This window comes from Primulina huaijiensis, chromosome 5 (assembly GCF_012295235.1).
Source record: "Primulina huaijiensis isolate GDHJ02 chromosome 5, ASM1229523v2, whole genome shotgun sequence".
NCBI classification, from domain to species: domain Eukaryota; kingdom Viridiplantae; phylum Streptophyta; class Magnoliopsida; order Lamiales; family Gesneriaceae; genus Primulina; species Primulina huaijiensis.
Window position 1 is genome coordinate 18975611 of NC_133310.1, and position 52566 is coordinate 19028176.

At 34.5% G+C, this 52566-nt stretch overlaps 5 protein-coding genes across 8 annotated transcripts; 2 read left to right on the plus strand and 3 right to left on the minus strand.

Annotated features, from left to right (window-relative positions):
* Nucleotides 1-7209: 7209 nt before the first annotated feature.
* Nucleotides 7210-9688, minus strand: LOC140976859 (WEB family protein At5g55860-like). Its single transcript, XM_073441238.1, has 3 exons — nt 9496-9688; nt 9142-9412; nt 7210-8915 (listed from the first exon to the last, which is right to left on the minus strand). Exons 2-3 carry the CDS (start codon nt 9385-9387, stop codon nt 7434-7436), a joined length of 1728 nt encoding a protein of 575 aa, XP_073297339.1. The 5' UTR covers nt 9388-9412; nt 9496-9688; the 3' UTR covers nt 7210-7433.
* A 4584-nt stretch (nt 9689-14272) lies between these two features.
* Nucleotides 14273-17029, plus strand: LOC140976821 (putative protein FAR1-RELATED SEQUENCE 10). 2 transcript variants are annotated; one of them, XM_073441163.1, is made up of 4 exons: nt 14273-14376; nt 14692-15772; nt 15852-16295; nt 16415-17029. In XM_073441163.1, the coding sequence occupies exons 2-4, from the start codon at nt 14753-14755 to the stop codon at nt 17027-17029; spliced, it is 2079 nt and encodes a 692-aa protein (XP_073297264.1). In that variant the 5' UTR covers nt 14273-14376; nt 14692-14752. The 2 variants fall into 2 exon arrangements, with proteins under 2 accessions (XP_073297264.1, XP_073297265.1); XM_073441164.1 differs by having other exon boundaries at nt 14279-15772; nt 16415-16726; nt 16820-17029.
* A 233-nt stretch (nt 17030-17262) lies between these two features.
* On the minus strand, nt 17263-21489 carry LOC140976822 (CASP-like protein 2B1). Its single transcript, XM_073441165.1, has 3 exons — nt 20681-21489; nt 20423-20555; nt 17263-18746 (listed from the first exon to the last, which is right to left on the minus strand). Exons 1-3 carry the CDS (start codon nt 20902-20904, stop codon nt 18486-18488), a joined length of 618 nt encoding a protein of 205 aa, XP_073297266.1. The 5' UTR covers nt 20905-21489; the 3' UTR covers nt 17263-18485.
* Nucleotides 21490-26282: 4793 nt separating this feature from the next.
* LOC140976823 (thiosulfate/3-mercaptopyruvate sulfurtransferase 1, mitochondrial-like) lies at nt 26283-40585 on the plus strand. Of its 3 annotated transcripts, none has more exons than XR_012175325.1 (12): nt 26283-26457; nt 27296-27484; nt 29776-29835; nt 30079-30141; nt 30457-30581; nt 30684-30846; nt 31011-31070; nt 32714-32772; nt 33182-33263; nt 39743-39830; nt 39937-40004; nt 40173-40585. XR_012175325.1 is itself a non-coding variant. In XM_073441166.1 (12 exons), exons 1-12 carry the CDS (start codon nt 26353-26355, stop codon nt 40272-40274), a joined length of 1140 nt encoding a protein of 379 aa, XP_073297267.1. In that variant the 5' UTR covers nt 26283-26352; the 3' UTR covers nt 40275-40579. The 3 variants fall into 3 exon arrangements, 2 of the variants coding, with proteins under 2 accessions (XP_073297267.1, XP_073297268.1); XM_073441166.1 differs by having other exon boundaries at nt 39743-39806; nt 40173-40579; XM_073441167.1 differs by lacking the exons at nt 39937-40004; nt 40173-40585 and having other exon boundaries at nt 39697-39806.
* A 1809-nt stretch (nt 40586-42394) lies between these two features.
* LOC140976824 (phosphoglycerate kinase, chloroplastic-like) lies at nt 42395-45719 on the minus strand. Its single transcript, XM_073441168.1, has 6 exons — nt 45221-45719; nt 44540-44617; nt 44132-44392; nt 43703-44020; nt 43390-43548; nt 42395-42752 (listed from the first exon to the last, which is right to left on the minus strand). The coding sequence occupies exons 1-6, from the start codon at nt 45638-45640 to the stop codon at nt 42543-42545; spliced, it is 1446 nt and encodes a 481-aa protein (XP_073297269.1). The 5' UTR covers nt 45641-45719; the 3' UTR covers nt 42395-42542.
* Nucleotides 45720-52566: the final 6847 nt, after the last annotated feature.

The following is a 52566-nucleotide window of genomic DNA, read 5'->3' on the forward strand; positions in this document are numbered from 1 at the left end:
ATTTTAAAACACTGAAAGACAATTTAAAACAACTGAAAGACAAAAAACTTTCTAACATAATTTTACATCTGCATAAATAATTTATTTCCTCAAAGTAACCAAAATTAAACATATAATTTATTTCCCACCCAAGCAATAATCTTTAAAACAAAACAAAAAAAAACTGGAGGTAAATAACAGAAAACTAAGGAAAAGGCAAAGCAAGGATGAAGGAACCCAGAAACGTACGTGTTTTAGCCTGAAGGAGCCTCCTTCCACCTGAATTGTGGGAACCAAATATACCATCTGCGTCATCAATTGAACAAAAAACATAAAACTTCCATAAAGAGATCAGCTTTTCACAAATCGGGCAAACGAATGGAAACCCACAAACCTGAAATCAAAGGAGAAGCTTCGAAAGAGGTGGAGAGGAAGAGAAATACAATCACAAAGATACAACACTTCATCCCACTTGAACTCATCATTCTCAAACCACAATAATCTCCTTCAAGCAAACTAATAGATAAATCCACACAAAAATACCCAGAAATTGTACGTAAAAAGCCAAGAATTCTCTTTCTAGAGCCGTAAATGTAGCACATTACACTCACGTAACCGCTGTGATTGTAGTATTTATAGTAATAAACTGATCTAAAAAAACTCGCTGATCTAAAAAAACTATGTACATTACACTGCAAAGTCATGAAATAAACTCTTTGGGGTTTGAAAGTGTAGTCCACAAACAGTGAAGTAGACAAATACGGGAAAAAGGGCTATGGGCCGCACGCGATGACGCGGTCTCCCACAAGACCCCGTCACTGTCTCGCCAGACGACTCGTGATGTGACCAGACGAATTGCCAAGAGTGACCGATAAGACATGCATCCACAAAATAATAATATCATCTAGCTGAATTTTTCCCTTTCTAATATTTGTGAGAATATTCTAAAATTGTTGAAAAATTATTTAAAAATGTGTTAAATATTTGTGTTGAAAATGTGAATGTTGAATGTTGAAAATTAGGTAAAATTAGGTGTTGAATATTGAAAATTAGTTTGTGATGATGTAGGTAATGATGTATTTTATTTTTGGATTATTTGTAAAAATTTTCTATAAATAGATCTCTCATTTGTGAAGAAAATCACAATTGAGTTGAGAGAAAAATATTATAAAGTGTGTAGTGTGATAATTTTGAGAGTTTGAGATTTTTACTTTTTTACCGTAAATTTTTACTTTTTCACAACACGTTATCAGCACGAAGCTCTAAAAGTCCTCCATATTTTTCCAATCTCTAAAACAGAAGAAAAAAGTAACAAAAGTAATAATATTTATTTTATTATTTATTTATTTATTGTGTATATATTTAATATATAATATAATGTTATTATAAAATAAAGATCAGAAATAATAAAAATAAATTTTTCAAAAAAAACTTGTTATAAATCCTGGGAGGATGTTAAGACGACATCCCACACTCCCGTTAAGGGATACGACAAGTATAAAAGCCTATAAGATTTTTAAATAAAATATGACACCTCATTATAATAATGAGGTATGATATACATAATTATTTAAACATGACTAATATTATATACACCATATTATTACCATAAAATTATACAAATACATACATTTATTTTTTTGTACACCAACGGTCATAAACGGTAACAAAACGGCTAGTTTTTGCCTTATAAATATGATCTCACAAACACATTCAATCACTCCAATTTTCTCTTCTTCTCTAAAAATTATTCTTCATCAAATTTTCGAAGAAAAAAGAAGATGGCTTTCTCAAGGTTATTTTTAATTATTTTGGTTATAATACTCAAGAATCTTGTATTTATCGGAGAATATCCTTCTCGTGTGTTTTCTTTATTTTTACGAATACTTGTATTTGTTGTTTATCCATTACTTTATATTGCAATATTCATTAACTAATAAAATGCATCATAATTTTTTTTAGTACCACTATGTCAAACTTGACAAAGCTCAAATTTGTTGCACTCGACATTACGGGAAAAAATTATATGCCATGTACTTTCGATGTAGAAATGTATCTTGAGTCATTGGGTCTAAGCGAGACTATTAAAGAAAATGGTATATCTTCATCACAAGAAAAAGCAAAAGCTATAATATTTTTGCGCCGACATCTTGATGAAGGTTCGAAATGTGAATATCTCATCGAAAAAGATCGCATGGCTATGTGCAAAGGATTAGAAGAAAGATTTGAACATATAAGGGAAGTTATACTTCCGACCGCCCGTGATGAATGAAATATGTTGAGATTCCAAGATTTTAAGAAAGTAAGTCATTACAATTCGTCGATGTATCGAATAATCTCGCAATTAAAATTTTGTGGACATGATGTTACAGAATCAGAAATGCTTGAAAAAACATTTTCCACGTTTCACGTTTCAAATATAACTCTACAGCAACAATATAGAGTGCGTGGAATTGCGAGATATTCTAAACTCATAGCCTGTCTTCTTGTGGCGGAAAAGAACAACGAGCTATTAATGAGAAATCATCATTCCCGACCTACTGGATCAACAGCATTTCAAGAAGTAAATGCTGTAAGTAAAAATGAATTTAAACCTGGAAACCAAAATCAAATTCAAAGACAAGGTTTTGGTCGAGGTCGTGGTCGTGGACGTGGACATGGAATTGGACGTGGTCATGGTCGTGGTCGAGGCCGTGGTTTTGAAAACAATCGAGATAGTTATTTTTATAAGTCATCTCAAAAGGGCGTCACGAACCACCCACAGAAAAGGCATCATGAGAACATGAGTGTTAATGAAAATCACTCGAAAAGATTTGAAAGTTCTTGTTTCAGATGCGGCACTCCAGGACATTGGTCTCGTATTTGTCGAGCCCCCGAGCACTCTTGCAAGCTCTATAAAGAATCGATAAAGGAGAAAGAAAAAGAGACCAACTTCACTGAACGCAGTGACCGTTTGAGTGATTCAACTCATTTTGATGCTGCTGATTTTCTGAATGATTTCTCTTGAAATGATCTATATGTTGGTGGGATAAAAATGAAAAATATTGATGCTGCAGATTTTCTCAATGATTTCTCTGAAAATGAACAATATACTGGTGGAATATAAATGTACAATAATTTATTTTTCTTGTATTCATATGATAATGTTTTATTGTACAATTATGATATGTGTTATATTTACATATGTATTGTCATTAATTTTTTTCATTGCATATTTTTGAAGTTCAAATATGAAAAATGCCATGACAAAGCTAAACAAGGAAATAATCCCATGGAAGTTTGCATACCTGATAGTGGTACAACGCACACTATTCTCCGAGATAAAAGATATTTCTTGGAACTAAAACCAACAAAAACAATGGTGAATACAATATCAGGTCCTGTAGACTTGATTAAAGGTTGTGGTAAAATACAATTTTTGTTACCTAATGGTACAAAATTTTTGATCAATGATGCTTTGTATTCACCACAATCGAAAAAAATTTGTTGAGTTTTAATGATATATATTCTCATGGGTATGATACTCAAACAATAAATGAAGGGAATAAGAAATATATGTGTCTTATCACATATAAATCAGGAAAGAAATATGTGATTGAAAAACTACCAATGCTCCCTACTGGATTGCATTATACACATATAAGTCTCATTGAATCAAACATGGTAGTTGATAATTCTTCAATATTAACTAATTGGAATGATCGATTAGGACATCTTGGTTCAACAATGATGCGAAGAATTATAAAAAATATACAGGGTCATCCGTTGAAAGACCAGAAGATCTTTCAGAATAATAAGTTTCAATGTAAAGCATGTTCTCTTGGAAAACTTATTATAAGACCATCACCAGCCAAAATCCAAACTGAATCACCAATGTTTCTTGAAAGTATTCAGGGTGATATTTGTGGACCAATCCATCCACCATGTGGACCATTCAGATACTTTATGGTATTGATTGATGCCTCCAGCAGATGGTCACATGTATGTTTATTGTCAACTCGAAATATTGCATTTGCAAAATTACTTGCTCAAATAATAAAATTGAGGAATCAATTTCCCGATTATACAATCAAGAAAATTAGACTTGATAATGCTGGTGAATTTACTTCCCAGATTTTCAATGATTATTGTATGTCTATGGGAATCATTGTTGAGTATCATGTTGATCATGTACATACACAAATGGATTGACTGAATCATTGATTAAACGTCTGCAAATGATTGCTAGACCAATGATTATGAAAACAAAGCTCCCTATTTCTATATGGGGACATGCAATTTTACGTGCTGCTGTATTAATTCACATCAGACCAAATGCATATCATAAATACTCCACATTGCAGCTTGCATTTGGTAAAAAACCAGACATTTCTCATCTGAGAATTTTTGGATGTATGGTGTATGTGTCTATTGCACCACCTCAACGACAGAAAATGGGACCTCAAAGAAAGATTGGTATTTATATCGGTTATGATATTCCATCAATCGTTCGATATCTTGAACCTCAGACCGGCGACGTGTTCACAGCACGTTTTGCTGATTGTCATTTTAATGAGGAAATCTTCCCAATGTTGGGGGGAGAACAGAAACATACCGAAAAGGAAATTACATGGTATGCATCATCATTGTTACATCTGGATCCAAGAACAAAACAATGTGAAAAAGATGTACAGCAAATTGTGCACTTGCTAAGAATAGCAAATCAAATACCAGATGCATTTGCAGACACAAAAGGGGTAACTAAATCATATATACATGCTGCAAATGCCCTTGCTCGAATTGAAATTCCGAAGAAACAAATTGAAGATACCCATGATGTCATTAAACGCCTGAAGCGTGGAAGGCCAGTCGGTTCCAAAGATAAAAATCCTTGAAAAAAAAAATTCATAGAGAAACACAATGATCACAAAATAAAGAATGATGTTCTTGAAGAAACACATGATGATCACAAAATAAAGAATGATGTTCTTAAAAAAACACTTGATGATGAAAATGTTCTGTCAGAACCACAAATTGACGAGAATCGTGAAATCTCTATCAATTATATTAATACGGGAAAAATATGGAACCGAAAAGATATAAGAAGAAATTGATGATATATTTTCTTATAATGTGGCAATAGACATCATAAATAATAATGAAGATCATGAACCAAAATCTTTTGGTGAATGTAAAAATCGGCAGGATTGGATAAAATGGAAAGATGACATCCAGGTTGAATTGGATTCGCTAAATAAACGTAATGTTTTTGGACCTATAGTCCTTACATTTGAAGGTGTAAAACCCGTTGGATATAAATGGGTTTTTATTCGAAAGCGAAATGAGAAAAATGAAATAGTAAGATATAAAGCTCGACTTGTTGCACAAGGTTTTTTTCAAAGACCTGGAATTGATTATGAAGAAACGTATTCTCCCCTGAAGGATTTAAGATGCCTGAAGCACAAAGTTCAAAACTCAGAGAATGTTATTCTGTGAAATTACAAAGATCATTATATTGGTTAAAACAATCCAGCCGAATGTGGTATAATCGGCTAAGTGATCACTTGATGAAAAAGATATATGTAAATAATTCAATATGCCTTTGTGTTTTCATTAAGAAAACAACATTCAGATGCGTAATTACTGCTTTATATGTTAATGATTTAAACATCATTGGAACGAATAAGGAAATTCAAGAAGTTGTTTCATACTTGAAGGAAAAATTTGAAATGAAGGATCTTGGAAAAACCAAGTATTGTCTAGGTTTACAAATTGAACAAAAAGAATGTGGAATATTTGTTCACAAGACAAATTATACAGAAAAGATCCTTAAACGTTTTAATATGGATAAATCAAATCTTTTAAGTACTCCAATGGTTGTTAGATCATTAAACATAGAAAAGGATCCATTCCGTCCATGTGAAGATGATGAAGATATTCTTGGTCCAGAAATACCATATTTAAGTGCTATCGGTGCCATTATGTATCTTACAAATTATACAAGACCTGATATATCTTTTGCCGTAAATTTATTGGCAAGATTTAGCACATATCCAACAAAGAGACACTGGAACAGAATTAAACATATATTCCGTTATCTACGAGGAACGACAGACTTGGTACTTTTGTATTCAAAATATGCTAATCCAAGTATAATTGGTTATGCGGATGGTGGATACTTATCTGATCCACACAAGGCACGTTCCCAAACTGGATATGTATTTACTCGTGGAGGCACTGCAATTTCTTGGCGTTCACAGAAACAAACGCTCGTAACAACTTCATCAAATCATGCCGAGATTATTGTACTACATGAAGCAAGCCGTGAATGTATGTGGTTAAAATCAATGACCCAACATATCCAAATCTCATGCGGATTATCATTCGACGAGAAGCCTGTGATATTATATGAAGATAATGATGCATGTGTTGCTCAAATGAAAGAAGGATACATAAAAAGCGACAGAACTAAACATATTCCTCCTAAGTTCTTCGCATTCACGAAGGAGGTTGAGAAGAATAAAATATATTGATGTTCGTCACATTCAATCAAGTAAAAACTTATCAGATCTCTTCACAAAGGCACTTTCTACGACAATATTCAGAAAGCACATATATAATATTGGGATGCGCAATCTACAAAATTTGTGAAGAATTGTTCATGTCAACATGAGGGGGAGTTTATGTGACTACACTCTTTTTCCCTTACTATGGTTTTTATCCCAATGGGTTTTTCCTAGTAAGGTTTTTAACGAGACAGTATAGAAACATGTAATGAAGACAATCATTGTATTATGATCATCATCACAAGGGGGAGTGTTGAAAATGTGAAAAATATTTGTGTTGAAAATTATAATGTTGAATGTTGAAAATTAGGTAAAATTAGGTGTTGAATATTGAAAATTAGTGTGTGATGATGTATCTAATGATGAAATTATTTTTGGATTGTTTTCCTAAGAAATCCTATAAATAGGTCTCCATTTGTAAAGATTTGAGACAATTGAGTTGATAGAAAAATATTATAAAGTGTGTAGTGTGATAATTTTGAGAGTTTGAGATTTTTACTTTTTACCTTAAATTTTTATTTTTTCACAACAGTATTAAATATTTCGATGTTCAAGCAAATATTTTTGTTCACATTTTGCATTTAATGCAATGCTATGTGAGATAACATCTTATGTAACGTTTTAACATATGTTATTTCGGCTTATGTTACTGTGAAAAACTGAGATGTCTATGATCAAAATCCTATATATATTATGGATAATGAATTACATTATGAAGTATAACTATTTTTCTAACTCCATTTATTCGTAAATGATGCAAAATGGATCAACTAATTATATAATTCATTTTTAGTGCCTTTTCCGCTCTTCATTGTTGAGTAAAATGACTAAACTAATTTTCCGGAAAAGAGAATATACATTGTTTCTTGGTTATCTCTTTTGCAGAATGAGTAATTCATTTCATGGTTATCACAACCGTATAGCTTCGCTACTGTAAGATGATTCTCCGGCTTCACTCCGCTCTTCTCGGCGCCATTTCAAGAGTTCACCTTCCACAACCTTCTTCGCAGCCTCGGCCATCTCTGCCCTTTTTAACGCATCTTCGGTTTCTGATTGTATATCCGCCATTTCTTTCAGAATTTCGTCCACTTTCGTCACCACCTGTCTCTCGTTTGTGTTTACTATCTCCACCTGAGCCATGGCAGTAGCCACGTTTACATCAGCTTTATTTATGAGGTTCTCTATCTTCTTCTTCATCGACTCGAACTCTTCAACTGATAATTTGATCTTCCTCATAGATCCCGAACCTCGTGAGTCGGCATCATCAGTTCTTGGTGAGTTACGGATTTGATCGTCAGCGAGTTTCTCTGCTAGTTTGGCTGCTTCGGCTTCCTTTAGTGCAATTTCCAGCTTTTCCTCAGCTTCCTTTGCTGCAATTCTTGCCGATTCGGCTTCTTGTTTAAATGACTCGGCATCTCTCCTCATCACTTCTGCTTCAAGTATAGTCTTTTCAGTTTTTATCTTCTCAACATCAGTTTGCATTTGCTGAATTGCGGATTCTGTTTCGAGTGCTTTCTGCTCTGATTCGGAACGCTCCCTCTTCAATCCCTCCAGTTCCAGTTTAAGTGACTCGACAGAACTTTGGATTGCTTTTTCTTCTCCAATAACTTCTTGAAGAGCCCATTTTGCATCGTCCAGTTCCGATGCTACGGTTGCTAGAGAACTTAAATCTGATTCACGTACAGTATTAAGTTGCTCCCGCATGACCCTAATCGCTTTGGTTGTTGCCTCGAGCTTCTCCTCAAGAACTTCTTCAGGCTCGTATTCTTCCATCAAACGCTTCATTTCCTCCCCGACTTCTTCCTTACCGGTTTTATGGTTTTGTAATAGCGCCTCCTTTTCTTCCATAATTCTCATGTGTGCTTCTATGGCCTGAGAAGAGGCAGTCTTAACCTGGTCAAGCGTTTCCATCAAGGCGGCAACTTCATTGGAAAGCTGGCTTTGTCTCTCTTCATTCACTTTGATCGCATGTTGGGCGTCTTCTGCTTGCTGGAAAGCAGCTAATTTTCCTTCTATGGCAGCATCAAAATCCTGCCGAAGATTTGTGAGTTCTTGTTTAGCAGCAATAAGTTCTCCTGCTGACGCCTTGTAGAGTTCCCGTTCATTGTCCACATCTATTTTCCATGCATCACTACCCAGTTGAGCTCTCATAAATTTTTGCTTTTCAAGGTGAGTGGCTCGATTCTTTGCCGCTTCTGTTGATCGAATCGCATCCTGCTTGGATTCGCTAAGGGTTTCTAGCTTGTTTGTTAGATCTACCATGGTTCTGTTTGCCCTCTGTAGCTCACGTAATGCTTGAGCCTTTGCGGTTTCCGCATTTCTCATCTGATCTTTGTAGTAGTCAAGTTTTCTGAGCATCATGTGATGTTGTGTCTCTTTCTCTAACACTCGCTGCTCAATAAAAGTACAGCAAATTCACAAATCAAGCGAACTCGATCGAACAAAAGCCGTATTGTTAATATTTCAAACAATACAATAACACTAAAGCAGAAATGTCAAAAATACATGCAGCAAAAAGCAACATTTGCACCTTCAAATGGAGTTCAAGATATAAATCTATCGGGGAACATAAGAACCACAATCGAATCAATCTTACACTAGTTCGCATCCACTATACCTCATCAGCTTTGGATTTCTTGTTTACAGGCATTGATTTAGGCGAGCCAACGTCCTTGAATAAGCTCACAGCAGCCTTGACCGATTGAAACGGTGCACTGGTGTCGATTTCTCCCGTATCTGCTCTTGGAGAGTTAGTGGCCCTTGGAGTTTCCATGATTGCTGGAGAACCAGCGGATACCGGAGAACCAACGGACCTCGGAGATGCTGGACCGCTGTGCCTCGTCCTTACATTGAAACCGAACATCGTGTCGCTTCAATCCACCAACAAACTACAAAATCATAAGAAAATTGTCAGCTCTCACCCTCAAAATCAATGTTCTTGTTTGGAAGAAACCAAAGAACAACATGGTACCTCAAAAGTTTCACTACAAAGAACATGCATGAAATTAGATATGGAAATGGCTTGGAAAAACAAAAAGCACCAGCAAGATACAACTTTGAATCTTGATACGGTTTCTTGAAAACCCTTTTACGTTTTTCCCCCCAATTGTTTGCTATATGGTTTGTATTCAAAAGTGAAATATACATAAGAGAAAATGTGAATCGATTGGATGAATTGTTTCTTGAAACAGTAATCACCCATTTGTCTTGTTTTTTCTTCCTTCCCCTCATATGCTCCGTGAAGAACCTATCATTGCGCAGTGTCTTCCATTTCAATTTACGTTCTCAAAACTTCGGCATATACAATTTTTTTTAAATAGAAAATATTAATCCTCTTGCAAATTGCAATGCATGTACCTATAAAATACACAAATATGCATGTGGTTTCTTGACTCAATTTTGTTAAACAAATCACTTAACCGATCAAACTCATAAAAATTTATAACTTTTTATGTCAGCACAAAAACTCATGTGAGACGGTCTCAAATGTCAATTTTTTTAGAAGTATTTCCGACCCGAATTAACTCATGAAAAACTATTACTTTTATGTAAAAAGTATTACTATTCATGATAATTATAGATCGAGTCAACTCATCTTAAGATTATAGACCCATGAAACTGTCTCACAAGAAACATATTCTTAAGTCAAAAACATTATTTTTCATTATAATTATTGATCGGGTCAACCAGTGGCGGAGCCAGAAATATGGCTCTGCCTTGACTAGAATTTTAAAATTTAAAATCTTTTAATATTTTAAATTGATCTATCCGAACTAATATCATATTATTTCAAACTTACACAAAATTTACATATAAATTTTTAAAAAAAAAATTGAACCACCCGGGCTATACCTATGTAGCTCCGCCTGGCGCCCCTGGCGTCAACGGGTCTCACAGATCTATATCCGTAGGAGGGAGATCGAGGATCCCCTACTGTGAGGACATAAACATCATAAGGTGTTGTGGTATCAAAATTTATTTTTTAAAACTTTTGTTTTTCTAATTTTGGTTTGCTCAATTAATTAAATATGACAAGATGGATAAAAATAATTCTTACATATTAATTTTTAAATGTTCAATTAATTCATGCAAAATATATTACTGTTAAAAATTTAAAAAAACTCACCGAAAAAATAAATTAAACCAAAATCTCCAGATTTAAATAAATCAGTGATAAATTAATTATTAACTTTACTTAAAAAAATAAATCTAAACAAAAAAATTAACTACAGGGTAAATTTTTAAATAATTATTTATATTAAATTTTTGTTAAATTTATTTTGTATGAAATAATATATATAGTTTAATGTTAATAAGTTTAATGATTTTAAAATTAAATTGTATTATATTAAGAATAATATTTTTACTAGTTGTAACAATCTTTTCTATCATTTATCTGAATTAAATTGTCACGTCTCGATACCGGGGTGAGTTGACATCCGGCGTTGTTTTACAATTATTCAATCGTAAATCAACAAGCCTCGTAGTACAGTGTACAACCAAACCAGTCTTTTTCATAAAACATATATTGTCTCTACAACCTAATCAACTTAACAAACGAATGCGGAAACGAACAACGTAAAAATAAAAGATAGCCAAATTCCAAAGTATGTCTTGATCAACTAAAACATTGTTACCATCCCCAGAAATTCATTTGCTCTTCTTCTTCAACTTGTTTTTCATTCTTATCTGGGAGTGAGAGGTGTAAGGGTGAGTATTTTGTTAAATACTCAGCAAATGGGGGCCGATCGATCATAATAATACAAGGATATACATATATAGATCTTAACAATTCGAAATTTGTCGTGTCTCAACAAACGTCGGGACAATAAATAGACAAAATGATAGACATGACATAACTTATATATATTTATGTAAATATTAAATGAATTTCATGTCACAATAATAATTCATAACAAAAGTCAAGACCTGATATTAACCATGAGCAAACATAATTTATCATATGTATATAGACATATCATATATTATTCGTATTGCACTGTTACTTCATCTTATTATCCATGGTGTTACTGATCAGTCCCCTATATGTAATTCCTCTAAGGGGTGAGGTCATATATCGGTTATTATTACCCACCGCATCAGAGCCATAAACTTGTCATATCTTATCATGTTTTAAGAAAATTTTCCTTTTTACCATTTCTAACTTGAATCATAACAGTGCCTTTAAACATAATTCTTAGAATACACCAAATTGGTGTTTAAGAACATATATTAGAATATAATATGAAACGAAGACAACATAATTTTGAAACGAAAGGAACATGCGCTTGAAATTGATTTAAACATGCTTAACAATTTATCGAAACGAAATATTCATATATCAAATCGAAGGGATATATCATGTCGATCGAATTTTTGCAAACATACTTAAATACTTTAAAACATAAGCCCACTTACTGAAAGGTGCTCCTAATTTATGGAAGAAACAAACTGGAAGTTAACATCCGAAAATCCGTAAAATTGTTAAATTCGCTTGAATTCCGAGCAGTATTCTTGCAGATATGTTGCCCAGAAATTGAACCTTTGGATGAGGCTGAAAGTTGGATATGATGTTTAGAACATTTGAAAGTGTATTATGAACGGTGCAGATCGGATTCTCTGGTCGGGAGTGATGGGACGAATTTCTAGAAATATAACAGAATTCTTGCTCCTAAATTTCACTTCAAGTAAGGTTGATGGTTGCAAACTTCAAGCTTGCTTTAGATGGAAAGGTTTTGGTGTGATTTCTCTCAAATTCAATACATCTATTTATAGGCAAGATTTAAAAACAATTCCCATAATTTGATGCATACTTTAATATATTTTATTTATTTTAGTCAAAACTTTGGCACATTTGATTTGTCAATGTTTTGCACTCATGTTTTGTCAATGTTTTACACTTCATAATAGTTAATAATAATAATAGACATAATAATAGTAATAATATTCATAATTCTTACATAAATGATCTAACAATTTTAATTTAACAATAAATGGATACAAATAATATAAATAAATCATTAGTTTTCATGTATTTCATTTTTTTCAAGACAATATAAATATGAGATAAGACAAATTTGTGAAAATTCGATGTATATTTAAATATGAAATCAAAAATAAATAATTCATATTGATATAATGTTAACTAAATTGAAGGTTCGAAATGTATAATATAGTGTGATCTGAACTGAATACTCGAAATATAAGAATTATTTATTTTTGTTTTTACATTGAAATATACTTCTAATTTCACAATTTTGACTTATCTAATTTTTATAATATTTTTGAAAAACTGAAATACGTAGAAACTAATGATGTATTGTTATTATTCTTCTTGAATTATGTATCTGTTTATTATTAAATCCAAATGAATGATATGAAGAAATTGTTAACAACTAGTAAAAATATAATAATAATTAATTTTAAAATCGTTAATTTAACTTAATAGAATTAAACTATATATAAATATTATTTTATACAAAATAAATTTAAAACGAATTTACTATATATAATTATTTAAAATTTTATACTTTCTTAAAATTTTTTGTTCATATTTAATTTTTTAAATCAAATTATTCATTAATTTGTCATTGAATTATTCTATCGAAAGATTTGATATAATTTAATTTTATGTTTTTTTTTAATAGTAATACACTTTACATCAATTAATTGATTATTTTAAAAATAATATATAATTATTATTTTTATTGTCTTGTCTTAATTAATTAATTCAACAAACCAAAAATATGAGGGAAATAAGGAACTAATAATGATAATAATTTGGTAGCACACAAGCCGGTGACATTTTAGGTGCACATTACCTTGTGATGTTTCTCTCTTCACAGTAGGGAATTTCTAGTTCATATCTGGAATGAAAAGTAATATTTCTAACATAAAACATAATGCATTTTCATAGGTCATGCACAAACTTATTCTGTGAGATTATTTTATATGACTTTTTGTGTGTAATGTAATATCACCACATTAATTTATTTCCAATAGTAGACTGTTTATATCACCCCCGACGAATTTTATTAAACGATGTTCATAAGTTTTCACCCACCAATTTTACAGTTTTCAAAAAAAATTATGGATTAGACACAATATTTTTATTCTTGAATTTATTTGATTAGAGAAAGTTGATATATAATTAATGAACATCCGCAACCAAGATTTATCTTTCCTTAAATTATTAAAAGAACAAAATATAATCTTAAATCAATTAAACAATATTTGAACTGACATATTAGGCAAAAATTTGTATGAGACGGTCTCACGGGTCGTATTTTGTGAGACATATATCTTATTTGGGTCATCCATAAAAAAATATTACTTTTTATGCTAAAATTATTACATTTTATTGTGAATATCGGTAGAGTTGACCCGTCTCACAGATAAAGAATCGTGAGACCGTCTCATAAGAGATCTACTCGACATATTAATGCATGTCAACCATTTCTTTTAAAAAAATGACATTTTCCAATACATTTCAAATATATTTGAAAAAGTTATTTTTTAAAAAAATAGTTGATCAATGTTATTCTACAAATTTCTAAAAATTATATTATGCATTGGTTTCTATCAAATAAAATTTTTTTATATTTATTTGATAAATTCTATTTCAATTTGTTCAAACATTATACCATAATCATTCAAACTTTAAAAAATAATTTACATAATGTTGTAATATTTTTATTTTTAAAAGTTATATTTTAAATTTAATTTAAATAACTCCCATGAGTAGAGAAGGTAAAGCAAGCCCAGTCCATTTTAGCACTAAACGGCTGAATATGCACACGATCACCCGCCACGCATTTCGCGAAATTTTTTGCGTTCTTCCGACATTTTTGTGGTACTTAAATCTCCTGGGTTTTTCGCTTCACGATTTATCTCTCCGTGTGATGTACTCGGTTGACTTGTATATTGGTAATTTCATTTTGAGGTTGATTATGTGATGATTGCTGGGTTTTTAACGAGTGGTCCAACGGATGCTTAGTAAATTGATAAAAAGGTTGATTTTTGGCAACTCAATGGATTTTCGCATTGCGGGTTGATGTTTTCCATTTGAGTTGCGTCACAAAAGTTGAATTTTGATGCATCACTGTGCTTCTACGGACAGGTAATGGTTTGTCCAATTCTTAATTAAGGGTTTGTCTACTTTTTCTAGGATTACATGAATCTTTGCGTTTGATTGATTGGAAACTCTTATCGACTGAGAATTAGTGACTATGGTGTCTGTTCCATCGAGGCCTGTGTGGATGAAAAGGCAGCTGTGCCCCTGTGGTGATTGGAAATGTTTTGTGACATATGAGGGACAAGAAGATGAGACAAACATGGGAGCCCAGTTAGTTAAAAATGATTCTAGGTTGTCAGAGACCATGGTTTCACCTTATGTAGGGATGGTGTTTACGAGTGATGACTTAGCATTTGAATATTACGGGAATTTTGCAAGAAAAAATGGATTTTCTGTTAGGAAGGAGAGGTCGAGGTTGAGTCCTCAGTTAGGGGTTTACAAGAGAGATTTTGTTTGTCATAGGTCAGGATTTGCACCTACGAGGAAGAAACAAACCGGTGAACATCAAAGGGACAGGAAATCGGTTAGATGCGGATGTGATGCGAAAATGTACTTGTCGAAGGAGGTTGTAGAAGGGATTTCTCAATGGTTTGTTGTGCAATTTAGTAATATACATAACCACGAACTATTAGAGGATGATCAAGTTCGGTTGCTACCAGCTTATCGAAAAATTCATGAGGTGGATCAGGAGCGTATTCTTCTGCTTTCAAAAGCTGGTTTTCCAATACACCGTATAGTTAAGGTGCTCGAGTTGGAAAAAGGCATTCAAGGTGCGCAGCTCTCATTTTTGGAAAGAGATGTGAGGAACTTCATCCAAAACCACAAGAAAGTTATTCAACAAAATGATGCTTTATTGATGGAGAAAAGAGAAAGCGATACAATGGATCTTCTTGAGGCCTGCCGGGCAAGCAAAGATGCTGATCCTTATTTTGTCTATGACGTTGCAGTCGACGAAAAGGACAATGTTGAAAATATTGCTTGGTCTTGTGGGGATTCCATTCATGCATATAACATGTTCGGTGATGTGGTCTACTTTGACTTAACATATCATTCGATGACTTATGGTATGCTTTTTGGAGCATGGCTTGGCATCGACAACAATGGAAAAATTCTCTTATTTGGTTGTACTTTATTGCAGGACGAAACACGCCGCTCACATGCTTGGGCCTTGCAGGTTTGCTATTCAAGATATTTGGCTTCATTTTCAGTTTGTTAGAATAAAAGTTCTTACTTATTGTTGGATGCTACTTTAGGTATTTCTTCGATTCATGAAAGGAAAGAATCCACAAGCAATTATTACAGATGTAGACACTGGTCTTGGAGAGGCCATAAGAAGTGAATTGCCAAATACAAAGCATGCCATTTCTTTATACAGTATCCTTCCCAGAATATCTAGCTGGTTCTGTCTTCCACTTGGCCCAAGGTTCAGGGAATTTAAATATGAATTCGAAGCATTGTACAACCTAGAAAGTACAGATGATTTTGAATTCCGGTGGAATCAGATGGTTTCCCACTTTGAACTTAATTCTGATAAGCACATTGCTTTACTCTTTTCACTTCGTGCGTGTTGGGCATTTCCTTACACAAGGGGTTGCTTCCTTGCCAAGATGGTTTCTTCATCATTTTGGAAATCTGCGGATGATTTTTTTCACGGAGTTTTCAAAGGGCAGACCTGTTTACGAGGTATTTTTGAGCAGGTTTGTCTTCTGTATTTGGAAAATGCTTTGACTTTCCATTTGACTTTTCCTCTATGTTTCACTTGTTTTTTTATTTTGTAAGTTTATGTCTAGTCTGAGAATTATTCTCACTTTTGTAGGTCGGAAATTTTTCGAATTATAAAATGCATGCACACGTAGAGCCACATTATATGCATCTAAAAACGTGCCTCCCTTTTGAAGAGCATGCACAAAGTATTCTTTCCCCCTTTGCATTTAAAGCTTTGCAAGAAGAACTGGCCTTGGCCATGCAGTATGCCGCATCAGAAATATCTCCTGGATCTTATTTTGTAAGGCATTTCAAGAAGATTGAGGGAGAACGGCTGGTAATATGGATATCAGAACAGGAACATATTCACTGTTCATGCAATGAATTTGAGTCATCAGGAATTTTATGCAGGCATGCCCTTCGGGTACTGGTACTCAAGAACTATTTTCAACTTCCAAACAAGTATCTTTTAAGTCGGTGGCGTCAAGAAAGCTCACTTTATTGTCACAATGAACAGAGTAAGCCAAATGTCAAGGATGAATGGTATGAAGAATTCAAGTCTCTGACTGCGACTTTGTTTTCTGAAGCATTGCTGACGAAAGAGCGATCTGATTTTGTTCATGGAGAACTTACAAAAGATCTTACTAGACTTATTAGTCAGGTTAGAGACATGCCAACTGTTGATGAAGTTATTGATGTTACGCTACTACCTACTAATGGATTGTGAGAATCGTGTGCATAAAAATGTGGCAATTATATACACTAGAAAGCGCCTTCTGACTGTAAACATGAATGCATGTCTTCTAGTAGAGCACACCCTCGTCTGGTGTAAAAGAAGCTGAATCTGTGCTTTCGGGTTCAAAAGTCAAGACTGGATCCTTTCCTCGAAAAGGCCTTGAGAGAAAAACAGAGCCTCGGCATATCGGCCAAGTTTCTCCTATCTACAATGGAAAATGTGTGGTTGAAACTGAAGATGGCATTGGACACAGAAAAGAAATGTTGTTTAGGTGTTATCTTGTTATGTAACGAATTATATTTTCTTTATCGATAGGAAATAGGAGAAACATAGTTTGGAAGTGTGATGAAGACTGAATAAGTTGGTGTAGATGGAAGATGATTGTTGATATTTTATTTGGTGAAAATATGAAAGAGTAGAGGGATTAATTACCTTCATATTTTATCGTTTATTTGTTCATTATCTGCATTTTACACTCTCAAGTACTACATTTCCACAGTTCTCATTAGCTGAGCTATTATTACAACTCTATTACATGTCTACAATTTGTTAAAACTCTTTAAAGTTGAAAATGGTCTGGATCATTTGGGGCCAACACTATTAATTTGAATCTCTGTGTAACAGTTACGATGTTGCAGGCAACAGGTATGGATAATTCGGTAAATTGCAAGTGTTATTTCTACAAGAATATTAATGTGCAAATTACGAACATTGTTTTATTCATGGATTATACCTGATTTTCGCAGCAGTAAACAAGTTTTCATCTTCATGTATCTTACTGCACTTCTGTAATTTCTTCTTCAAAAGGGTCAGTTAAATTTAAAAAATTCCAAAGCAACCTCTGACTGCTGAAGTCATCGCTATCGATGAGCTTCCGACTTTAGACGGCAGGTACACTCAAACGTGCAGGTTGTCAGGTTTGTTTGAACTCGTACGAGGATATTTGTCCTGTTGTCGGACATATTGAAATCCTGGAGATTTTGTCGGAGAGATTCGTATTGCGATCCTATCATTGCTCCAATTCTTCAACCTTGATGCTAGCAGCACATGGCTGATTTCCAAGAATTCATCTTTGCAGAAACTTTAATCTCTATGAAAGATTATAATTCTCAGTACTTCATTCTACGTACTTATTGATTTAGTAAGTTGTACATCAGAACATCAAATTATTTCCCAAAATAGTTATATTCTCTAACCAGTGATTGCCTCCAAAATTATCAGTTGATGCGAGTCTTTCTGGTTTCTTGTTATCCATTTTGAATGTGCTGGCCTTAGAATAAATTAGCATGCACATCATTCGATCTATATCTATGAAACACGAAAAGAAATACAACTATTTAAAGTTTCTTGACTATCGTCTTACAGCAACACATTTGACACATGGCATGGAACAAGATTTTACAGAGCTGTCTTTCACATACATGGAACAAGATACACATTTTCATTATCATAGATTAGGTGACCTTCTGTTGTTCTTTCCTGCATTGCCTCCGTACAAACGGAAAAGGCTAAAAGCTGAAATGGCTGATAATATGACCATGGAAAGGCTCGCCAGAAGCGCGATGGCTAAGCCTTCTCCGCTTTGGTTGCAATATTTCTCGTACAGTTTGCATATTTTCATCCACTGCAGTTCCGTCTGACCAAACTGGGCAAATAATCCTGATTGCAAAGCAGCAGAAACTGCAGCTAAATTCAAGTAGGCCATGATCTACAAGCAGCGAGACAACACAAAAAACTAATTAATACCAAACGATATTCGTAATGCAGTCACAATATTATATCATTGATGTAAGGCTAATCTTACATTAGATAAAATGTTCATTCAGGATGTATTGTTATCAAGTTTGGGCAAAAACTGTCAAACATCAGACAAACCTACGCAACGCGAATACAGAAACTTAGCTTTAAGGTCAATTTGGTTTTGATTGAAAGATTGACAAGGGCATTGTTCAATAAATTATCCTTCCTTATAATCCGTCCTAAACTCCAAATTGATAGCGTCGGCAAGAACCTTTTAACTACAGGTAACATATAATATGATCCTTCTAACTCATATGTCTTGATCGGACCTTCAGATATTAACTTCTTGTGATTCCAATACGAATCAATAATTAGGCACATGTTGCAAAATGTCATAGTATTTCAATGTGTCTTTAAAACATACAATTCGTTCAATACATTTACTCTTAGGGTCATCCACATGCGCATGCAAAGAGTGAATTCCAACAAGGCACGAGCTTCTTGTCAATAGCGGGCATACTGAGCAACAACAATTTTAGAGACCATGATCACTAAGAATTATATCTCGTATTTATCAACCTTTGCACAAGCACATTTCACATGACTAGCAATCTTAAAGTCTTTTTCCATGCAAAAACATGGATATACAGATGAGTAAATAAAATATAATTAATTAATAAAAAAAACATTACAGAAATGCATCACAAATTCCATATGCACGAGTAGTTTAAACACCTACGGACAGAGGTGGCACGAGCATATGTTGCATGCTTTGGCCATTGGACCAGAAGCACTTCCATTTTATAGCCTTACAAACCGACATGATTTTTTTACTTTTGTTAGGTTACCAATAATGGGAATAAAGCTATATTAGATCTTTTATAGAAGGGAAGCCAAGAATGAGAAGTTAATACAAAAATGCGCATGACTGTGTGCTGGTAAAGAGTAAAGGAAAGGAAGGAAGCAACATCGGCGCATGGAAAAGAAGAAAGAAGAAGATGTGAGCAAAACACATAATATATCAAATATCATCATCCCACACTGAATCATACACACCAAATAATTTATTAATCATCTCAATCAATCTATTATCCCACCATATCATACTTTCTATGACTCAAACAATCAATCACTTATTCATCCCAACATCACAACCAAATTCACCCTTAAATTGAAGGCGTTAAAAATAAGAAAACATCAGTGCATAGACTTAGAGACTAGACTAGATCATTCATTTAGTTTCTAGGAGAAAATACATGTTTCACAACTTTATCAAAACTTCCAAGACATTAACGCTATATGCTTAACCAAAAGTCCAAAACTTCATGTTATTTAGTCTCTTTTATGTATCCAGATTGAATTTACCAAACAGCTCTGCTTCTTTTTTTAATACATACATGAATATATTGGACCTTTGATTTTTTTTTCACTCGTCATTATTTGAAGTTCCTTGAAAATCAGATTTTATACCGAAATTTTAGCTCATTTTGGATCTATAATTGATGAGAATAGTTCAAGCCAGAAAATTTGTAGGACATAAAAAATTAATATATATCAGCTTTGATTTATCCATGAAAGATCAAGAATCTATAGAGCAGACAGAGCAAACAAAGAATTGAAAGTTCAATGCAATCACCTACACACCTGATCACCAGAGAAAATAGCCCAAGCCAAGGTCTTATTTAACAAGACACTCCCTCTAACCATAGTCAGAACACACCTCAAAACATGAATAAGTGAGTAAGCAACAGCTAATCCATTGGCCACCACCAAAAATCTGTAAATGTTAAAACAACTTAGCCAAGATGTACTCAAACACAAAATTTATGTTTGAAGAACAAACTCCTTAGAAAAATCCTAATAACACAACCAGAAAACAGAAGACAGATCAGATCTTCTTACACAACTGCTTTCATGTCTGTAAATTTGGCCTCCTTCCTAACTGTGAAAAACTCCTTAACCTCATAGTCTGTCACAATAAGAACAACAGAAATAATGGCCGATGCACTAATCAAACACCTCAAACCCAGTTCTGCTAGCCTCACTCGCCTGTCAATCACCTTCCAATTGCTCCCATGGTAAACAGGCACATTGCCAGGACTAACACCAACACCAACATAACTCATCTTTATAAGAAAAGAAAGTAGAAATCAACCAAAAGTTGAGCAAAAGGCAACCCAAAAGCCAGAATAAAGAAAACCAAAAGAAAGCAGCAACTATAAACAAGACAGCTTGTTCAACAACCTACATTCTCCCTATTTATATCGACACCCAATAATTTTTTAAAAAAATTTTCCTTCATTATCTCACAAATTTAATAAAATTTTCAACATTTATAGCTTCCCAATAAATTTATCTAATGATAATAATGATGGGGAGGGGGAGCTTAGCTCAAGGGTTACATGATAGTGCCATCACAACCGAGGAAAGCATAAAAAAAATAGCAATCCACTGTAAGCTAGCTAAGCAAAAGGGCATTCATGAAGCAAAAAATAAAAGTTAAATATAATATTTATTGCGAGGTGTTCAGATATCTGGGACAGCATTTAAAACAAAGGTCTAAAATTTAGGACTGGTTTTATGGGAAGGAGCACTAGTCCCTCGTTTCAAGAAATTGGAGAGATAAAAGAGTTGGCTTGATTATTGATAGTGGCCCCTTCACCAGTCACTCTCATATTCAATGAAGGCGGTGAAATTGAATTTATGATCACCTATCCCTCCTTGTGGAAAGCAAGTGGGCCAAGACTTGGAGAAAAAAAGTGTTGGGTTTTCCTTTTTAAATGGTGTGGCCAAGATTTCAGTACGAATGCTCGACATTTGAGTGGTCCACAATTAAGGTTTTCCAGTATTTGATCTAAGGTTACCTTAAACATGAAACTAAAATTTGATGTTAATCTCTTTGCCTAGTACTCCTTGGAAAAGGGCCATGTTAGTCATGTCCTTGTCTTAAAGCACGCAATCTAAGTAATTATACTGCCATCAAACCCGAAAGATAGCCAAAAGTTGAGCTCGAGTACCAAACCCAGTAGCTATACAATCATAGAAAGTTAAAAGAAGACAACCACGAAAATACCTGTACAAAGCACATTTTTATTTTGTACATAAACATTCCTGGTTACTTCTGCCCTTTTAATTCTTATCAAAACTAAAATTCATGGGTATTGTGAGGCTGACATTAGAATTTTCAAATCTTTAGTCACGAAAAATAACCCCTGCAATGTTCAAATTTGAATATTTTAAGAGCAATTGATCGATTAATCCCAGTCTCAATAATTAAACGTGTGTTCAGTCTATGTCAAATCGATTTTTTTCTGCAATGTTTCACTAACACAAAAAAATATTTCTACTGGCCCACATGTGTCTCACATGTGTTTTTTCGATGAAATTTGGTACAAAACATTAAAAATCCGAAATAAATATATGATATTTCATAACTAAATGTTTTAGATCTGACACTAATATATGATTTTTGAGTACTCAAACATGTATAACAAATTTTGATATTAATTACTCGTATTTTTCGAATGAAAATTCGTTACAAAACCTTGAAAAAATGTTATTAATATATTATATTTGAGTATTAAATATTTCATGTCTGTCACTAATATATTATTTCTTAATATCCAAATATGTATTACAAATTTTGGTATCGATTATATGTTTTTAATATGAAAATTCGGTACAAAATATTGAAAATCTAGAATTGATAAATGATATTTGAATATTAAATGTTTCAAATTTGATATTAGTATATGGTTCTTGAGTTCCCAAATATGTATAAAAAAATCGGTATCAATAACATATGTTTTTTATATTTAAATTGGTATGAAACATTAAATATGTGCTATTAATATATGATATTTTAGTATAAACTATTTCATATCGGGTACTAATATTTGATATTTGATCACACAAAAAAATGTAGAAAATATTGATATTAACATAGATGATCCAATTATTTTATACAAATTTTTATCTTTTATATCAGATCTAAAACAATTTGTTCTGCAATATTATATATATTCCAGATTTTTAATTATTGTACCGAATTTCATTAAAAAAATAATTCTCATTTCAAATATTGCATAAGAGAAAAAGTTCGATCTGACATGGAATTGACACATGATTAACTATGATATTAAATATTTAAAGTAAGTGTATTTTTTAACCACTAAACATTTATTAAGATAGATACATATCAAAATCTTTTAAATGACACAACCAATCATCCATGTTCAACATCACTCGCAATCGCATTAAAAAGATTATCGAATATCTCCTCGTATTGGAAAAAAGAGGATCGATATATTCAATAGTTTCTCAATTTATTTTTTCCTTTTTGATGTATATGTTGTCCAAATCTAATGATATTTATCTTCCTGTGCCCATGATTAGATTTGCCCAATTTTTGTCTTTAGTCACTTATGTGTTAAAAAAATTTAGGGTCAACGTGTGGCGTTTTATCAAAAGTTATAGTTGGTGGTAATTGTGTAATTCAAATATTTTAAACCGTACAGTAGCTCAAGCGTCACGTTTCGTTTGTTCTGTCCAGCTGAGACAACTATTGCACCCAACAATCTTCCTTCCAATAATCGCACTTCTTGCAATAAATGAAAATCGAACTCGTCACCTTGAATTTGATACCAATTATAGGAACGAGTGTTTGTATTTTTTTACAAAAAAATATAGCTCATGATAACGATGCAACTCAAGTCTTTTAAACCATACAATACTTTAATAACCATGATTTGATTATTCTATATATATATATATATGAAAGAATTATTGCACTGAACTATCAATATTTTGAAATAAATAATTGAACTACCTAATTATTGAACTAAAATCGACTTAAAATTGACAACTGAACCACCAAACAAACGGAACAACAAGATGTTTTTGGTTAAATCGGTTCAAATTCAATTTCTATTATCTTTTTTTATATTATTTATAAAAAGTGAATAAATTGGGTCTGCTGGGTTCTTCTCCGATTTTATCTGTCGATGTCTTTTGTTTTTTTTTTTTTTATTATGGAGTAGATCTCTTGTGATATATTTCATCGTAGATAATACTGATATTTCAAAATTTAAATAAAGTATATGAAGTTATATTTCAATAACTAAATTTTATTTGAAAATTTTGTGTGAAAATTTTATGAATAATAAATTGTTTTCTCAAATAACTTGAAAAATTATATTGTTTATAATATTTTTGGTATATAGGGTATAAGTTTTTGGTGCTTCTTTGTCATGGTAAGACTGCTCCTTCTCCTTCATCTTCTTGTCCACTATCCGTCGAACCTCATATGTATCAACAAGATGAGTTGATCAAGAGACAGATTTCTCAAACCACCACACCATCTCTGATTTCTGTTGTCGGAACTCTCCCCAATTTGATTTTCATTAACTATTCTTCGAGTGACAACTATATATTCGTCTTAGATATTGTTCCCATGGACATTGTCAATGATGATTGGATAGAGTTTGGGTTGATTCCCGAGACAAGGATTTCTCTTTGGGAGTTGTTCCCGAGATGGGATATTGATAGGGCTCCCAAATATGGATTTAACAGCAACCAAGCTTTAATAACAGAGCTCCTTGAGTTAGAATTTTAGCAACAACTCCAACACAGACTTAACAACAAACTCGTGGATGGTACACCATAAGAGTTTTTTTGCGTGATTACTCTGACGCTCAAGTCAATATCGCGCTCACGAAAAAGGATAACTCTCAATATATAAGTACACATATAATGCAATATAAACTGAATGAACAGAATGAATGCATTTATCTGGGTATTTATAGAAAGAAATAAATGATGGCCGTCTTGGTCGCAAAACTCGAAAGTTTGATGTGATAGACATCAAACCATGCCTGCATTAAATAATTCCTTAAATGTCCCATTAAATGTTTCTTTAAATACCACATTAAAAGCTATGCTTTGTACTATAGACAAGGAGATATATCTTATCACTAACTTTTCGAGGTTAACTTTAGCACATGTGTGCACTGCCTGACATGCTCATGATTGCAAACTAAGTTGAGCCTTACAATGTCGTCCAATCTTTCCCCCGATTATCCGGATAAAGTCCTTACCCTTGAGACAAAGACCCCTACTTGGACCTAGTTCCCGTCTTTTGGCTTTATCCTAGCATTATCCCCGACTACTAAACTTCTCAGCTCTTGTCCGAGCTCGCCAACTTCTTGAACTCGGGTCTTTTGCCCGAGAGTTTTCCCCCAAGATGCCGTCAACGACATTAATGTTCACTAAGCACGACAATCTATATTGTGAACCCAACTTCTACTGTCATAGCATCAGAATGAAATTACTCTCCTAGAACTCGATCACCAAATATCCAAACTCATCCCCTTCATCTCGACTTACAGATTGTTCAATCTCCTCCTCGGACATCAATTACCTCGATTACCTTGTTAACTATCCCCAATAACTTGGTCTAGACAGAGCCGTACCTGTGTTGAATGAGGCCTGAAACGAAAATTAAAAAATGGGCAATCTTGTTGCAGTAATAAATATAAAATTCAATTTTCAAATAACAAATATACTAATAAATAAAAAAAATATATCAAAACCAATATATTACATCAATAACAACTCAACAAATATTTAAAATAACTACATAAAAACTACTCGTCTAGCTGTTTTAGAGGCGAAAATATTTATCAAATCTGTGTAGTCCAAGAAAATTTCGAAACAAACTCAAGTCAAAATTATTGTGTTTGATAATTAGGGTTTATTAAATATTTATATATACATTTCGATCTTTTCGAAAATCTCGAACTTTCAAATTTTCATTCTCGAACTTTAATATTCAAGCAACAGTTCGAATAACTTGTGAATATGTTTGAACATTTCGAGCTGAACTCAAACAAAAAAATTTAGAATTTTCGAGTTTGACTTTGTTTAGTTCGTTTGTATCTCTAATGTTTTTATACATATCTTTTTTTTAATCAGCAAATCAAAATTATACTAGTCGATATTATTGAGAATAAAAGTTCACTGGACTTATATTATATCTCCTGATTTCCCTAACAATTATTATATCTCATGAAGAAATAAATTGTTCAAACACTGAAAGTAATGTAATTTAATTCGAAAAAAGGTTAAATTTAAATATGCATTCGAATTTTCAAACATATTTGCATTCGTGCTGACCAGCCTTCATGCAACCTAAAAATGTTTATGGCTTAGAAATTGATTCGAATTCATTATAGAGTTTACTATATTTTTTCTTATCTATCAATGAAATTTTAAATTTCGTCTATAAAAAATTAAGCAGGTATTTTATGATACGCTCTTATGAATTTATATTCGTATGACGGATCTACTCGATTCATATTTGGAGTCAAAAATAATACTTTGTCATAAAAAATATATATTTTCATGTGTCTGATCGAGTAAGACTTGTGTTTTATTGAATTAATATTAGAGAGTTTTTCGAGAGTTTTTGTAAAAATAATAATTATAAAACCATGCCTTCATTAGTTTCAAACGCTGACAGGGAAACCTTCTCTCCTCAGATATACTACAAAAATCTATGGTCACGCACTCGTGAAATGACATCTGCCGCTTTGTGCAGAGGTCTCTTTGCCCGTCGCCTCCTTAATTCTTCTTCGCCATCTCGTTTCCAAAAATCCCAATTCTTTACCTCTCTTATTAGCGTAAGTTCTGTAATTTTTGTTTATTTTTTTTTATGTTTGTTGTGGTTAATCTTGTTACTGGTGCCAGTTTGACGATGAATTTGCACTTTTTCCATGGAGGCAATTTGATTTTCTTGCGAATTCTCTTTGAAAGGATTGTTGCTTATCATAAAGAATATCATAAAGAATGTATAGGTTTTGATGAGAAAATCCCTCGCCTTTTGCTGTGTAGTTCATGGATCGCGTGATGTTTAAACTTTGGGGATGGTGGTATAACTTGTCCCAAAATGATTAATAGCTCAAGGTTTTACTTTCAAGGGAAAGGGATGACAATTTATTAGATATGTTGTGTTGCTTTTGTGTCCTGTATGAATTTATTTTTCTTATGGATTTCCTAAAAGGATTGTGTTTTATATCCTGATTGAAAATTTTATTCATTGGGAATATAGTTTTTTCGGTTGGAGTAGGTACATAACTTTAATTCCAGTTCGGAATAATTGGGAATTAACCAATATAACCCTTTGTTCCGGTATAAAGAGTTATTATACTGTTATAATTGCTATTCAATTGTGAATCTATGATGGTTAAAGCTCTCTGTGTAATTCTTGACTTCTTGACATTTTATTTTGAATATCTTGATTAAGATGCGGAGAAAATTGTGTAGATGCTTCCCAAATATTTTACCCTCAAAATTTTTAATGAGAGCTTTACCCTACAGCGTTGCATTTCAATCCAATTAAAAATATCTGAATTTTTCTTCATTTGGAGTCATTTATTGCAGTTAATTCTTCTCTGTGTAAATTTTGGGAATTATCATCTAGTTCTTGACGGGTGATAGATTGATTATCCCTTCATGCAGAAGAAACCATCTCAACCGCGATTATTTTTCCCCCATTTGGCATATAAGAACCCCGTCTCCATTTCTCGTAGCATGTCTTCAGCTGCGGTGGCATCTCAATCTTCATTCTCCATGCAGTCCTTGTCGACTAATGAGCCTGTTGTGTCAGTTGAGTGGCTCCATGCCAACATTCGAGAACTTGATTGGAAGGTTTGAACTATTGCTTTTTTCATTGTACTAAAGTCATATAAATTATTGTGAATGTTTGTTCATTAAATTCGTTTTGGGATGTATGGAACATTTTCCTTTTACATCTTGGATAGTCTTTATTAGAATTATAGTCTCAAAGATGATTTGTTTTCATGATTGTAAAGTATAAGATAGTTATTTTTTACGATCCATTTAGGCAAGGAATCAGCTTAGAGCGGGTACACAAATGGTTCTAAGATTTTGTAAAAAAATGTTTTGGAAATTTCAGTCTCAAAATAAAACAAGGTTTACCTTCATAAATCTTCTGAGTTGTAATAACTCATCTATGTCGGGATTCGGAAGCACTTGTGTAAGTTTCAAAAGGAGCTTTTGTAAAACTCTATAAAAGAGTTTTGATTCTTGGCAATTAGTGGACCATATAGTTACTTCGTCATAAAATTGCGAGATATGAAATAATATGGTAATAATAATAACTAAGGCAGAGATATTGATTCATAGAGGTCTAAAGCCCAAAACACCTATGTCCGCTCTTATTCCATTTGGAAGGAACTCATTAGTCTTCTTCGAACAATACTAGAGTGGTCTAAGACCACTTGGGAATCTTTCAGCCGAGCTCTCAATAGTGAACAACAAACAAAATCATATGAACAACACTTATATGTTATGTCTAATCAAGTAACTGTTTACTTGGACTTGTTTATAAAACAAATGTTTGAAAGTATGATTCAGGACCAAACTAAGTTGTTGCTAGGATCAAGCTTTTATCACTAGGCCAAAAGTTATAGTTATTAGCTAAAACGTAACTTTATTTCCTTATACTTGTGGCAGTGCAGAGCCCCATACTAAGCAACAGTAGGACATGAGGGGCTGCACCGATGTGGGTACCAATGAGTTGGGTTGTTAGGTCCATGAATTCGAGAGTGGTTTTGGGGTCGTGCCTCACTGCTGGTATTGTATCAGACCCTCGAGGTCAGTCTTACCATTTTCATGCAGTTAGTGTTGTCCCCAACAGAAACAGTCTTCCTCATTAAGATCTTACGTCCCTCTTTTACGGTCCACCTAGCCAACAAGATCAAACGGCGCAGCGTTAGTAACATAATATACGAGAGCATTTCCTAGGAAATCACTCATCTCAGTCAGTACTTTTCTCACCTGTGCACACTTAACTCAACAATCCCCCCAATAAGTATATAAATATGCTTCTTGGGATATGTGAATCCATGACCTCTTTCTGATACTGGTTGTTAGAATCAAACGTTTATCTTATCTCTAAGCCAAAAGGTATAGCTGTTAGCCAAAGTGCAACTTTATTTCCTTATACTCTTGGCAGTACAGAGGCTCATACTAAGCGACAGGTGAATATGAAGTGTTGCACCGATGTGGGTGTCAATGTGATGGGTTGTTAGGCATGTGAATTCGAGAGAGGCTTTGGGGTAATGTCTCACTGCTGGTGTAGTATCAAACCCTCGAAATCAGTCTTACCCTGTCATTAGTGTTGTCCCCTTCAGAGACAGTCTTACACGTTGAGATCCGACGTCCCTATTTTACGACTCACCTAGCCAACCGGATCAAACGGCAACGTTAGTAGCATGACAAACAAGAGCATTTCCTAGGAGGCCAATCATCCTATTATTTCTCTCACCCTTGCACACTTAACCCAACATAAGTGTTGTTCAGTCTAGCCTGAGTACAACTCGATGTATGTAGGATGGCAGTGAATAAATAGAATTAATGACTTGTCAAGTCCCAGGAGTCTTGGTTGTTTATGCTCAGGAAACACTAGAGGCAATCGGCAATAAAAGCTTGACTAATTAATATTTCAGTCGTTTGCAAAGCTTCATAATGCTTAGTATTCATTGGAAAATATCTTCAAAGATTGGAATTAAATTATCAACGTCCATCTCATTTTATTCTGTATGAACTGGGCGAAATTGCCTTGATGTTGTTGTACACCCAAGTAAAAAAAAGATAGTTGAGATATAACAATGTTTGAAGGAAGATAGTAGAATAATACCATTACGGCCTTGAGATTGACCTTGGCATATTTTTTCTCATTTCATTATTTTAAAATTTGCCCGACTATTACTTTTAAAAAGCAAATATGTGTTGGGCCCTTGCCTATAATAGTTATTCCCGTCCTTTTTTTTCGAACTTTAATTCACAACTTTGCTTGAAATGACTGTATCACTCGGCAAGAATCAATGCACGCTATCAATAAAAACAAAGTCTTTGTACTGTATTTTGGTTGACACACTCCATGGTCCTCACAATAGTATTTTGAATTTTTGCAGGTTTTGGATGCATCCTGGTATATGCCAGATGAACAGAGGAACCCACTTCAAGAATACCAGGTTTTTGTAGATCTTTAATATGTAGTTTTCTTTCAATTTCTAGCTTCTAGATCATAATACAATAGAATATGCCTGGATGAATTAACTTTTAAGAAGAAGTATTCTTTGTTCTTCATTTGCAATCATTTGTTGACATTTTTGTTGACTGGAGGTAGATGGTTACAATTCCTGTCTGGTACTGAACTTTAAACTGTTTAATTCCTTATTAGATTTTTAATTGTATGTCACCTTTTTGTTTAACAGGTTGCACACATACCTGGTGCGCTTTTCTTTGACGTTGATGGTGTTTCAGATCGTACCTCTAATGTAAGATGCCATGTATTCATTCAGAGAATATCACATATTCACTGATTCTGTAAACATTAAATCATTTTTGTGTATGATTATCTGTGGCATAATATAGATTTATTTTTCTCACAGTAATATATATTTTTTGTTACATGTGAGGTTTCAATTTTTCTATCCCGTGATATGATACAGTCACACAACATATAATACAATGATGACTGATGCCATAGTGCTGCAAGTGGACCCCTGCATTAGGAGAGTGATCATTTACATACTGTGTCTTACGCAGATGTGAATTGATTAAATATTTCCAATTTCTAAATGGTTTTACAGTTGCCACATATGTTGCCGTCAGAAGAAGCATTTGCAGCTGCTGTTTCTGCACTTGGCATTGAGAATAAAAATGGGCTTGTTGTTTATGATGGAAAAGGAATTTTTAGTGCAGCTCGTGTTTGGTGGTGGGAATTTTTGCTTCACATACAAAACAAACATCGAAGTTTAAATTTCAAGATTCTCCTTCATCAAGTTTACAACGATCAGTTTATTTTCATAAATAATAGGATGTTTCGAGTATTTGGGCATGAAAAAGTATGGGTTTTAGATGGAGGTCTACCTAGATGGCGTGCTTTAGGATTTGATGTTGAATCAAGTGCATCGAGTGATGCTATCTTGAAAGCCAGTGCTGCCATTGAGGCAATAGCGAAAGTGTACCAAGGACAGCGGGTAAGTTGTTTTAACATGACAAATTTTACTTCACCGAATCCTTCTTATGTGTGAGTTTGGAGTTAGCTTCATGTGAAACTGACTCGTGTGTGAGGTATCTCTTATGATAAATGATTATTGATGTCACTCGCTTCAAGAATAGAAAAACACTTGATTATTTTCAGGTTGGGACGGTTACCTTCGAAACCAGATTTCAGCCACATCTAGTTTGGGCACTTGAACAGGTCTATTTCTTCCTTGGGTTCTCTAAGTTTGCTGGCAGCTTTATTGGGTGCTATGTTGCACCTGATTGTTGTAGCATAGAGTTTGTTCTGTAGAATGACGCCCCACTCTCCCGAGTGATTCTGTTGTATGAGAATTATAAGATCTGGGAAGTCGTACCCTTTTTATTTTGCTCTCTTTAATGCAGGTTTTTAACCCAACATAATTCCCCTTGATTGCCGATTATAAATGAAGTCCTTGAATAAGTACACTTGTCATAAGTGTTGTATCATCAATGGTCTGTCATCATACGACTCAGAAACACCAAATATCAGTTATATGCAACATAATAATAATAGGCCTATGACGCCTCTGGGTCATAAAAGTCAAAACACAAATATCAAACATATCATAATGGTGATATCGAATACTGTAAACAACCCTAGCATAAAAATCATCTCTTATTTAATATGATGGATCTTCCACAGATAAGATTTCACATAATAACTGCCGTTTTTCAATACCTGCCACGGTGCAATTCCACACACGATATTTCACATGATACTTGTCGTGTTTAGGGTATATGTGAAATTGCATATTATACACATCTTACAGTACTTGCACTCATCAGATATGCAGCTTAGCACATGCCATGATGCATGTCCACGGATATTATGTCTGAAATCTTTAATAGTTGGGATTTAAAAAGTACTTTTTTAAAAATCTCTCTATGGAGGATTCCAACATGGATCCTTTGCCAATGATGTTGGAGGATTCAAACATGTTGCTCTTTTCTTTTACAATGTATATATAATTTTATGTTTTATTCTATTCGTTTATCTCACATCACAATGGTTCTTGATTTTCTCACTACCCTAAAAATAAAGTAGACCTCACAGTATTGTCGATTCCTTGATTCCTAAAACCAATCTTATATATTTAAAAGAAATATAATTGATCATTAAACTTAATTCCAGTTTTTTCATAATAAATAATAAGCATTATTCAGTTCAGGCCGTTACATTAAGCATATATTATGTATCATTGTTTTATGCTATTTTCTTTGGAAGAGTGGCTTTATGTATATGTCTCTTGTTAGCATTGCTTGTAAAATAATTATTCCATCTTTTTTTAGGTTTTCATCTGTGATAATTAAAGGCGCTGATTAAATAGGATAAAGGCTTTGACTGATGAAAGCAGTGGCTGATCCAGGAATTTAATTGGGGGACAGAAACAAAAAATTTAAACAAAATACAAATGTTAGGTGGATTAAATTATAATTACAAGAAATTACAATTTAGGGGTCGGGCACCCCTGCTGGCCCCCTCCTCCACTGAAGAAGGGCTAAAAGTCCTAACAATCATTTACTTTTCGGATTTCCAGGTGCAGAGGAAATTTCAACTTGTTATATGTATCTGTACAGCTTGACTTGTATTTGTTTCAATGTGTCATACAAATTGGTTCTTGTTTCCACGGCCTCCCCTTTTTAGGAGCAGGATGTCCACTCATTGTGGTGGGTTGGGATGGGATGGGATGGGATCATTGGGGACTCACATTTGTCAGAACTGATTATCTCTGTTATGGTTATTCTCTATCAGATTTAGTTTGACAAATTTATTTTTGTACTTGCTTCAAGACTTCGAGTTACAGTTTCCTTTGTTATCAGGTTCACCGTAACATTGAGGAGCAGACCCATCAGCATTTGGATGCGCGCTCCAAAGCCAGGTAATTTGATTTTGTACGAAACTTGATTTTATAAATTTGATGTGATATTTCTTGTTTCTCATGCTCTAGTTCTTTTAGATTAGTTCCTCGCCAAATTACTGTATTCTAGACAAATATTGTATCTTTTTTGTTCAATCAAACTAATGCTAGTTACTCTCATTTAGGTAGCTCTGTATTGGATTTCTTTTTGTCAGTGCCAAAGATGCAAATATTAATTTGTGATTTATGCCATGATAGTGTTCTTGACTACTCCTTTTCATACTTTGAGTGTGTGTTTTTGTTTCGACTCCTCTCAAGTATAGCCAGCAAAATCTCAAAATAGTTTACCAAATTTTAATTGTGCTTCATGATGACTCTCTGTCCTTCAAATTCATACCCAAATGTATTTAACATATTTGTTTTCCAATAGGTTTGATGGGGTTGCACCAGAGCCTCGTAAGGGAATAAGAAGCGGCCATGTTCCTGGCAGTAAATGTGTTCCTTTTACCAAGGTAAAGTAGTGACTGCTATTGGATTTTAGGATTTGTTGGATCTGTTCTTTTAGGGAATGGGTGCGGCTTCTTGTATGTCTTATCTATGGGTGCGCTAATGAAATTTCAGAATTTGAGTTCGAGCTCAATTTGAAGCCCGAAGGGTCCAATATTTTGAATTCATGTTAGGTTCATTATAATTGAACCCAAAATTGAGCTTCTACGAATACTCTTTTTTTCTATTAGTTGAAACCTTTCCTTTCAACTTGACTAGGAGTTCGAATGCCTAACCTTTTTTGTAGAGTTCAATTTAAAAATAAGTAAATAAACTACTGTAGTTAGCACTGAATATTTACATTAAAGGATACAATACTTTTATCTTTGGGTATATTTTTCTTTCCCAAAAGGTAAATTAAAATCACCAACTCTAAGAAACATACTTCCATAACAATGTCCCAACAATATATTGAGAGGGCTTTGTATCAATATTCCATCACATTCCTTAGGATGTATTCAGTCGATTACAAGCACCATAATTCCAAAACTCAGAGTGTAGAAAGCTTACAATGTTCTATCAGCTACTTCTTTGCATCTTGATCTGACACAATTGTCCTTGGCACACCTTAAGAGTCTCACAATCTCTTGAAAATTACAAATCTGCAACATGGGAATCATGGTCTGTGCTGTGATATGGAATGAACTATGTCATCATTGAAAACTTGTCCACAACGACAAACACAAAATCCCTACCTCAAACTAGACTCAGGTAAACCCAAGACAATCCAAATTTCACTTGGTGTATGTGAAGGTGTACACGGACCATAGCAAGTCTCTAGACTTGGCTGCTGTGATGCCTCATTTCTTGTCTGGCGAAAAGAAAAGTGTTCTCAAAATTTCCGAAACCATTATATCGCTCCCATGTGACCCTCTTATGTGTAGCTCTCGAACTGAACCCCATGGAGACATAATTGAATTCACTATGAAGGTGGTCCCCGTGCCTATAAAACTTGCCTTGAGATCTAATAAGGCATCCTTATTAGGCAGTTCCCTTATGTAAAACCTCGATTTTTCTTAATAATATATAATTTATAGGTTTAAAGTTGAATAATGTATTATGGGCCTAAAACGATTTCTATACTACACCAAAAAAATACTCTAGAATATTGAATGAAAACCTAAACTTAAGGCCCAATAATACTAATTAGACCTTCGGTGACTTATTATAGAGTGAATCGGGTCATTTAATTAAGTCATCTATTCTTGGACTTTAATCAAGTCGATTCTCTTCAACTCTTTTCCGTAAATCGACAAAAGTTACTTTCTTGGTCATGTAACTCTTGAATTAGCCGATTAAGAGCCTCTTTGGATTTGGTAAACTTCGCTCTTGTGATTGGAACTCCATTATCAACTAAAGGATCCCAATTTTTTTTTTGATAGGAAACATATATTTTATTTAATGAAAAGAGACCATTACAATAATAAGCGGATGGGTTTTCCGCGAGAAAAAAGAAAATACAACAATTAAGTCAATACGTGACGAACTTCCAATCCCTAACCACATCTGAGATAAGTAGATGTCCCAATTCTTTGATATTTCTTGTTGAATGCGCTACCCTGAATCGCAACACTTCCCAAACTTTGTCTACCGAGTCAGACGAGTCGTTGAAGATTCTTTTATTTCTCTCGAGCCATAACGTCCAAAACGTGAAATGAACGACCATATACCAGAAAGTCGTCACTTTAACTCCCTTATGAAAGCAAGGATCTATGATGAACATATCTTTGGCTCTCCTTGGAAAAACCCAAAATAAACTCAGCTCTTGCATTACCTTGATCCAAACGCTTCGTGCAAACGAACAATGTACCAATAGATGATCCTGATCCTCTTCGTGATTTTGACATAAGCAGCACCACTGTGGCCGTAAGGCACATGATGGCCATCTTCTTTGCACTAAATCAGAAGTCTGCAACTTGCCCAGAACGACAGTCCACGAGAAAATTTGAATCTTTTGCGGGATAGGCACTTTCCAAATATGTTTAAATGGGCAGAAGACAGGAAATTTATGGAAAGGAAAAAATGACTCGTAACAAGAGCGAACAGAGAACGAACCCGTAGAATCCCCCAACCACACCCTACTAGCCTCCGCACTCAACTCAATTCTGACCGAATGAAGTACTCCCAATAAATCACCAAACTCCCTGAGTCCTATCTTATTAAAACGTCTCCTAAAGCGCACGTCCCAACGATAATTACTACTTACTCCTACATCAAGAATCTCCAAAAAATTTCGAATTGGTTTATTGATGACGGTGCAAATCCTAAACAAAGAAGGAAAGCGTTCTTTGAAAGAAAGATCCCCTCCCCACAAACATCATCCCAAAACCTAATGTAATTACCCCCTCTCAGAATCAACCCACTCAATTGTTGAATTGCCGGGAAAGAACGGGAAATAAATTTCCAAGGGCTTCTGAAAGTCGCGTTTCTGGCCAATCCCAAGTCCCATCAATTCTCTTGAAGACCATAAATGCTCTTAACTACGTTCTTCCACAACTGCTCCTTTTCCTCTGTCCCTCGCCACCACCATTTCCCTAGTAGTGCTTTATTTCTCAACCCAATATTCCCCAATCCTAGCTCTCCCCTATCCTTTGGTCTGCATATTTGGTCCCATCCAACCACGTGACAACTCTTATCCCCGTCCGCTCCATCCCACAAGAAATCTCGCATCAGTTTTTCCATAATTTTTGCAACTTTTGCTGGCACCCGAAACAGGGACATGTAATAAGAAGGCATTGCGCTTGACACAGATTTGATCAGTGTCAACCGACCACCTTTGGATAAGAATGATTTCTTCCAGCTTGAGAGTTTTTTTGTCATTTTTGTAAGGACAGGTTCCCAGAACTCTAGGGTCATAGGTTTCCCTCCCAAAGGTAGCCCAAGATACTTAATCGGCCAGTCATCTTTTTTGCACCCAATCTCCTGGGCCAAGCAACCCACTTCATCTTCCTCGCAACTAATCCCCAACACCACACTTTTTTGAAAGTTGATCTTTAATCCCGATTTCCGCCCAAATGATTTGATTATTTCCACTAATTTTCTCACATGTTCTTCCGTTTGTACTAAAAACAAAGTATCATCAGCAAATTGAATATGAGAGATTTTCAAATTACCCCTACCAACCACCAATCCTCTTATCTCATTCAACGCCTTAGCCCTGTCAACCAACCTACCCAAAGCGTCAACGACCAAATTAAAAAGAAAATGTGACAAAGGGTCTCCTTGTCAAAGTCCTCGTTCCCCTTTAAATTTCCCCCTCGGTTTTCCGTTAATAAAAATTGAAAACGAAACGTTAGACACACACCCTCTTATCCACCTTCTCCATCTTTCTCCAAATTCTTTTTTTCCAAGCACAAAATCAAGAAATCTCCAATCAACGTTATCATACGTCTTTTCCAAATCCACCTTAAGCACCCACCCTTTTTTTTTCTTCTTCCGATATTCTTCAACCACTTCATTAGCAACAAGACAACAATCCAATATCTGTCTTCCTTTGATAAAAGCACATTGATTTTCTACGATTGTAAGGCTCAAGACTCTTTTAATTCTGTAAGTCAACACTTTGGCAATTATCTTGTACAGACACGTTGTGAGGCTTATTGGTCTAAACTCATTGATCTTAATAGCATATTGTTTCTTGGGAATGAGGCAAATGTAAGTTTCATTCGTGATGCCGTTCACCACTCCCCCTTCATAAAATTCAGCAAATACCTTCATTAAGTCCTCTTTAACCGTATCCCAATTTTTTGGGAAAAATGCCATTGTGAATCCGTCCGGACCCGGGGCTTTTGATCCTTCACTATCAAACACCGCTTTTTTGATTTCCTCCTCGGTAAAAAAAATTTCCAGCTCATCTCTTGCACTTGTATCCAAAGGGCACCACTCTAGCCCATCAAATCCTCCCCCTTCCCTCTCTGATCGCCTATATAGATGCTTATAAAATTTTACAATGTTATCCTCAATCTGTTTCTTTTCTGTAACCAAAGTCCCATCCTCCAACTCCATCTTATCTATAATTGATTTATTTCTTCTGTTGGTCAACAATGAGTGAAAAAACTTAGAGTTTTGATCACCTTCCTTCAACCACTTCACTTTCGCTTTTTGACTTTCCAATTGAAACTTTTTGAAGGTCAAATTTTCCAGCTCACACTTCGCTTCTCTTCTTTCTGAATTTAAATTTTCAGTCCAACCTCCCTCGGCTTCTAACTCATCCAAAAACTTAACCCTATACGTCAACTCCCCCAATCTGACCCCCACATTACCAAAAACTTCTCTGTTCCAGCTTGAGATATCGGCTTTCAGTTTTTTTAGTTTTTTCATAAACTTGTATCCCTCCCACCCTTGCTCCTCCCCTTCATTCCACCAATTTTGGACCAAATCTTTAAAATTATGATGCGACAGCCAGACATTCTCGAATCTGAAAGAGCCAGGTCCCCATTTCACCTTTGTGGTGTCAAGTAACAACGGGTAGTGATCCGATGTAATTCTAGGTAACACCTCTTGTCTGAAATTAGGAAAAATGTCCCTCCATCCATTCGCAATGAAGTATCTGTCTAATCGGCAACAAATCGGTTCATCCCTGAAATTAGACCACGTGTACTTAGCATTCATGAGTGGGGGATCATAAAGTCCCATTATCGTATCAACATATCAAAACATAACATGCTAGTAGTGTTTGAAAGGCTGTTCAACTTTTCTCCCGTGTTTCTGACCACATTAAAATCGCCTCCCAAACACCACTTACCCCCGCATATAGAGCTCAGTCCTGCCAATTCATCCCAAAATCTTTCCCTCTTTCTCGGCTTGACAGGTCCATAAATTGCTGTGAACCACCACATGTTATCATCATTGGCCTTTATTTCAATTGACACCGAGAATTCGCCTATCAAATTACTGTTGACCACCACCACTCTCGGATCCCACATCACAAGTATACCTCCCGAGCGCCCGGCCGACGGTAAACAAATTCAATCCACAAATCTCGATTTCCACATACTAGTCACAAGCCATCTGTCAATATGTTCTTTTTTAGTTTCCAGAAGTACCACAATATCTGGATTTTCCTTGCGTATCACCCTTCGTACCAATTCTCTTTTCCTCGTATTCCCTCCGCCCCTGATATTCCATGAGAAGATTTTCATAACAAAATTCTTGGACCCTTAGAGGACGAACCTCTCTCGTAATTGATACCACACTTCAATCTATTCAGCTCTTTCGTCAACGTACTGGTTGGAATCTTCCCCTCCACCCCGCTTAAACCATCTTCACAATCTGCAATAATCTCCGATGCAACCCTCCCTGCCCTCTCCACCTGTAGCCCCTAGGAATGATCTTTCCCGTAACTCGGCAATTCAACTACCCTCTCACCCCTTCCTCCTAAAAGTCCACTAGACAATCCCAACGCATTGAATGACACAGGAAAGTATGGATGAAGTTTGAAAGAATGGTTTAGAAATGAAGAATGAAAGTTGGTTAGTACCTATCCCACAGCAAATTTCGCATTCTCATGTAGATGTGAATCGGCAAGTGATACATTCCCCTTTGGTGAAGAGAACATCTCCTGCATGATTTCAACTTCTTCTACACCTTTGTTCGACTCTGCTGATTTCATTGTGCCTTGACTATCCGTATCTGAGAATTCAAAGTCGATATCATTCCCGAGCGAATCATCCTCCGAGCCGTCAAGCTCCCTTGCTGCTCCGCTATCAAAATTATTAATCTCGTCATCCTCGTTTTCTTCATTGCTGCCGAAGTAATCGGCCATCTCTTCATCATCATCAATCTCCTTTCCTTTTCGAACACTTGAGTTCCCAATTGAGCTTCGTAGCTTATTGAGTTGGGCCAAATGCACCACATTTTGAATATAACAGTCACAAGCTTGCAATTGGTCAATTTCTGAACTGTCAGCAGTGGTCCGCGACCAAATGGGGACATTGAATGTGTTGGGAGGTTGTCAAGCTTGCTCCACTGTGATTTTGCAGTTAATATGTATAGCTAATTGATTGAGGAAAAAACTACTGTTCTGAATTACTTATGCTCAAATCTTTTTAGTTTAGATTCTGTAGCTTGTGTGAAAGAAAAGAGTAATGTCCCGTCTTTGATAAGCTGATGAAATAGTTTCCAAACATATTTTGCTTATGGTGTAAATCGGTGTGCTCTTCATATTGTGCATGATCTCAAAAGAACTAGGGTCATAGTTCTGAAAATAATGCGTGCGTGGAAAAGTTGAGATTAGTAGTATTTTTTGCTTATGGTCTTGCTAAAGCATTTCCAATGTGTTCTGCGTGTTTCATGTTAACCTGTTTGCAATTCAGGATAATGTTGTTTCAACTCTTGCTAAAAAAAAATTTGGACTCTTATCATTCTCATATTTTCCATTTCCCCTTGTTATCACAACAGAATCCACGAAGAGCTTAAATCAGTTTTTCTTCGACATTTTTCACAGATGCTGGACAACTCGCAGATGCTTTTGCCAGCAGACGAGCTCAAGAAAAGATTTGAACAAGAAGGTTAGAAATCATTCTCTAGTCCAAGTGAGTTGCTTAAGTATATTTCACTGGTCACTGATACACTACTGCTTTGAATAGGTTTTAAATAAACTAATAAATAAATTTGACTCTGGCACTTTATCTTTTGCAGGAATCTCATTAGAAAGGCCTGTCCTGACTTCTTGTGGTACTGGTGTTACCGCATGCATTCTTGCACTGGTGATTCCTGCTCTTATCTTTCTTCAGCACCCCCATCCCCCATCGGAAAATGAAATGGATACCAATTTTGTCCCCAAGAAGTCGAAATTGTTATTTACGACAGTATACTCTCTCGAGTTTATATAACCAGAGGTAGAGAAATTAACACATATAGGTTTCGTGTTCCAGGGTCTTCATCGACTTGGGAAAGCTGATGTTCCTGTATATGATGGATCGTGGACGGAATGGGGAGCTAAACCCGATACTCCTGTTGCTACTTCCCAAGAGTAGATGAAAGAAACGATTTAAATGGCCATCAGCTTAATGCACATTTCGAGGGTTGACTGGTTCACTAGTTTAACAGTGATTGTTATGGTGAAAAAAGAAGGTAAAAGTGATTGAAAGCTGAAGAATGGAGTGTATTTATGTTACGCAGGGAGAAACTTATTGTAGCTATATAGAACTGTTCTTCATACTCGAGATTGGCATGATTTGGCCACACAAAAAGTTTCTTTTTTTTTGTTGATTGGTGGAGCGGGTTGCTGTCTGAACTTGATAATTTATTACATTTGTTGAAGCATCAAATTTTTCTTGGACAAAGTTTTAATAGTCGTATGTTTTTATGCAAATTCTAGTGATGAAAGTTTTTTTTATATATAAATATTACTGATTAATAACAAATTAATCAAAAATACTAAAATGGATTAAAAAAAGCAATTTTTAGTCAAAAGCTAATAAAAAAATTAATTTTATTTATTAAAAAAAAATAATTTTATTTATTAAAAAATTTATTATCACTTTCAGTTCTATGTACCTAGAAAATTTTAAGATTTTTTTTCATATAATGTAATGATTTTATTAAAAAATCTATAATTTAATTTAAATCTTGTAGAATTTTAAGGTTAAGAGTCATTAAGTAAAGAGAATAAAGTGTAGTTTTTTAAGAAATAAATTGTTTTTATCAATTATATCTAATTTTTTTTATTAAATCATAATTTAAGATTTTTTTTATTATGTTTGTTGTGAGATTATTAAACTATTTAAGAATTAAGCGATGTTAATGTTTTTTGGATCATTTTTTAATATTATCAAATATTACAATCATTGATATATATTATAAATTAAAAATAAAAAATCAATTTCAGAATTCAAAAATTGCTATAACATTAATGGTTTTTTTGTTTTGATTTCAAACTATTATAAAAAATGAGTAAATGAGCAATTGTCCATATATGAAAAATATGAAGAAGAAAAGAGAATGTATATAGAGATATATTTTAAAGAGAAGAAAGACTGAGACAGATAGATAGATGAAATGAAATAAGAGAAGAGGCAAGGTGGGAAAGAGAGCTTGTGTATGAATTAGAAGTTTTAAAAATCAATCCAAATATTTGAGTTGAAGCAAAGACAGTTTTTTAGAATTTACAGTTGTATCTTAGATTTTAATATTTGTAAGTTAATTAACTTCATGGATTCATTAAAAGTCTATTGAAAATTTGAATATATCTCGACTTTAATAGAATTTTTAAAATTCAATGTTGAATATTACTTGACTTTTTAAAACTTTATGAAATTTTATTTTGGATATCATTAGATTTTTTATAGAATATATAAAATTCTTAATTGAAAAAATTGTTGGTTAAAACAACAAATAGAATACTACATGCAACAAATATTGCCGAGAGATGACAGGTTTCATTTTGTATGGGTTGGGACCGGTATGAATTTATGTTCAGATAGATCTAGGTGGGTCACAAGTTTTTTAAAATCGCAACGGTTTGAATCTGAAGTTCTAATGAACCCGACACATTGTCATCTCATTCATAAATATGGTTTAATAATATAATTCTAAATGTAGTTTATAACTATTTTATGATTATAAATTAATTTCTATAAATAATTGTGATATAGTTTGCTTAANTAGAAATTTGATTTATAAAATAGATTAATTATGTAAATAAAAAAAGAAATATTCTATGAATATTTTTTTTATAATAAAGTTAAGAGTAGATTCTTGACTGAGTTGTGTATTTAGTGATGAAATTACAATATTTGGATGTAAAATCTACACTCAAGCAAGATAATTTCAGTTCATTCTCCAAGCAAAACAAGTTTATACTTTGATGCATGTAGCTTTTCAATTCTAACACTTTCTTTATTTTTTAGGGGAAACAAATCTTTTGTTAGAAAAAACATTCCCATCCTAACAAATGCTTTACACGGGTGGCATGTTGTATGAACCGAGTTGCTAACCAAATGCTTCACCACAGCCTAACCCCACTGTAACAAAAGTTGAAATTGTTTTTTCAATCTTTTATACTTCATGCATCACTTGATGATTTTAACCATCAAGAAAACATGGAATCTTGCTTCATATGCTTGTGTAAATAATCTATCATTGTGATTTCAACAAGAAAAGGTAAGTGGGCACTTTATTCTGATGGCAAAATGAAACATAAAAAATTATAACTTATACCAACGAACTTCCTGTTTACAAACCCGAATGGGACATGTTGAATGACACATTCTGAAAAATAAATTAGAACTTCGTCTAGTGCTTCATGCAGCAACTGGAATGGCTTCGTCGAGGGCAAGAACACCAGGAAGTTCTTTACCTTCCAAAAGCTCCAAACTGGCACCACCCCCGGTAGATATGTGGCTCATAACACTTGCCACTCCAACTTTCTCCACAGCTGCAACAGAATCTCCGCCACCGATGATTGTTGTGACTCCCTTCTTACTAAGTTCTGCTAGCTTGTTTGCAATTGCCTACAAGCAAAAATCATATGAACAAAAACAACATCATGCATTGTTTTGTGGAAAAGAAAAGTTGAAGTAAGTTGAAACGATAAGATTTGAGATCATTAATAAGCGATGATGTCAAATAAAGCTTCCAACTAATGTCAGATAAGCACATTATATTGTTATGCTTCCACATAAGAAGTCAGAAAATTTGACCAATTGACTTTCTTTGTTTGTCAGCAGATAGAAGTATTGTCAAACCTAAAGTACATACTTCTGTTTTTTGCGGGTAAGTGAAAGCTTAGTCGAGACTCGAGAGGGGGCACTCTTGTCGGACAACTACTTTCATTTGTAGTTTAATTTTGAAGTACCGTTATTGAATTTGATCTTAAAATTTAATGCATATTTAACAACACAAAATGACAATCGACTGCTTGTATTAATTAAAAAACCCCCTGAAAAAATAGCTTAGTCAGGACGGTCGTCTTGTCGGACAACTACTTTCATTTGCAGTTTAATTTTGAAGCATAATATTGATCTTGTACCATTATTGAATTTGATCTCAAACTTTAATGCATATTTAGCAGCAAAAAATGACAATCAACTGCTTGTATTAATTTAAAAAAAAAAAACCCAGAAAATTTTGGTTTATGATTATAAATACCTCAGTGCCAAAGGCAAACTTTTCAAACTCAAACACTCCCATTGGACCGTTCCAAATGACAGTATTTGTAGTCTCCAGGGCATCACTGAATGACTTGATAGAATCTGGTCCAATATCCAATCCCATCCAGCCATCTGGTATAGCTGATGATGGAACAACCTACAAAATACAAACTCGGTTCAGATCTCCACATTTAACGATAATTGGAGATCACAAGAAGATATTTATATAGCTGTGTTTGACCATTAAAAAACAAGAAAATGTGAGTCCGGAAGACAGGTAAAGATTATGGAGAAGGCTTGTGCAATAGGACCTTGCTATCTGCATCCGGAGCAAACTTGTCAGCTATGACTACATCAGAAGGTAGCAAGAGATTCACTCCTTTTGCCTTGGCCTTTGCGAGAAGCGTTGTTGCAAGATCTAACTTGTCTTTTTCTACCAACGAAGATCCTACAGATAGGCCTTGGGCTTTATAGAATGTGAAGATCATTCCTCCGCCCAACAGCAGTATATCACACTTCTCCAGCAGTGATTCAATCACTCCATTCTTAGAGGAGACCTTTGAACCTCCGACAATTGCAGCAAATGGTCTCTTTGGGATTGAAACTGCCCCAACAAGATAGTCGAGCTCCTAAGTAGCAAGAGAAAAGTAAAAGGCTGAAGGGCAAGAAATTAAACAACTATAAGTTTATGGGACAATCACCAGGATACATCAAGAGTGTGATAAACAAGAAGGCCTCACTTTTTGTAAAAGGAAGCCAGCCACCGAGGGCCTCAAGAATTTTGTTACTCCTTCAGTAGAGGCGTGCGCTCTATGTGCAGTACCAAAAGCGTCATTCACAAAAAGATCAGCCACTGAGGCAAGCTTCTTTGCAAACTCAGGTTCATTCTTCTCCTCCTCTTTGTAAAACCTCACATTCTCGAGCAAGAGGACTCCACCTTCCGGTAGTGCAGCCACCAATTTTTCAACTTCTGGACCAATACAGTCATCAGCTTTCACAACCTATTTCATTATGCATCGACAGAGAACAGCTCAGTTCACTTCCATTTCATTTTATGCAAAAACAAGTAAGCAAGGGTCCAATTAGCTTTAGTCCATATATTGAAATACAACCTAGTCTGTTATTCACAATTTCCAACAAATGAAAACCTGAATGCCAAGCAATTCTGACAGCCTGGGAACAAGGGGTGCAAGACTATATTTTGGAGTCACTCCCTTTGGACGTCCCTGAAAAGCCATGACAAGGGGTCCCAAGAGATATCACGGACATGTATGGACTAAAAGCACATTTAATGCATAAACTTGATTCCAGTGGCATCGCACAAAAAATGGTAAAGAAACACATATGATTTGTGATGCATGGAGAACAAATGACGAAAAACAAGTAAATATATCAACCGGTGATGGATAGAAAACGGGAACATACATTGATTGAGTACAATAAATTGCAATGAGAAACCAAGACCATTTCACCCCACTATTTGCACACACTTCTAGAACTCAAAACAGAAATAAATCATAAATGATCTGGTTCATTAGATTGAATTTGACCCCATCTTCTTCATTATCAATACATCTCAATAATTGTTGTTAAGTCCTAAAATCAGTATTTTACATGTTACAACTCAAAATGCAGAATCCAGATGTAGATTGTTGCTGCCAACACCATATCACATACAATTTAATCGGAAAATAAATACTGGTCCTCGACCACAGTAGAGTGGTCGATGAGCAATAAGATTAGAAAGTTAAAGCACATACTAGTGATTCTAATTCAATCAAAACCAGGTGTAACCCGGAACAGAACTTCGAATAGTACAAAACACTCACCAAATGACTGGAAAGAATGACTTTAGCACCGTTACTTATCAGATGCTTAATAGTGGGGATAGCAGCTCTGATCCTAGTATCATCAGTAATTTTCTGGTTATCATCAAGAGGGACATTAAGGTCAGCCCTGACAAACACCTTCTTGCCCTTGAGATCAGCGGATGTGAGATCACCAACGCTTTTCTTGGCCATGGATACGACGCCCCTCACGGGTTTGGCCGAGGAACCGTTAAAAGATCCCATCTTGGTGGTCACGTGATAGCGAAGAAGAGGGTCAACAGCCGCGGCGGCGAATCCCAGGCGATGGATAGGTGTTCTGCCGATGAAATGAGAGATGGGGGCATTGAGGTAAGACCTGGAAGTGGAGGTTGAAGCCTTGGGAATGCCACAAAACGCAGGAGAAGCTGCTGTGGAAGCCATAAAGCAGTAGTCTCACTTGCTCCAATGCGTGCGTAGGAAGAACGGGAAGCCTTGGGAACGCCCCTCACTGGCTTTTCAACATTTTTCCTTGGGTAATAAAAGCTATGGCTTTTTATGCTGTGAGAACTAAGTTTTAGAAATGTTTGAAGCTCTTCTTTGAATTATAATTGTGTTTATTTCGGCAATTAACTTTGGTGGCATGAAATTCGACAAATTTTATAAATGTTCAATTTTTAAATCTTAGCAGAAAATGCTCAAAATAATATTACGATGACTAATTATATATTTTATAAAACAGTCATATAGGCTAGTTAAATGTATATAATAACGATCACGTGTGTGTATAATGTCGTAAAAAATAGTTAGAACACAATGTTGAGTGATTTCTAGTATTTTTTAATCAATAATCGACGAAGTGACGATATCTTTCTAAGTTTATAATAGCAAAGCATTCTGTATGAGTTTGTTTTGGAACAAAAAATCAATGAATCTGGTCTGAACACTAACATAGATTTAAAGATGTTGCCTAACAAAATCAATAAAACATATATATTGATTTTATTCATCTTGAACTTTAACACCTATCTCATTTAATTTCTTTGCCGACATTAAAAGCATACAAGAATGTGCTGTATATTCTCAAATGAATTAAAACAATCAAAGTTTTCAAACAATTTAAGAGATTATCTAAATTATTCTCATAGTTCCTCACCATGTTCTGAGTAATTTATTCTCTTTCAATTTTACGACCAATGTGGATTGTCTTACTTCCATGCCTTCTGTTAGAGTAGGATCTACATGTCGTCAAGTGTTCTTGTGCATAGTCTCAGGAGGATCTTTCATTCATTATTCATTCTTCTTTGTATTCTATACTCTCTGTAACACAACTCTTCTCTTGATTGATAGTGAATTCCGAGAGTTGCCTTGAGTTTCGGGGTGGAGTAGGAGAGTGTTGCCGAACCAATATTGCTGCTGCATGTGTCTTTAATCTTTTCATTGTTCTTCTGTGTGATATTATACTTGGTGCACGCGTTAGTTCTTGCCTGAATTCTCGACAACACTTGGTCCATAAATTGATCACTGAGTAATTCACAATACCTCTGGTGTGATAAAAAAAAATGTTTGAAGGTTCTATTAGCTTTGCAGGGACTTGAATTATTTGGGGGTGGAAGTGGTACTAGGAATGCAATTGCTCCACACTCTAGGGGCTTGTTTGCATGACCATGGAGCCTTGACAATGGAATTCTCGTGGAATTTCCAAACAAATCTGCTTGACGGGTAACAAAATACCGAAGCCGTAGTCGGTCTCTTACACTCAATTACGTGCCTTGTTCAGCGAGGAGTCTATCAATACTTTGTACACCTCGAGTGGGGTTCTGTCACGGGCACATATAAAAGAGTGAGTTGGACAATTCTTTAGAACAGATTCTAGAGCACATGGATCATAATTTTGTGCAGGGGTCGAACAAGCCTCCAGAAGACACCACAAGTAAAAACTTTCATTACTTTTGCTCCATGTACTCGCAGCTACACCTTGAGGACATGCAAGATGTGTCTTGAAGATGAGGGGAGTGATAGCATAATAATAAAAAAAAAAAATAGATGCAGACTCAGCCTGAATGGACCAACAAATCAATGATTGAGGAAATACTAAAATATGCACCAACCCAACTTGAAGAAGCCCATCAAGTTATTTCCAAGCCTAAGTTCATTTCATCTGGGAGAGATGGCTCGAGAAGGAGGGCAACAGTGTAGACAAAAAAATTTCGTAAGCTGGCTGGTTATGACTAAGAAATCATCTACACAAGTGGCAAAGAAAACAAAGTGCTTGATGCTTTGTCCAGATTATGTGATAAAGAAGAAGAAATAAATATAATGGCCATAATAGTTCCCGTGGCAAATTGGCTGAACTTGTTGCAAGATGAATGGAAGAAAGACCAATGTATTCAAAAGCTCATACAAGAAATTAAAGATGTGCCAAACTCGCATTCTAAATTTAGTTGGTCGAACGAACAATTGAGACGTAATTGTGGCTTGGAGATCAATCTGAACTCAAGTTAAAAATATTACAAGAATCTCATTGTAGGACCGACGGTGGTCATTCTGGGTCAAAAAGATTCTTGAAATGATAAGAATATCTTTTTATTGGAAGCACATGAGGAAAGAAATTATTTACTTTGTGGCTCGATGTGATACTTGTCAGAGGAATAGACTGAAAATGTTGCATATCCTGACCTTTTACAACCACTGCCAATACCAGAAGAAATATGGTCTGAAATCTCTATGGATTTTGTCGAAGGGTTTACCCAAGTCGCATGGTAAGGAAGTGATCATGGTGGTAATGGACATGTTAAGCAAATATGCTCATTTTTTGGCGCTGACACACCTTATGTAGATAAAAATGTCGCCGACTTGTTCCTTGACAATATCTACAAGTTACATGGCTTGCCGAAACCTATTTTAAGCGACCGGGAGTCTTCAGTGACAGCAGTTGATCAAGTCTTGAATGACAGAAGTTCAATGTTGCATCTGCTAAAAGCAAATTTGCAGGAAGCCCAAAATAGGATGAAAAAATCTGCGATAAAACTCTAACTAAAAGATATTTTGAAGTGGGAGATTGGGTGTATCTTAGATTACAACCTTTTAAACAAACTTCTGTAGTTTTGCGCTCCAACATGAAGCCCTCTCCTCGATTTTATGGCCTCTAGCTACAAAGTACTCTGAAGGATTGGGCAAGTAGCTTATCAACTTGAGTTACCTTCTAATTCTAAAATCCATAATGTCTTTCATGTCTTATGCTTGCAAAGGAAATTGGGAGCTATTATGTTCAACAATCAGATTTGTCTCCAATTCAAGAAGATGGGAGAATACAGTTAGAACCAATCTCGGTTCTTGACAGACGAGTGGTGAAGAAGATAACAAACCAGTTGTTCAGTGGCTCATATATTGGTTCAACTCTTTTCTTGAAGATTCCACGTGGGAAAATGCTTCTTAGATTGAGCAAAAGTTTCCAGAATTCCAACCTTGAGACAATACTGTTTTAAGGGATGGAGATTGTTTTAGTTATTTTAGTTAAATAATTTTCTTTGTTAAGATTTTCCATTTTCGTCACTATGATATCAGGCTTTGACTAGTGCATTTATTTGCATTGTTTTTTTTTCCTTAATATGAAAACTGTTGAAAAATAATATTTAAAATGTGTGTATTGAATATTTGAATGTTGAATATTTGAATGTTGAAAATTAGGTAAAATTAGGTGTTGAATATTGAAATTTGTGTGTGATGATGAAGGTAATGATGTAATTTAATTTTGGATTATTTGTAAAAATTTTCTATAAATAGATCTTTCATTTGTGAACGNCACAACACGTTATCAGCACGAAGCTCTAAAAGTCCTCCATATTTTTCCAAGCTCCAAAACAGAAGAAAAAGGTAACAAAAGTAATAATATTTATTTTAATGTTTATTTATTTATTGTTTATTTATTTAATATATAATATAATGTTATTATAAATAATAAAATAAATTTTTCAAAAAAACTTGTTATAAATCCTGGGATGATGTTAAGACGACATCCCACACTCCCGGTAAGGGATACGACAAATATAAAAGCCTATAAGATTTTTAAACAAAATATCTTATGACATTTCATTATAATATTGTGATATGATATACATAATTATTTAAAACATTACTAATATTATATACACCATATTATTATCATAAAATTATACAAATACATACATTTATTTTCTTGTACACCAACGGTAACAAAACGGCTAGTTTTTGCCCTATAAATATGATCTCACAAATATATTCAATCACTCCAACTTTCTCTTCTTCTCTAAAATTATTTTTCATCAAATTTTTGAAGAAAAAAAGAAGATGGCTTTCACAAAGTTATTTTTAATTATTTTGGTTATAATACTCACGAATCTTGTACTTATCGGAGAATATCTTCCTCGTGTGTTTTCTTTATTTTTACGAATGCTTGTATTTGTTGTTTTTCCATTACTTTGTATTGCAATATTCATTAACTAATAAAATGCATCGTAATTTTTTTAGTACCACCATGTCAAACTTGGCAAAGCTCGAATTCATTGCTCTTGATATTACAGGATAAAATTATATGCCGTGGACTCTCGATGTAGAAATGCATCTTGAGTCATTAGGTCTAAATGAGACCGTAAAAGAAAATGGCATATGCACATCACAAGAAAAGACAAAAGCCATGATATTTTTGCGTCGACATCTCGACGAGGGATTAAAATGTGAATATCAGATTGAAAAAGATCACATGGCTCTGTGGAAATGATTAAAAGAAAGATTTGAACATATAATGGAAGTTATACTTCCGACCGCCCGTGATGAATGAAATATGTTGAGATTCCAAGATTTTAAGAAAGTAAGTGATTACAATTCGGCGATGTATCGAATAATCTCGCAATTAAAATTTTGTGGACATGAGGTTACAGAATCAGAAATGCTTGAAAAAACATTTTGCACATTTCACGCATCAAATATAACTCTACAGCAACAATATAGAGTGCGTGGATTTGCGAGATATTCTGGACTCATCGCCTGTCTTCTTGTGGCGGAAAAGAACAACGAGCTATTAATGAGAAATCATCAGTCCCGACCCACTGGATCAACAGCATTTCCAGAAGTAAATGATGTAAGTAAAAATGAATTTAAACCTGGAAACCAAAATCAAATTCAAAGACAAGGTTTTGGTCGAGGTCGAGGTCGAGGTCGAGGTCGTGGACGAGGAAGTGGTCGTGGTCGTGGACGCGGCCGTGGTTTTGAAATAATCGAGATAGTTATTTCTATAACTCATCTCAAAATAACGTCCCAAACCATCCACAGAAAAGGCATCAAGAAAACATGAGTGTTAATGAAAATCACTCGAAAATATTTGAAAGTTCTTGTTTCAGATGCGGCACTCCAGGACATTGGTCTCGTATTTGTCGAGCCCCTGAGCACCTTTGCAAGCTCTATAAATAATCGATAAAGGGGAAAGAAAAGGAGACCAACTTCACTGAGCGAAGTGACCGTTTGAGTGATTCAACTCATTTTGATGCTGCTGATTTTATGAATGATTTCTCTGGAAATCATCAATATGTTGGTGGGATAGAAATGAACAATATTGATGCTGCAGATTTTCTCAATGATTTCTCTGAAAATGAACAATATAGTGGTAGAATATAAATGTACAATAATTTATTTTTCATGTATTTATATGATAATGTTTTGTTGTACAATTATGATATGTGTTATATTTAAATATGTATTGTCATTAATTTTTTTCATTGCATATTTTTTGAAGTTCAAATATGAAAAATGCTATGAGCAAAGCTGAAGTTTGCATACCCGATAGTGGTACAACGCACACTATCCTCCGAGATAAAAGATATTTCTTGGAACTAAAACCAACAAAAACAATGGTGAATACAATATCAGGTCCTGTAGACTTGATTAAAGGATGTGGTAAAGCACAATTTTTGTTACCTAATGGTACAAAATTTTTGATCAATGATGCTTTATATTCACCACAATCGAAAAGAAATTTGTTGAGTTTTAATGATATATATTCCCATGGGTATGATACTCAAACAATGAATGAAGGGAATGAGAAATATATGTGTCTTACCACATATAAATCAGGAAAGAAATATGTGATTGAAAAACTACCAATGCTCCCTACTGGATTGCATTATACACATATACGTCCCATTGAATCAAACATGGTAATTAATAATTCTTCAATATTAACCAATTGGCATGATCGATTAGGACATCCTGGTTCAACAATGATGCGAAAAATTATAGAAAATACACATGGTCATCCATTGAAAGACCAGAAGATCTTTCAGAATAATAAGTTTCAATGTAAAGCATGTTCTCTTGGAAAACTTATTATAAGACCATCACCAGCCAAAATCCAAACTGAATCACCACTGTTTCTTGAACTTATTCAGGGTGATATTTGTGGACCAATCCATCCACCATGTGGACCATTCAGATACTTTATGGTATTGATTGATGCCTCCAGCAGATGGTCACATGTATGTTTATTGTCAACTCGAAATGTTGCATTTGCGAGATTACTTGCTCAAATAATAAAATTGAGGAATCAATTTCCCGATTATACAATCAAGAAAATTAGACTTGATAATGCTGGTGAATTTACTTCTCAGACTTTCAATGATTATTGTATGTCTATGGGAATCATTGTTGAGCATCCTGTTGCTCATGTACATACTCAAAATGGATTGGCTGAATCATTGATTAAACGTCTGCAAATGATTGCTAGACCAATGATTATGAAAACAAAGCTCCCTATTTCTATATGGGGACATGCAATTTTACATGCTGCTTCATTAATTCGCATCAGACCAAGTGCATATCATAAATACTCCCCATTGCAGCTTGCATTTGGTAAAGAACCAGACATTTCTCATCTGAGAATTTTTGGATGTATGGTGTATGTGCCTATTGCACCACCTCAACGAAAGAATGGGACCTCAAAGAAAGATTGGAATTTATATTGGTTATGATAGTCCATCGATCATTCGATATCTTGAACCTCAGACAGGCGACGTGTTCACAGCACATTTTGCTGATTGTCATTTTAATGAGGAAATCTTCCCAATGTTAGGGGGAGAACAGAAACATACCGAAAAAGAAATTACATAGTATGTATCATCATTGTTACATCCGGATCCAAGAACAAAACAATGTGAAAAAGATGTACAGCAAATTGTACACTTGCAAAGAATAGCAAATCAAATACCAGATGCATTTGCAGACACAAAAGGGGTAACTAAATCATATATACATGCTGCAAATGCCCTTGCTCAAATTGAAATTCCGAAGAAACAAATTGAAGATAGTCATGATGTCGTAAAACGCCTGAAGCGTGGAAG

Coding starts and splice junctions, on each gene's coding strand:
- LOC140976821 (XM_073441163.1), top strand. CDS start 14,753: ATGGTGTCTGTTCCATCGAGGCCTGTGTGGATGAAAAGGCAGCTGTGC. Junction 15,773..15,851: donor CACATGCTTGGGCCTTGCAG/GTTTGCTATTCA, acceptor ATGCTACTTTAG/GTATTTCTTCGATTCATGAA. Junction 16,296..16,414: donor TACGAGGTATTTTTGAGCAG/GTTTGTCTTCTG, acceptor TCACTTTTGTAG/GTCGGAAATTTTTCGAATTA.
- LOC140976823 (XM_073441166.1), top strand. CDS start 26,353: ATGACATCTGCCGCTTTGTGCAGAGGTCTCTTTGCCCGTCGCCTCCTT. Junction 29,836..30,078: donor ACCCACTTCAAGAATACCAG/GTTTTTGTAGAT, acceptor TTTGTTTAACAG/GTTGCACACATACCTGGTGC. Junction 33,264..39,742: donor AATGTGTTCCTTTTACCAAG/GTAAAGTAGTGA, acceptor CATTTTTCACAG/ATGCTGGACAACTCGCAGAT.
- LOC140976822 (XM_073441165.1), bottom strand. CDS start 20,904: ATGAGTTATGTTGGTGTTGGTGTTAGTCCTGGCAATGTGCCTGTTTAC. Junction 20,556..20,680: donor ACAGACATGAAAGCAGTTGT/GTAAGAAGATCT, acceptor TAACATTTACAG/ATTTTTGGTGGTGGCCAATG. Junction 18,747..20,422: donor CTATTTTCTCTGGTGATCAG/GTGTGTAGGTGA, acceptor CGCTGCTTGTAG/ATCATGGCCTACTTGAATTT.
- LOC140976859 (XM_073441238.1), bottom strand. CDS start 9,387: ATGTTCGGTTTCAATGTAAGGACGAGGCACAGCGGTCCAGCATCTCCG. Junction 8,916..9,141: donor AGAAATCCAAAGCTGATGAG/GTATAGTGGATG, acceptor TTTATTGAGCAG/CGAGTGTTAGAGAAAGAGAC.
- LOC140976824 (XM_073441168.1), bottom strand. CDS start 45,640: ATGGCTTCCACAGCAGCTTCTCCTGCGTTTTGTGGCATTCCCAAGGCT. Junction 44,393..44,539: donor CAGAATTGCTTGGCATTCAG/GTTTTCATTTGT, acceptor ATAATGAAATAG/GTTGTGAAAGCTGATGACTG. Junction 44,021..44,131: donor CTGGCTTCCTTTTACAAAAA/GTGAGGCCTTCT, acceptor CTTGCTACTTAG/GAGCTCGACTATCTTGTTGG.